Here is a 54,605-nt window from a genome sequence, read left to right as displayed (position 1 = left end):
CGTTTCATCCGATACCAGTATTCTACATAAAATAACACTGACTGATAGTATAATCTCTTTCAAGTCAACACTGCATCGGGAGTGGAGCTACCAGTGGAAGGAATACTCTTTTGTGAATCAAAATAGATACTCGTTAATTCAGCCCGATATTCCCAAATTTCCTTGGTACAAGTCTTGTAGAGCTTCTAGAAAGTACATAACTTCTATTATTAGAGTACGATTCGGGCATGCATGTTATCCAAAGCATTTATTTAAAATACAGGTTTTGAATAATGATAAATGTGAGCATTGTGAAGAGGAAAGTGATTTAGATCATATATTTTTTGGTTGTTCTAAAAATACAATTTACTCATCTAAATTAATAAATGATTTATTAAAATGTAAAGTAGCAACTCCTTGGAATATACTATATTTATTATCACTTGGTTCTGTAGATGTATACAACTCTTTAATTAACTTTTTAAAAGACAGCAAATTATCATTATAATTCCCTTAAACATTTTTAATTAATACCTTTGGTAGTTAGTTGTTTTAGCTGTTAAGCTTAGTGTTACTTAATACCTTTTAGTTGTTATCTTTGTTTTAAACCTGTTTTGTATAACTTGATAACTTGTATTCCTTATGTGTCTGGCAGTATGACGGTAAGTCTAAGCAAAAAAAAAATTTCCCCATGATTTTTATTTCTTCGTGGTTAACGGTTTCAGTATAACTAAATAAGTTTAGATACTATCCAACACAAGTCAAAGTATAATAGTTAAAAGCATTAGTAATGAGATATAAGTAGACATATTCCCTTTTGATTGATTTCCTTTTAAAAGCATTTCATTTTAAAAGTATAATTAATTAGGTATAAGTAGACTTATTCCCTTTTGATCGATTTCAATAATTATTACAATGAAATATAAGTGGATTTATTCTTTTACAAGAGAATGTCACCAATGCGTTTCAATTCAGTAAATATAATTAAATCATTATTAGGAAGTTACTTTGTATGACACTATAAAATAAATAGGTAATAAGTACCATATATCTGGCAAGAAACAATATATTTTTTTTATTTTACCGTATTTTTATCAAATAATAATAACATTAATAAATTTTGATTAATAATCTGATTCATTTTATACAAACTACGATTTCACAGGCCATTGTAAACCTTTAATATGCTTCTTTTCTACAGCATTTTTAAGTGCGTCAAAATGAGAAAAAAAAAGGTAAGTCCGTGATAATATACATTTTAGTGACATGACATTTTAGTTAAATCTGACAGTTGTCAAATTTTATTTGCAATTTGGCATAAAAATAAATCAATTGTGTTTATTGCATTTATAAAATGGTATTTTCTTTGATTTGTATAGCCTTTTAAATTGTTCAGATTATATTCGTAGATATATTATATAATTCGCAAATTATTTTATTATCGATTATAGCGCCATCTATTGACAACTAGAATAAATGTTATAAATGTCACCGACGAAATGTAATCACCGACGTGCGTTTCTTTCTGTCACATACAATTTAATGCGTTAGAAAGAAATCGAAAAACTGTGACGCACTGAAAGATCCTCATGAGAAAAAACAGCGTTTTACTCAAAACCTTGAATTTGTACTTATGCCCTAAGTGCAGATTACAGAAATGTAAAATTTTGGTTCTTTATCATCATTCTCTTTGCCTTATCCCTATGCGGGGTGGGCTTCCCTAATTGCATTTCTCCACACAATTCTATCTTGGATCATATCAATTTTAATTCCCTTTACCAACATGTCCTGCCTTATCGTCTCTCCCCAGGTCTTCTTTGGTCTTCCTCTCCTACTCCTTCCAGGAATCTGCACTTCAGCTATTCTTCGTATTGGGTGATTAACGTCTCAACGTTGAACATGACCAAACCATCTTAACCTATGCCCTCTCATTTTGGCATCAATTGGTGCCACACCTAGACTTCCCCTAATATACTCATTTCTAATTTTATCCTTCTTTGTCACTCCAATCATCCATCTTTTCCACTCATTCTCATTTCCGCCACATGCATTCGTTGTTCCTCTTTCTTTTTCACTGCCCAACATTCAGTTCTGTACATCATAGCCGGTCTTATGGCTGTTTTATAGAATTTTCCCTTCAGCTTCATTGGAATTTTTCTGTCACACAACACACCACACGCTTCTTTCCACTTCATCCACCCAGCCCTAATTCTACTGCATGCATTTACATCTATTTCTCCATTACTCTGTAATACCGATCCTAGGTACTTAAAAATATTGCTTTTCACAATCATTTCACCATCCAAAGATACCATTTTATTTGTAGTAGCTCCATCTTTAAATGAACATTCCAAATACTCTGTTTTTGTCCTACTAAGTTTTAAACCTTTTTCCTCCAGAGCTTTTCTCCACTGTTCCAGTTTTTGTGCCAAGTCTCTTTCACTATTTCCTACTAACACGACATCATCAGCATACATTAAGTACCATGGAATGTTACCCTGTAGTTTCGCTGTTATCTGGTCCAAAAGTAATGAGAATAAATGCGGACTAAGCACAGAGCCTTGGTGCAATCCTACTTTCACATGAAATTTATCAGTCTCTCCCACACCTGTCCTAACACTAGTCGTTACTCCCTCATACATATCCCTCACAATCTTTACATATTCACCAGGGACTCCTTTCTTATTGAGTGCCCACCACAGAATCTCTCGAGGAACTCTATCATAAAATTTTGGTTCTTTATCATTTGCGGTAAAAAAGTTCTAACCAGAAGTGCCAATCATCGCAAAGTTACACGAAGAGTTCAAATACATATCGACTTCCAGTTCTACTTTCGATTGCTTTGGGTGAAAATCTAGGACTTACGAAGTCCAATTACTTGTTAATTGTGGAACAGGTTACAGATTTCGAACATCAGACTACGAAAACGTCCCATGTATTTTGTCGGACAGAACTTCCAATTGATTTGTTACCCTTTCTTTAAACTCTAATAGAAAAATCAAACTGCTATTAACCACCAATATAATTCCTGTCATCTGACATGTTCTACGGGTCGGATTTATTAAAATGCCCAACATATTTTTGTCAGACACACATTTTTTCATTATTATAAAGTTTGCTATTGAATAAACTTAAAAAGAACCTGCTACTTTTCACAATCATAAACTTGTCAGGATTACACGTTCCACAATTAAAATAACGTTATATAATTAAAACTTCCCATGTTCCAGTGTTCCCATACATCAAAGGTTGCCCGACTAGAGACCGTTAAGCTATTAACTTTTTTTTGGTTTGCGGGATCCAGGTCTAATGGATCAATCACATTAGTAGAATGGACACAAGAGTCGTTAAAATAGCAAGGGGATAAATCACCAAGTGGTAGAGGAAGTATTGGGCGACTACGCAAGATATGCAGTGATAATCTTCCATAGAGACAACAACCCGCCATAGAAGAAGCAAAATTGTTTGTATAAAGGAAGAAGAAGAGCTTTTTTATGTTGAAGCACGAAATTATTAAAAACTGGAGAATAGTAAACCATAATACTACCCAGGGCCGCCGAGAGGGATGAGCGGGCCCCGGCAAAAAGTGACGAACGGGCCCCCGACAAAAAGTGAGGAGCGAAAAAAATTGTTCGACTTTTATAGAAATAAAATTTTCAATAGTAAAAATATGTAATAAGAAATATTTCAAATATAAATTTTATTAAATTTTGATTATATTTATAATAGTGATAATATTTATAATACCGGTGCTTTTCGAGTTTTCTGATTGGAAAAGATGTCTATAACTTTCGAAAAATCGCATGATTTTACCAAATCATTCTCAATGCACATAGTTGATAGGCGACTTAACCAATCCTGTTTCATTGTAGATATCACAGCATTCTTTATGCGGGAAAGAAAACTTAAGGTTCTTTTCGCTTCTGCGACTGTCACCGGCAATGTGCAAAATATTCTTAATGCAATAACGACGTTAGGAAATAATGAATTTAATTTGAGATGTTTAATTTTATTAAGTAAATCTATTGGAGAAATTGCAGGGAAAGATTCCAGGAAGGCGTAGAAGAAAAATGTCCTGGCAGAGAAATCTCAGAGAATGGTTTGGATCCAGCTCAACTGAACTCTTTCGGGCTGTAGTATCAAAAGTTAGAATAGCAATGATGATTTCCAACCTTCGTCGCGAAGATGGTACGTAAGAAGAAGATTGGAGAAAGTTGAGATTTGCCAATATTATCCTTGTATATCGCTCTCAAATGCAAAATTTCATCTATCAATTCTTCACTGATGTCTTCTTTATAAAACTCGCGCAATATATCAATTTTTTCTTAATATTCTCGTCATCGTCATCTCGGAATGTCCACAAAATGTTAAATAGCGAATGAATTTCATTTGCCGCATTAAATATTCTGGTTAAATTGCTTATTATTTGATAATATTTAATAGTTCTGTTAACATAATTGCTGGTAACTAATTTATATTCTTCAACAATGGTAGACCTGATACCTTTAGATTCTGACCCTTTATATTCTTCAATCAATTCCTAATTTTTTGTAAATCTTCTAGAAGCCCTGATATATTTTTAATCTCCATATCCATAATTATCTGACTGCACTGCAGCATTTGACTTCTGTGATTTATTGCTGTTAAAATTTTACACCAAATCAATTAAAGGCCATGTTAAATATAGCCCAGGATTAATAATTAAACGTATTATGGACATAAAGTGAAGAGCAAAAAAAAACAGGAAAAATTACGTCTTTGGTTTGGTCGACGCCGGGCCCCTTACATCGCCGGGCCGCGGTAAAATGTACCGGCTGTACCGCTCTCTCGGCGGCCCTGATACTACCATGCAGTGCCTGCGATATCGGGTCTGCAGGCAGACGCCCCTGTTTGGGGGATGCCCTAGTGAACTTTTTTCTGCAGGTGTTCCTGCGCAGTAGGGCCGGTACTGCTACCATGATATGATTTTATGCAAAATATTGTTAAAATATAGCAGTGTATTTTAATCTCAAATTTTATGGTAAAATAAAAAACTAGCCTAGGTATAACACAATTAAAGCAATTTACTGTGATTGATAACACATCATTCCATGTATTTGTAAAGGTCATCAATAAGTAGTACTTTATCCATGAATGTATATATTTGTTTACAAAAACATAGTTTATAAAAGTGTTTTAGATAAGACCAGTCGTATTTTCTATGTATGACCGGTTTTATTTTCTCGTTCGAAAGATGTCAATTTTTGTTATTATATTACTTAGCTTAGCAATATGTTTGATAATCTTTCTTCTGGTTGTTTTTAAATTCGGATATGTAAAGTGCGAAAGTAATGTTTGTTTGATTGGAAAAGTGGCTTTGGTTACAGGAGGAAGCTCTGGTAAGTTAGTTTTTCAGTATTATTTATATTATCAATTAGTGACTCTTGAGGATGCAGTCTAATTGGTCCACAAGAAAAGTTAAAACTTTATAAAAGACAATCACACACGTATTAAAATATTACTTAAAAACTCTAAAATCTTAGTGTCATTTTTGGTATCAACATGCATAAATATATGAATTATACAGTGCTCTTCAGATAAAACTACATATTCATTTTTGGATTCAATTCAATTTGGATTTACATCTAAAAAATCAGCAGAATTGGGTCTCATAACATATGTTGATTTTTGACAGATGCTCTTGAGAGGGGTTTACAAGTTGACTCTGTGTATACTGACTTTTCCAAATCTTTCGACAAAGTTAATCATGAGCTCTTCATTCATAAACGTTATTTATACGGAGTTGATGGCTTTATATTGAAGTGGCTCAAGAGCTATCTTACGTAAAGATCGCAAATTGTCAGGGTTAATCATTACTATTCTCATACCATCTCTGTTACCTCAGGTGTACCACAAGGATCACACTTGGGACCTATGTTGTTTAATATATTTATCAATGATCTATTACCCTGTTTCCAAGTAAGTGAAACTTTGTTATTCGCTGATGATTTAAAATGTTTTAAAATAATCACATGTGAGGCTGATTCACTTAGTCTACAAGGTAATACTGATCGCCTATCTAACTGGTGTATGCAAAATGGTATGTGTTTGAATGCATCCAAATGCCATATTCTTCGTTTTCATCGAACTCATCATCCATTCATCTTCGAATATAGTATAAATAATCTGACCTTACATTCTGCCCCTGAAACTAAGGATCTAGGTGTGATCCTTGACTCCGCCCTTAGCTATAAATCACATATTTCCAGTACAATACAGAAGTCTAGGAAGATGCTTGGCTTTATAAAAAGAACCACCAGAGACTTTACTAACATCTCAGCTATTAAATCCCTTTATTTTTCCCTGGTTAGATCTAATTTCGATTACTGTTCCACAATTTGGTCCCCCTATTACTTTACTCATAAACTGAAACTTGAGGCTGCCCAACACAATTTTCTGAGATATACTGCCACTAAGATGCATGTATACTACGACTATTCTGCATTAGAGCGCATACTGAACTTACCTTTTCTTTACTTGCCGTTTATCTCGAGAACTATGTATCCTACGAAAAAACTTGTAAGGACATTTTTTGCTTAGAATTACCCAAAAAATACAAAAAAAATTATTTTGCGAAAAATCGATGTTATATAATTCCTCAAGTTCTTTGTTTATAACAATCTTATCGATATCCGGATCAACTGTTACCCAAAAAATTAGTGTTCTACGGGTCAAAATACATAAAAAACTTGGGTAAGTCCATCTAAATAAAGGAGCCCGTAGCACCCCTTCCTGGCCACAGCACTAATTTGTTTATAAGCCAAAAAATTGTTTATCAATTTAAAACATTGCTGAGGCCCCTTAAATAATCCGATTTTAATTATTTCAAATGTATTAGATAGCTAGAGCACCTCTTTATATGTAAAAAAATTAGCCAGTTTCTAAATGGTCTACTTTTTGTTCAGAAATATTTAAAAGAATTTGAACTTTTTTAAAAACATTTAGATTGCAAATTTATTATGCAAAATTTATTAGGTCGATTTTAATGAAATTGGGTACACGATTTAAGTATGTTACAAAGAATTTCCTAAGCGAATTACTAAGGTTGTAAGTGCCACCAAAGTGGTTAAAAAATATTGAATAACAACAGAGTTATTTTGTCCCCTTATTTTATATTTATTGCTATATTGCAGAAAAAGTAATACCTTAAGACATTTTTTACCAGTCGTATATCATACAAAATTCAATTATCTTTATTTTATTTCTTTACGACTTTGTTCCAAAACGAATCGTTTTAAAGTTATAAGCAAAGAAAACAGAAAAAAATCGATGATTTTCGAAATTTTTAAATATTTTAATTTTTTTATTAATGTTCCGGGCATATTTGAGAAGGAGCATAAGTCAATTAGTATTACTGAAGGTGTCACCTAACTTTATCTGCAAAAATCCGAATGCCACCTCTCACATCCAAAAATAGACGTTTTTTCGCAAATCCTTACTGGTCTATTATACCTTGGAACATTTCTGAATTGATTTATGTGTTATCTTTTGTTTGTAATTGTACTGGCCTATATGTTATCTTATTCTTTTTTTCTTTTTTGTAACTGTACTACTCATAGAATTATTTTTTCTCAAACCACTTTGTTATGTTATGTTATATTATGATAATTTAGAACACTGTAACATTTATATTTGAATAGGGCTTGCGCGTGAATAAATAAATAAATAAATAAATATTCACTTTAAACAACTTTTGAACCACTGATTTTTAGGAAAAGCCAGATAATATTTGAAGGCGGAGACATTATGCCATATTTAAGCTTGCTGAGAAAGGCACCTACTCAGCCCCGTATCATCCCTTAAATTTTTTTAAACTACTACAACCTTTTTTTATTTGATATTTGGATTCTCCTCGTTGTACTGATTTCAAAAATGTATAACACATGATGCTTATAATGATTAGTTTATGAGAAAAATAAATACAAAAGCAAGAAAACTGTATTGAAAAAGAAATAATTTTTAACAATTTTATTACAAACATTTAGAATGAACATTTCACTACCAAAAATTTATAAAATAATAATTTATTGTTCAAAATGTCTGCCATTTTTATTGTAAAAATTTTTGGTAGTGAAATGTTGATTATAAAATGTTTGTAATATTAATAATAATAGTATACTGCTGGTATAAAACGGTATACAAGGAAGGGCCAGTGCTACGCTTCCACCGCCTATTATTACCCCTGGTTTTACCCAAGGTACTCATTTTATTCAGGCTGAGTCGACCTGGGGCATATAGAAATTTTAAAAATGTCTAGTTGTTCTTGTCGGTGCTGGGATTTGAACCCCGGCCTACCAGCACGCGAGTCAAGCATACTACCGCCTGAGCTACGCCGACATGTAATAAAATTGTTAAAAAAATAATTTTTTTTAATCCAGTTTTCTTGCTTTTGCATTTATTTTTCTCATTAACTAATCATTATAAGCATCATGTGTTATACATTTTTGAAATCAGTACAACGAGGAGAATCCAAAAACCAAATAAAAAGGAGGTAGTAATTTAAAAAATATATCTCCCTTATTAAATATGGCATAACATCTCCCCCATTAAATATTATTTGACGTGTTCTTGCGCTTTTCCTAAAAATCAGTTGTTCAAAAGTTATTTAAGGTGGATAGTTTTATCTGAAGAGCACTGTATATAATTTATTTAGATGGAAAGCAAAGCATGTAACAATAGTTTTTATTATTATGAATTTGATAGTTTGATGAACAATAAGTTAGTACCTTCAATTTGACTTAGAGTCGTTACTTAGACTTACTCACGTTAAATATTGCAAAACCTCCAAATTTTAAAGAACCGCTTAGATTGGCATGTTTGGCATACACCTATACTATACTAAATTCACAATCAATATGCACTAGAAATAAACAAACCGCGACACTTCAATGTTACCAGGAGCACTCCTGGATCATGAGTTACAATGTATAAACTTTGTAAATCCTGTTTTAGAAGTGCCCCTTGTAACATTCAACGTGTCTTGGTTTGTTTATTTTTAGTGCATCTTAAAATAAACTGAAATATAGCTAACACGCCAAAGAAAAAAGTGATATTGTGCCGATGTGTGTTTTTGTTCTCGGGGTATCACCTCTTCTTGGGGGTGAAAAAACATACGTTCAAAATAAGTTTGGAATTGGATAAACCGACTACATAATTCTAAACAACTTTTGTTGTACAGAGTTTTTCACTAAGTCAATACACATTCATTTTTTAACAGAAAACCACGTTTTTAGATGGAGAAATGATTCTGATGTATAGTGTGCGAGAAGCTTCTCTTATATAAACCTTATCACAGTCGTTTGAAACGTTTGGTTTTGTATTTTGAGAACGATTTCCGAAGTGGGAATAGAAACGTCAAATAAACATATTCTAAAGTAAAATTGTGGCTTATTACCCAACAAAAATGGTAGATAATCTACTCACAATATTGTACCGAAGTATTGAACCTTTATCATTTTTATGATGTTGATCAAGTCTCGCTCTTTATGCATGGTCTCTAGCATACGTTCTTTAGATATGTGTGCTGTTCACGGGATTCTGAGGATGCGAATGCGACATTAACACAACTCGAATACTTCCAAATTTGTTAAGATTTTTTATTTTCATTGTCCAGGCTTCACACCCATAGAACAAAACAGACCAGACTTAGCACTTCAATACTATTAGACGTATGGTCAATGACAGACTTCTACAGCACAATACAAAACGCCCGCTAATAAAGCTTTTCATGCAAGTTCGATTCTGGTCGAACTTTCCTCATCACTTTCAACCCTGCAGTCAATCTAGCTATCCAGATATCTAAAGTGTTTCACCCTTTTCAGGATTTTGCTATCTAATTCCAGTACTGAGCCTTAGATATTAATTTTTCCGACCACCATTCATTTCGTTTCCTTTGTGTTGATTGTTAAGTCCTTTGCAGTACATTCGTTGATTACAGCGTTCCACAGGGTTTGAAGGTCTTCTAGACTCTCTGCCATTATGGCGGGGTATCTGATGTTATTAATAATTTCACCGATTTTAACACATTCGCGACGATTATTTAAAGCTGTCTTAAAAATTGGTTTGGTGTATGCATTAAAAATAATGTCGGTCACATAAGACATCCCCATCTGACACTACGCTTAATAGAAACTTTAGCTAAAACTTCTTCTCTCTCTTTTGTCGTTTCCCCATTACTGAGGATCGTGATTTCTTCCAATATTCCTAACAATGTTTCTCCATTGGTCTCTATCTTCAGCTGCTCTAAGAGCTTCGCAGAATGAGTTTCCAGCTGAATGCTTTATTTGGTCAGGCCATCTAGTTGGTGATCGTCCTCTTCTCCCCGGAACGTTTCCAGAAACAATTAATCTCTCCAAACTGTCGTCACCTCTGCGAACCACGTGACCAAAGAATTGCAGAATTCGTTGCAGACATATTGTGGGCAGCCTTTTTTTAATATTGAGTTGGTTTAAAATGGAAACGTTTGTCCTAAGAGCTGTCCAAGGTATGCGCAGCATTCTTCTCTAGCTTCTTCTTCTTAAAGTTCCCTCTCCTATCGGAGGTTGGATATCATAATGGCTATGGTCACTTTGTTGGCTGCTGCTCTGAATAGTTGTAATGAACTACAGTTAAACCATTCTCTAAGGTTCCTCAGCCAGGAGATGCTTCTTCTTCCTATGCCTCTTCTTCCTTGGATCCTTCCTTGCATAATAATTCTCAGCAACTCATATTTTTCTCCTCTGGTAATGTGACCCAAATATTCCAGTTTTCTAGTTTTTATACTTTTCATAATTTCTAACTCCTTATTTAAACGTCGTAGCACTTCAACATTGGTAATCCTTTGAACCCACTGAATTTTCAATATTCTTCTGTAACACCACATTTCGAACGCTTCTATTCTTCTTATGTGTTGTCTCTTCAATGTCCAAGCTTCCATTCCGTATAGCAATATAGAAAATATGTAGCATCTTAGAGCTCTCAATCTGAGAGGCAACTGAAGGTCTTTGTTTGTAAGCAGTGTCTTCATTTTTATAAATGCTTGCCTTGCAGTTTCAATTCGGACTTTAATTTCTTTGCTTTGATCATTTTTGTCATCAACCCAGGTTCCCAGATATTTGTATGTCTTAACTTTTTCTATTTGGGTTTGCTCTATCATTAACCTTTCATTTCCATGTTCTGTTTTTGAGACAATCATAAATTTAGTTTTTTTCTTGTTTATTTTTAGTCCGTATCGAATGCAATAATCGTTAATTCTATTTAGCAATTCTTGTAGTGATTCCAGGGTGTCTGCCATTATAACGGTGTCATCAGCGAATCTTATGTTATTTACTATTCTTCCGTTTATAGAGATTCCATCACTTAGCTCCGCTATCGCTTCCTGAAATATGGCTTCACTGTACAGGTTAAACAGTAGCGGCGACAGAACACAACCCTGTCTTACTCCTCTATTTATATCAATATTCTCGGACTCCTGTTCTTCTATCTTTATATTGGCCTTTTGATTCCAATACAGATTGATGATAATTCGTAAATCTCGTCTGTCTATATCTCTGTTTTTCAATAATTCTATTAGTTTTTCATGCCGGACCCTGTCGAACGCTTTTTCGAAGTCGATGAAACAGGAATAAATATTCAGGTTCATATCTAATCATCTTTGAGAGAGGACATTAAACGCAAACAATGCCTCTCTTGTTCCAAGTCCTTTGCGGAACCCAAATTGGGTATCATCCATATCATATTCTAGCTTTCTGTATAATCTTCCATGAATCACCTTTAGAAATATTTTGAGGGTATGGCTTATTAGTGATATTGTCCTATAGTCCGAACAATCTTTGGCGTATATTGTTTTTGGTATTGTTACAAAGGTGGACACCAACCATTTCTGAGGGATTTTTCCGGTTTTATATACTTCATTAAACAGATCCAGCATTCTCTAGTACCACATCGCAAAGGCATCCATTTTTTGGCGCTCGCATGCGCGAAGAGTCCAAGTCTCTGCTCCGTATAGAAATATTAAGAATACAAGGGCATTCACCAGTCTCATCTTGATATTTTGATAGATAGATCTGTTTTTCCAAATTTTAGTTAGGCGACTGATCGCAATACGTCTCCGAACTTCTGCTTCACAGTTACCATCGTTAGTTATACTAGACCCGAGATAGATAAAGGTGTTTACTATCTGGTATTCCTGTAACATGTTAGTCAGTTGAATAATGTCAAATCTGTCGACCTCCATTATTTTTGTCTTAGCTTTATTGATTTTCAGACCAACTTTATTGCTTTCATTCTCAACTCTTCGCAGAAGATCAAACATTTCTTGCTCATTTGCTGCTATAAGTGTAGTGTCATCAGCAAATCTTAAATTGGAGATTTTCCTACCAGCTACTGTTACTCCACCGGCCCATCCTTCTAAAACCATACTCATGAAATGTTCACCATAAATGTTAAATAAGTCAGGTGACAACACGCATCCTTGTCTAACACCTCTCTCGGTCTTGAATTTGTTTGAAAACTCCTGATCTAGTCGTACTGTCGCTATATTAGACTCGTACAAATTTTTAATAAGTGTCACCAGGTGCATTGGTGCGCCCATTTCTATTAAAATTGACCACAGATTTATCCAGCTTACACAATCAAATGCCTTTTGGTAGTCAACGAAGCATGTAATCATAGGTACTTGAAATTCTCTAGACTTTTCAATGAGTTGTCTCAGGTTCAGGATTTGTTCCCTTGTATCTTTACCCTTTACAAACCCCGCTTGTTCCTGCTTGTAAAACTTCTTGATCCACCTTAATTCAAGCGATCTGATTGTAGTAAAGAGTTTTGAGCAATCGGTATTTCAAGCATCAAAATATTTATGTATATGGTACTCTATCAAAGGCTTTTTTGAAATCTATAAAGCATACGTAAAAGTTCTTCGTAAACTCAATGCTGTTTTGCAGACTATTCGCCTGCAAAAAAGAGCTTCCCAAGTACCCATACCGTTTCGGAAATGAAACTGTTGTTCATCACCAGTTATCCCCTCACAAAAATCTGTTAAGCTAGGAAGTACATAAAGTCGTAATAACCTGGTAGGGACAAAAAAATAAATTTGCTACTGGCTTAAAAATTTTTTGCTGCTGCGTTTAGTAAATTTCAATTTCCGACTTACCATCGACTTATTTCGTATGCTTTAAATGATGACGCACGGGTAAAGAGTCAGGGGCTTAACTTATACATACGGTCTTTACTTTATATTTTTTTAATACCAGAAAAGTTGTTTCGTTTTGAAACCATAAATATACAAATATATTTAATAATTTAAATCTTAACATATTGTTTTGTTTTAGGTATTGGCTATCAAATTGCTTTACAGTTGGCTTCAAGAGCCTGCAAAGTTATTATAGCAGATAGAGTAATAAACGATGATATTAAACAGTCCATTATCAAGGAAACCCACAATCCTAATATAATACTCGAATATGCAGATTTTACTTCGTTCAAGTCTGTGAGAGATTTGGTAGAGAAAATAAAATCTTCTGAAGAAAAATTGGATATTTTATTCAATAATGTAGGAATCGGCAAAGCTCCAGAACATCCAAGTGAAGATGGAGTAAATATGACGATGCAAGTCAATCACTACAGTCCATTTCTACTAACACATTTACTAGTTGGTAAATATAATTCTATAGTCAGAGAACTAAATAGTTGTCAGTGATTCATTTCGAAGTTCGTGGATTGTTACCGAATTTGAGGAGAAAGAGGAGTAATTTCAGTGGCGCGTAACATTATACTATAATTTTACGTGTATAATTCTATAATTTTATAATTATAAAATTATTTTAGTAAGCAATAAGTAACATTTTATAGAATAAATTGTTGACAACTATTTCGTTTTTTGAGTTTAGAAAAATATTCCTTAAATTTTAGTAAAAGTTCCATACATACTTGAAAACACCTAATTTCTTAAATAGTCCGATTAAATAAAATTACAATACATGTAAATCAAAATGTAATTCCGTACAGGTTGAAATAATTTTTTTATCAAAGTTTAGGTCCAAACCAAAGATATTTTCAAGAAAGTATATGATTCATATGAGGGGATCATTGTTTAAATAATTAAAAATTGGTAATTTTTGCACAAAATTTACTACTTTAACTGCTACAGTAATTTATCTTTATATTAAGGATCTTATTCTTAAAAATTCTCTTATACTTAAATTGACAAAAAAATTGGTTGATAAATATTGAGAGGTTTATGAGATAGTTAATTTGTTTTTAAAAAATTACCATTTTTTCAATTGCAAAAACGCGTTTGTTGCTGATAAAGTATACAAGTTTTTAAGGTCTCATTTTCTTAGCTTTTATGTTCGTTTTTGATAATTGTATTGACAAATCAAAATTTCAATTAAACACCCTTCCAAAATGGCGTTTGAAAATTGATGTAATTTGTTTTAAACTTATTTTTGATAACATCGCCAGGATTAAAAACTTTAAAATTATTTTTCGATATTCGTATTCCTGGTAATTTTTGACATATCCACAAAAAAATTTCTAGAAGCATTTTTGGCGGAGATAGCTTTTCCCAGTTTAAAAATTCCATAATTTGTTTTTTTATCAATATTGACATTTAAAAGTACGTGAGTACATCTATTAACCTTAATACTTAATTATGTCATTTATACACATAATAAAAATTGTAGAGTATTTTGAAAAATGATGATATTCGTAGCACCTTTAATGAAAACTGTTTGTCTGAAAATTGGCGGAGGAGTAGTTTCCAATATATCACTTAATAATGGGCCAATTTCAATATTTTCTATTAATTTGGGGTAGCATATAAAAATAATAGCATCTGTATGATCCTTTTTGACATAAATAATCATTAACTAGTTATAAACAATTTTTTTTGTCTAGTATTGTGATAAATAAAAGTTGGCACCAAAGATAATCACAAAAGAGCATTAAAACAAATTTTTATTTTAAAAATTTAACAAAGTAGTAAAATTTTGTTAAAGAATCACAAAATTTTTGTTCTTTGTACCCCTAGGGAGGAAAAATACAACTTTGCTCCCTACAATCAGGTCCGGAAAAGTATACTTTCGGTAGAGGTAGGTGGAAAAATATTTATTTTGGACATTTGTGTTCGAGAAGTTAATCTGTGCACTGCCTGCTTGAGTTTTCAATGAGGAGGTGCGCTCTTACAAAAATGAGTAATATAACGTCAGAACAAGCAGCCCAAATTGTAGTTTTCTGGCATTCTGGCTCTAATTCCAAATTCTATCTGTTGCTAATGATTCAGTCAATTTGTACTCTACGAGCTTCCTAGTGGGAAAGTTTTGGGGTAGTTCTGATTTCTTTCATTATATATGGATTTTGGGCTGCTGAATCCGAATATGAGGTTTGCGGACAAAATTTCTTGACGAAACATTGAAAAAATCGCGATAAAATCGAAAAATTTCAGTTTTTTTCCGCTTTTTTCTCAAATCTCGAAAACTATTACCTTTTAGTTCTGTAAACAGAAATTAAAGTACTTAAAATTATCTACAAATATCACTATTTACTTTTTTTTCAGACTAACCGTTCGGTCTAAAGTGCAAGTTGAAAATTGCCAATTTTTAACGGTCTCGGCAAAACCCACTTTTTACAATCTAAAATTTTAGTTTTTATTGCTGTCATTTGATAAATTTCTCCTAGTTTTCTGTACAAATAATAAATGTTAGTTCATAATATGATGAATATGGTATGTCTCATCTTACAGCTTCCATGAATCCATTCCATCCTAAAATACCGAGAATATCTCTACTTTTCCCTTAGAGCAACAGAAGATCAGGCACAGATGGAGCCACAGTTTCAATTGGTGTGAACATTCCCTTCGGATCTGTTATCTTGATTTCTGATAAACCTTAAGGTTTTGTCCTTTCAAAATGTATTATTTGAACAGCTCTCTGACTTCTATAAACCTCAGGTGCGGGTTTAGTTTTTAGCCGAGGAATGGATGGGTTAGGAGCTATTGCATGTTTTGAAATGCAATACAAGAAATGCCACCCATGACGTAAAAAGTATGGTATTCGTCGATTGTATCTACTTTAACCCTTAGAATATATATATATATATATATATATATATATATATATATATATATATATATATATATATATATTAATTAAACGAAAAGATTTCTCTGGTATACAGAAGAAATCTTTTCCGTAGGGGACGCGAAAATGTAAATTTCAAAGTCTTCATAAAAGACGATGAACGACAAAAGACACCTCTTTGTGTCACAGATTTGTCTACAAAGCCACGTTATTCGCTACACATTCGTCAATAACGGAGAAGAACCGTGATATGAAAGGAAACGGCAATTGCATTTTATTTCACTTCGACCACCACCGACGTGTAGAATAGAATATCGGTGGTGGTCGAAGTGAAATAAAATGCAATTGCCGTTTCCTTTCATATATATATATATATATATATATATATATATATATATATATATATATATATATATATATATATATATATATATATATATACGCTCCTGTTATGTCTATGTCTCGGATGTTGTTTTGTGATAAAATGTGTCTAAAGATATTCAACCTCTCATCTTTACCGATGAGCCCAGGGAGGTTGAGGAGGGCGAAACACATTTCTGAGAACTGGTGTTTGGATCTTTGATTCTATTCAGAAAATTTTTCCCAGCCCGAAATAGTGGATGTGTGAGTTATTCGTAAGGGGATTTTTCCACATTCTCTATTTCATTTGTTTTATATATTGTTATATTTCTATTTGATATAAAAATTAAATTTTGATAATTATAAACAGAATTCAATTTAATATAAAATATTTTCAATTTTCTCAACCACGGGCATATAAATTTAGAACAACCTATATACAACAAATTGTTATATTTAATTTTAAGAAGTGATTAGAAAAAGCTTACGGAACACGGGACAATGCGCTTAGAAAAAACAAAGTGAATTGCGCGTATCATTATCGTTGTTCGCGGAAGGTTCGATCATTAGCCGATGCTAAATAAGACTCAGTTGAAGTAGATAATAGATCATTAAATTTTGTAATTAGTAGAAAGTAATTTTAGAATGGGAATTAACTATTTTCTTTTGAAATACATTAAGCATATTTAGAAAGATTAAAAATTGGTTTTGAGGAATACTGCGAATGAGAGTTGGTGGTGGAAGTTTGATTTGTGAATCTGGAAGGGATATTTAGAAAGTAGGGGAATGAATGACAAATAGAGATCAGAATGTTTTGAGCTGTCGAGAAGTGAAGTCCAGTAGTAGACGGTAGTGTACGGAGAGTGAGAAAGCCGGTGTAGTTCCGTGAGTGTGGAGTATCTATCGTGGAACGAGAGGTAGGCCAGGTTGAGAGTAAAAGAACCTCCTTGAGCCAAGAGTTCCCGGTAGCTGATTGCAGTTTCGAAAAAGGTAGAACACAGCATCACGACAGAAGCAGGAAACGAGAGCTATACGAGCTAGTTTCAGAGGAGAACATTACTGGAAGCCAGGACGAGGTTTTGATTGCAGCCAAGGAGAGCAGGAAACGGGTTTTGTGTGAAGACATTCTCAGTTCACCAGAAAAAGGTCAGTCTCATTTGTTTGGACATGAATGTATGGGTTTTTCGTATTAAATACCACATTTAAAATTGAAGAAACATAATCAATAATATCAGAAAAGCTTCATCAAACTTAAATAGAATTGTTGCTAATAAATCATAATAGTTAAATGTTAATAAAAACTTTCAATTGGAAACCAAAAGGAAATAAGATTCCCATGTGTAAATGTTATGTTTAAGAATAATAAGATATAGCAAATATTAAGCAGTGATTGCCATTTAAATAAAATAAACAATATTTTGATTACAATTGTAACCCATATGTGTTATTATTTTACTCTTTTCTTTCCTATCCCGATTAGGAACCATTGAGAAATACTTAGAAGCCACGTAAGTAAGTAATTAATTTTATAAAAAGCCCTGAGATTGAAAACATATTGATATGTGATCTGGTAAATTAATTAGATTATTATTAATGCATTGATTAAATTAAATGACATATAAAAATATTATCTCATATCAATAATCAAGATCACATCAACTGTCGTCCAACGTGGAAAGCATTGTAAAGTATTTCTAGTGGCAAATTTGAAGGATAGAAAGAGTAAAGCCGGTATTTGAAAATTTATTTGCCTGTGGTAAAAAGTGAGATACTTACATTTGATAACATAAAATTTTAGATCTCTTTAGGTACAAATTTTACATAACTGATTTAATATTTTATTTTTACGATATTTACATTTGATATATTTATTGACAATTTATAATATTTGGGTGAGAAAAAGTCGTCTTGGTAACATACTAGTAAAATTTCATATTTGGCGGGGACAGTACTTCTTGAAAAAAAATGTCTGTGACAAGAAGCCAAAGCAAAGACAACAAAAAACAAAAAGAACATTCAGACCAAGAAGATATTTTAGACACGACAATCATGGCATCAGAACAGCAAGAATTATCAGGAATAGATAAACTATTACAACTGATGCAACTCCAGTCACAAAAACTGGATGACAATCAAAGAGAAACAAAACAAGCAATGGATAAAAATCAGGAAGAAACATCAAAGAAAATGGATAAAGTGGATCAAAAAATGGATGAAACACAAAAAAAATGGATGACAATCAAAAGGAAACAAAACAAGCAATAGAAGAGAACAATAAGAAAATAGAGGAACGCATAGAAAAGTATGAAAAGGAAATAAAAGGATGTTTGACAACAATGAAAAACGAGATAGAACAGCAAGAAATGAAAATTAAAGATCACATGCAAGAACAAGAAATTAGAATGAAGGACCACATGAAAGAACAAGAAATGATAATTCAAAACAAAATGGAGGAGTTAACGAATGGCCAGAAAAAGGAAATAGAAAATTTGGAAAACAAGTTTGAAAACGCTATTCAAGCAATCAGAGAAGAAATGGAAAGAAAGATTGCGGAAATCAATATTCAACAAAATGTAGGAGAAAGAAGAGAAATGGTTATACATAGCACAGATGACGTGAAGATAAGGTTTGGCGGGGATGTAAGAAGATTACACCCAGTGCCGTTCATAAATAGCCTGAAAAAGAAAATACAACACATCGGAAATTTCGAAACAGCAAAAGAAACTATCAGAAACCATCTAAAATATGAAGCAAGCCTATGGTTCGATTGCAAAGAAGAAGAATTTGACAGTTGGCAACAATTTGAACAAAAATTTTTGAATTATTTCTGGGGAAAAGTCCAACAATTGGAAATTAACAAGGAATTGCAAAATGGGAAATACAATGATAGGATGGGTATATCAGAAAGGACATATGCATTACAAATTTACTATAACGCAAAACATTTACAATATAATTACTCATCGGAACAATTAGTCGAACTGATTGCAAGACATTTCGAAGAAACGCTGGAAGACCATATCACATTGCAAAACTACAAAGACATAGATAGTTTATGCCAATTCCTACAAATAAGAGAATCACGTTTAAGGGAAAGAAAATCAAGAAGGTCGCGAGAAGATTACAGGCCCCAAGAAACACAGGATTACAGAGATAGAAATCAAAATAGGAGGGACTATACAAGACGAGATTTTAATCCCAGAAGGGAAAACGAAAATAGAGACAACGGAAGAGGAAATTATGAACAAAGAAATAGGCAATGGAATGAGAACAGAAATCGAGAATACCAGAATAGAAACACCACACGCTCAAATCAAGAAAACAGAAATAATGGTAGACAAAATGAACAGGGATATCGAGAAAACCGAAACAGATCCGACAGACCAAGAGAAAATAGAAGAGAAGTAAATAATACCCAGACAGATGAATATGACGGAGAGAGACATTATGACGAAAATATAAACAACGATGAGCAACCGGCGTCTTTTCACGACGGCGCTCACTAAAAACCAAAAATCAAACAGGAATCTTTTGTAACCCCAAGGAGTTTATTAAATTGGCAAGAAACAACGAAAAGAAAAATGGAGTTAATTTAAAATTTGTGGATGGATTTATCAACGAGAAACCAATTAAAATTATGATAGACACTGGATCTGAAATAACATAGGTCAACAGAAAACTAATAGAAGAAGTTAACTTAACAAATTTTATTTACAAAATACCTAGGGTAAATTTAGTGGGCGCAAACAAACGGACATTGGAAACTATAAATGAAGGCATACGAGTAATGGTACGACTGGATAAGAAGATGTATGCACTACAATGTGTAATAATGCCAAACATGTCACATGACATGATAGTAGGAGTTGACGAATTGGCAGAAAAACATGTAGTGATAGATTTTAAAAATAATACGATGAATATAACAGAAGAAAACGAAGAAGAACAGGACAAGGAACAGGAGAAACAAATTACGGACGAATCAGGTAAAGAACAAACAGTGGAAATGAATTTGGCAACGAAGCAAGGACAAAGAAGAAAAGGGAGAAAAAGTCAGAAAAAGACAAAAGAAAATGAAACCTGTGGCTCCTCAAAAGAAGAGTTGAGCCCAGAAGAAGAAAAATTGAGAGTATCAAAAGCAAAAGAAAACTGGGATTCCTCAAAAAAAAAGAGATGAGCTCAGGAGAAGAAGAAATAAAGCTAACAAATGAAAGCGAAAAAGATATGATCGAAACAGTGGCATTTGAAGAGGAGGCATATGAAAACGAGGATGCAGAATACACGGTAAAAGTATGTGAAAAATCTGAGGAAAAAGACAGAAGATTGATATGGGAAAAAGGGAAAGACAACATAATAGCCGACACTCTAACACAGGATGAGGACACTGAAAATAAGGAAACAATTACTCTACAGGTGGGACTAATTAGAGTAATACAAGAAGAAGGGGTATAAGACGTAGATTAAAGTAAGGAGATATACAGGGAGTTGGTTTTGCCTCGAGAAAATTTATTTAAAATTGCAGATAAATTTTATCGAATACAAGGCGGGGATTTGTTATATTTCTATTTGATATAAAAATTAAATTTTGATAATTATAAACAGAATTCAATTTAATATAAAATATTTTCAATTTTCTCAACCACGGGCATATAAATTTAGAACAACCTGTATACAACAAATTGTTATATTTAATTTTAAGAAGTGATTAGAAAAAGCTTACGGAACACAGGACAATGCGCTTAGAAAAAACAAAGTGAATTGCGCGTACCATTATCGTTGTTCGCGGAAGGTTCGATCATTAGCCTATGCTAAATAAAACTCAAGTGAAATCGATAATAGGTCATTATCGTTGTTCGCGGAAGGTTCGATTATTAGCCGATGCTAAATAAGACTCAGTTGAAGTAGATAATAGATCATTAAATTTTGTAATTAGTAGAAAGTAATTTTAGAATGGGAATTAACTATTTTTCTTTTGAAATACATTAAGCATATTTAGAAAGATTAAAAATTGGTTTTGAGGAATACTGCGAATGAGAGTTGGTGGTGGAAGTTTGATTTGTGAATCTGGAAGGGATATTTAGAAAGTAGGGGAATGAATGACAAATAGAGATCAGAATGTTTTGAGCTGTCGAGAAGTGAAGTCCAGTAGTAGACGGTAGTGTACGGAGAGTGAGAAAGCCGGTGTAGTTCCGTGAGTGTGGAGTATCTATCGTGGAACGAGAGGTAGGCCAGGTTGAGAGTAAAAGAACCTCCTTGAGCCAAGAGTTCCCGGTAGCTGATTGCAGTTTCGAAAAAGGTAGAACACAGCATCACGACAGAAGCAGGAAACGAGAGATATACGAGCTAGTTTCAGAGGAGAACATTACTGGAAGCCAGGACGAGGTTTTGATTGCAGCCAAGGATAGCAGGAAACGGGTTTTGTGTGAAGACATTCTCAGTTCACCAGAAAAAGGTCAGTCTCATTTGTTTGGACATGAATGTATGGGTTTTTCGTATTAAATACCACATTTAAAATTGAAGAAACATAATCAATAATATCAGAAAAGCTTCATCAAACTTAAATAGAATTGTTGCTAATAAATCATAATAGTTAAATGTTAATAAAAACTTTCAATTGGAAACCAAAAGGAAATAAGATTCCCATGTGTAAATGTTATGTTTAAGAATAATAAGATATAGCAAATATTAAGCAGTGATTGCCATTTAAATAAAATAAACAATATTTTGATTACAATTGTAACCCATATGTGTTATTATTTTACTATTTTCTTTCCTATCCCGATTAGGAACCATTGAGAAATACTTAGAAGCCACGTAAGTAAGTAATTAATTTTATAAAAAGCCCTGAGATTGAAAACATATTGATATGTGATCTGGTAAATTAATTAGATTATTATTAATGCATTGATTAAATTAAATGACATATAAAAATATTATCTCATATCAATAATCAAGATCACATCAATATATATATATATATATATATATATATATATATATATATATATAACAGGTATATAATCTTTGCTGAACAGTTAGGAAACAAGGTTGAAATATTGGGGTAGCAGCAATCTCAAAGAAAACTCTTTATAATAATTCCAAGCTTTCGATAATGTTTATTATCATCTTCAGGGAAACTACAAATATAAATATACAGTATTTAACAATTAGTCTAACTAAAATCAATAAAAATTGTTATCTTTGTGTCATCAAAAATCCAAAACACCATAGTTTTCTCTCACTAAACTAGGTGTCTAGGATCCCCAGAAACACAAAAATAACAAAATATTGCTCTGAGAAATGCAGAGCTAATACTCTCACTATAAACACCGCATATCACAGAACAACCTTACTAAAAAATTATTTATATGTTTTGGTACTTACATTATTTGAGGATGTAGAGCCTAGTTGTTAAATACTGACATAACAATTAAATTTTGTCTTGGTAAATAGTAAATAATATAAATTAAAGTAAAAACTATATAAAAACTTATAAAAATCTGAGTATAAAGCGATAAAAGCTAAAATATTTTTTAAAAAATTATGTATGTCTAATTGGCATTTTACAAAATGTCTAACAAAATTTATGGATGTTTATTCATTTTTCTTTGAATTCATACGGAAACGTCACAACCACTGAACCAATTACAATTTTGTTATAAATTTCTAATAAATTTTGAAATAGGAAAAGAGCGAAATGATAATATAAAAGTTTTAATAAATGCAAAATTGTTTCATAGTCCTTGTCTTTTATTATGTAGTATACTGAAAAAATCTACAAATTATGTATCAAATTAAAGAAGAATCTGAATTATTAAATTTAAATTGGTTATTTTTGTCTAAAGTGAGCAAATAAGAATAAATTTCACTGAGATGTCTTACATCTGATTTTTTGTTTATTTTCTTCTTGAAAGATAAAAGCCATTTCCAAAAAAGGTCTTTTTTTATATGAGTTCTCAGAAGCTAGTACTTTAGTATGTTGATAATCCATTACATGACCCTCTTTGGAAACATGTTCTGCTAAAGCACAACGTTCAGGATGTAGTCTAGAATCACTTTTATGTGAAATTATTCGAGATGATAAAGTTCTCGAGGTGATACCTATATAGCTCATATTACAACTACGACATGGTATATTATAAACTACATTTGAACAAGACAATGCAGGAGTTTTATCTTTCAGTCTAGTAAAAATTGAGTTAATAGATAATGTGATACTATTAGCTATTTTTATGCCACTAATTTGATTAAAGATTCTGCTTAGCTTTGGTGTGATGTTCTTAATGTAAGGGAGTGAAAAATATTTAAAGTTAATGGGTTCCTGGTTTTCTGCAACATTAGTAAGATTATTTAAATTTTGGTTGTTAATACTATTATTATTTGTGTATGAGATGTCAGATGTATTAAAAAGTAATTTCTTTATAAGGGTTTTTGGATAGGAATTGTCAATGAATATATTATATAATATTCTTAGATTTGTATTATGAAATGAGTTGTCTGATATTTTTAAAACCCTTGATTTCATTTGTTTTATTAAATTAACTTTTTGAGAAAATTTATGGTAAGACCAGTAATTGATATACCTGCCTGAGCTTATTGGTTTTTGGTACCAGTCAATCATTAAGGTGTTTGTAGTAGTATTACGAATAAATTTAGTATCTAAGAAAGGTAGAGTACCATTTTCATCTTCTCTTTCTAAGGTAAATTGAATGTAAGGATCATAACTGTTGAAGATGAACAAGATTTCATCCAAGGCATTGGAAGGTAGGCTAAGTATTATGTCATCAACATATTTCTTAATAAAACAAAGGTCAAAAGGTAGTACTGGTATTACTACGTCCAACAAATCGTCCATCACATAACATGCAATAATAGATGAAATTGTCGCTCCCATAGAAGTACCAAATTTTTGAGAATAATATTGATTATTAAAAGAAAAATATGTGTTATTAAATAAAAAGCTAATTAAATTTAAGAAGGTGTCTTTCTCAATGTTACAGAAATTACGAATAGAAGACCATTTTTTATTAATAGCTCTTAGAGCTGCATCTAAGTAAACATTACTAAAAAGGGAAACAACATCCAAGCTTGCAATAACATAATTAGGTGGAAGTTTAAAGTTGTTGAATTTGTTAGCAATTTCAAAAGAATCTTTTATGTAGTAATCATTATTAGTGTCATAAGCTTTAGTCAATATATCAGTTAAAAAAGAAGCCAAAAACTGTGTAGGAGCATTAATACAAGCTACTATAGGACGTACTGATAGTGTAGGTTTATGTATTTTAGGAAGAGCATAAAATTTTGGTGAAATACCACTATAACACATAAGTTTCTTTTTTGTATTAGGATCTATTTGGTTTGTATCTACTAGTGATTTTATTAATTTATTACATTTTTGTTGAATAGAAGAAGTAGGGTCCTTTGATAACATAGAATAGGCTTCTCTATTATTTAGTATATTTGAAGATAATTCTAAATATTGTTCTTTATACAAAATTACTGTTATATTACCTTTATCAGATTTTGTAACAACAATATTAGGATTATTTTTCAGAAAATATTTAGTTTTAACTAGTAGTTTATGGTAAAAGACAGATGCGCTACTTTGGTACCTCCCATAATTGTGAATTTGATTAGTAATTACGTTTGTAGATTTAGCTATCAGTACATTCCTTACAAGTGTATCAGATATAGACGAGGTGATGTTGTCGATACAAGATAACATTTTTTTTAATAGGAATGTGTATTCCTAGTATAGGTTCAATACTAAATTTGGGGCCAAGAGCCAAAAAACGAAAAATATCATCTGGTATCACAACCTCTGTTAGATTTTTTATCCAGTTTGGTTTAATATTTAACAAAGTATCAACATTATCTTTATATAGCTTATCAAATTTTTTTAAATTATTATTTTTAATTATGTGAAATTTACGGTTATATACTCGTTGTTGTTTTGATTGGAAATTTAAAAAAATTAATTCTGATTTTTGATGACACAAAGATAACAATTTTTATTGATTTTAGTTAGACTAATTGTTAAATACTGTATATTTATATTTGTAGTTTCCCTGAAGATGATAATAAACATTATCGAAAGCTTGGAATTATTATAAAGAGTTTTCTTTGAGATTGCTGCTACCCCAATATTTCAACCTTGTTTTATATATATATATATATATATATATATATATATATATATATGTTTTTAAAAAGGTGGGTCTGTATTCCCAGCCGCCGTATATATACGTTCAAGATGTTATGGTCTCAATTTACTAAAGCCGAAAATATGCGTTGCTTATAAAATTTTGGACTCATTGGTGTCCCAATGCCGTAGAAATATGTCCGAAAATGTTGGATTATTGTTCCCAAAGCCTCAAAATGTTGGCACCTAAGACAGGTCATGCGGACCCATTGCCGTATATTTATTTAATCACATATTTTAGATATATGCTATATTGTTGCACTGGTGGCAACGCTTATAGGTAACTAATAGAAGGTGAAGCGTTTGTAACCACAGAAAAGACCAGAAAAAAAAGAAGCGAATCGAGATACATGTGTGCAAGATGCGGAGTCGGCCTTTGCGTAGTGTCATGTTTTGAGAAGTACTACACAAAAGAAAACTCTTAATGTTAATTTACATTACATTATTTTTTTTAAGTTGGTTACATTTTTTCAAGTTGGTTTTGCTCTGTGATGAGTACTTTTGAAAAGGAAACGTTTAAGTTGGTTAAAAAAAACTCATTAAAAACATGTTTTGGTCATTTATTTGTTTATTTATATGCGATTATATATAAGGCAATGGGACTCTAAGGCCCGGTTTTTCAGTGAGTGGTTAAAATTTTGGTTAGCTAACCTAGTTTAAATTTTAACCAATATTTTAACCCTTATATCGTTTTTCAGTGCTTTAAACCAAGATGTGCAATTCTATAGATTTTTGACAGAAAAATAAACAAAATAGAATTTCATAACCTAATATATAACTAACAAATAACATAACATTACAAAAATGATTAATGCATTCAAGTTCCGATGAAGATATAATCAAGAATATAATAATACATAATACAATATTTCCCGCGATAACACAAAATGTCATAATTTAACTAACCTCTTCTGTCAGCAAATATAGATAAACGTCTGTCGGAAAATTCGGAGTTAAACCACCTATGATAGTGAGTATCGGTTAAAATCTTGGTCAACTTAAACGGGTTTAAGCGATAACCTTGTATTGAAAAACTGATTAACCAAAAAAATTTCGGTGACCGAAAAATCTGGGTTAACCCAGCACTGAAAAACCGGCCCTAAGCATGAAAAAACCTTTGGGATTGAGGCACCAAGATGCAAATTAAGGCATGGCATAGAAAGGGTTAAAATCAGCGTTTTCGTACACCTGTTGTGTAAAGCATGGCTGGTAAATTTTCTGCGGAAAGTCTGCGATTACTGACACTTCCAGATAAGCAACGCGCTTGCTCAAAGTCTTGTAGCGGCAGTAAGGTCCAGATAGTTGGTCTCACCATTACTTGCAGAGTTGGCCGTTTTCTCTACAAAAAGTACGGCTCAAGAAAATAGGTTGATGTAGTTTCCTCTTTGGGGTTTTCTTCATCCTATACAGAAGCTGTTCACCTGGAAGTGTCAGCATTCGCAGGCTATCCACAGAAAATTGACATGCCGTGCTTTACACATGTGTACGATAACGCTGATTTTAACGTACATACAATCGACGAATACCACACTTTTCACGTCATATGTGGCATTTCTTGTATTGCACTAAAACATGCAGTAGCTCCTAAGCAATCCATTCCTCGGATAAAAAAGAAACCCGCGCCTGAGGTTAATGGAAGCCAGGGAGCTGTTCAACTAATTCATTTTAAAAGGACAAAACCTAAAGGCTTATCAGAAATCAAGATAAGAGATCGAAAGGAAATGTTTACACCAACTGAAACTGTGACTCCATCTGTGCCTGATTTTCTGTGGCTCTAAGGGAAAAGCAGAGACATTCCCGGCCTCTTAGGACGGAATGGACTCATGGAAGCTGTCACAAGACACGTACCATACTTATGAACTAAAATTTATTATTTGTACAGAAAACTAGGAGAAATTTATCTAATGACAACATTCTAATAAAAAATTAAGTTTTGGAATGTAAAAAGTGGGTTTTGACGAGACCGTTAAAAATTGGCAATTTTCAACTTGTACTTTAGACCGAACGGTTCGTCTGAAAAAAAAAGCAAAGAGTGATATTTGTAGATAATTTTAAGTACTTTAATTTCTGTCAACAGACGATTTACTAAAAGTTAATAGTTTTCGAGATTTGAGCAAAAAAGTGGAAAAAAGCTGAAATTTTTTCGCTTTTTTCGCGATTTTTTCAATGTTTGGGCAAGAAATTTTGTCCGCAAACCTCATATTCGGATTCAGCAGCCCAAAATCCATATATAATGAAAGAAACTACCACAAAACTTTCCTAGTCAAAACACAATTTTATTGAATCATAACGGAACTGGCACTTTACAAACCGAACATTACGGGGCACGGACTGTGGAAAGATTATTTCGCAGTTCTACGCAAAGTTTGAAGATGTAAATGTCGTTTATCTGCGGGGTTCATGCACCTGGGAAGTCCTGACACTGGTCTTTCTCTATACCTTCTTAAGGCACTTGAAACGCTGGATTGATTGATGGATTCCCATAACATTAGCAAGATATGGCTGCGATCGTCCATCTCCAATTAAAGCTTCAATTTGGGATGCTTGTTACGACGTTAAATTACCTACTCATTATTTGTAAGAACGCACCTCCTCATTGAAAACTCAAGCAGACATAGTACACAGCAGTGGCGACGCGTGACTTTTTCTAAAGTGTTACCAAAACCAGATGCAAAAAATCTTATTTAAAAAAATGAAGATATGGCTAAATGTAAATATAGCTTCAATAATATAATTTTGTATATCACTTGAAATTCTCGAAAAAACAGTTGATGTTTCTAGATTTTTTGGCAATTAATGTTAACAATTCCCTGTAATTGCCTCGAATGTCAGAGCCGTCGCCCTCAAAATGACCAAGAAACGCTAATTCTTGTTTGGCCAAAAAACATACGGTATCTATTATAAGTGAGCTAAGAATATACCTACCTATTTTTTATCAAACTCATTATGTTTAGCAATATTTGCTTTAAAAGCTTGGTTAAGAGAACTTTCGATTCTTGTTTTGCCAAACTGAATCAAACTGGGTATACATCTTAGATGTAGGTAACGGAGAACCTGGTCCACCCATTTTTCTGTAGAAACCAGAAGACATGGTCAACAATACAGTTTATTTTTCTTGCAACCACATAACCAAGGATTTTCACTGTACCAACTAAATTTAAAATATCGAACTACTTTTTTTGATTCCTTTTTTAAATTGTTTAAAATAGGTCTTTCATTTTTAATAATCTCATTTTTTTTCTTCAATCAGAATTACTTTTCAAGTAGTTGATCGATTACGCAACGACACTCATCCATGCTGAACTGCACGCACACTTTTTATAGGTACTGTAACCAAATTTAAATCTGGTAACAGCCCTACTGATATACACAGCCTTACGCCTGTCGCTCCTTCAAAATTTTCAGACACTAGCCAGTAGCCGGTCCCGAGCAGCCCGAACGACAGCGAGATAACCATTCATTGTAATCACAAATGAGACTGGTAGCAGAATATAATAAAGTGCTGCTGTCACATAAACTCGCCAATATTTTCGTGTGTCTACGAGTAGTTGGCTGTTTACTGAATTAGGTACTATTTACACATAATATAATAATATATTTCTATTGGTAAAAATATAGATAAATGGAATTATTCATCGTCATAAATTATTTATCTTTTTTTAACTGATTACAAAATTTTTAACTGTTACCAATGGTAACAGTGGTTACATGGACGCTTCGCCAGTGGTACACAGATCAAATTCTCGAACAAAATGTCCAAAATAAATATTCAGTTTTATAGGTAATCGATTATGGGAAGAGTTATGATCTTGAAAATGTCACAAAGAATATAACTAAATATCTCTTTTCTTACTCAGATTCTTTTACAGTATTTTAGAATCGATAATATTTAGTTATGTTATTAAGGTATTGGATTTTGACATAAGCTATGAATTATGCCGGTTTTGTACACAAGTTTATGTGAAATTTTCAAGGTCATAGCTCTTCCCAAAACCCATTACCTATAACAGGGGTCACCAATTAGCGGACCGCGGTCCGCATCCGGACCGTAGGTTAGTTTTGTGCGGACCGCGATTAAATTCAGAATATAGTGTTTTGCAATTTTTAAAATGTTTGACTATGAAATTGTATACTATGTTTGGCTCAACTTATATGTGCGAAGCCGCTTTTTTAAAAATGAACTTTATCGGTACAGATCTCAGTTAAAAGATGAATCTCAACTCCCTAATGAAAATCAATTGCACGAAACTCATTCCAGACTTCAGACAGGTTATACATTTTTTTTAATAGGAAACAAATTTTTGCCCCAAAAAATGTATGATTTTGATTTTTTAGGTAATTTTAAACAAAAAAGATCTCCTGTCATTTTTCTCAAAAGTTGATAGTTTTCGAGTTATAAGCGATATAAAAAATGTGAAAAATGCGAAAATACGCGTATAAGTACGTATTTTCGAGGCTACAAAACTCATGTGTAAATTATTAGTGTTCCGGTTGACTTATGAAGCTTATTCAATTTCAAGATTCTAACGAGTAATCGCGGCTTATTTCAATATAGACTGTTGTTTCTAATTGTTAATCGTCGGGCGTCGTGACTTTATGATGCGCCTCTGTCGCATGCAGGTATAAATTTTAAAATATAATCATGAACATGGTTTTTGTTTAACCCTTTTCTTGGCAAACCAAAATAAAAATGTGAAAAGTGTGTTTTCTTTCTATTAATGCCCTTCTAGGATTAGTTAAAAATTTATGAAATAAAAATTTTACCTTTAATTTATTGCAAAGTACCAAATTTGAGTTTATTACAAATTTGTTACATTGCCAAATAGGCGATGTTTTTTGATAACTCAAAAAACAAAAAACAACTAAAATGTAGGTACACTCTCTATTTATAGGATAATGGCTCAATATAAAACAATCACCAAAATACAAAAAAACACACTATTTCTTACAAAAAATTAAAAGTTTCTAAAAACAGTCGAGGACCTCCTCAAAAATTTATCAAATAAATTTAACAGATGACAGATGGCATCAATTATAAATTATCAGAAATCGGTAATAATAAAAATATAAGCCAACTGTTGCCATTTAGGGATAGTTTTATATTATTAGTACAAAACATTATGACTAACAAAATATACCTCAAGTTAGCTAGAACTCACCTAGGACCTAAAATGAAAATGTTACAAATTTGTTACATTGTCAAGAAGAGGGTTAAATAATTTATTTATTCAATTAATTATTGCCAATGTGCAGATTAAATACGCTAATCATATAATGTGATACGCGCCACATAGAGCGACGCACCGCACTTGACAACCTCAAAAATAATTATTAACACATGAGTTTTCAAGGTTCGAAAATCCTTATTTTCGCATTTTTCAGATTTTAAATCGCTTAATATGGCCCAAAAATGCTAAAAACATATTTTCGGGAGCAAAAAACGTGATGTTTTCAATTTGTTAAACAGGTTCTGCCTAAAAGTTTCGCCTGGCACCCTTCTGATTTGTTATTATGATGGGATGATATTTTTTAACAAGAATCCGCAAAGAAACCGAATCAGAACGACCGGACATAGGCAGTATTAAGTCCGGACCCCGGAAGTGTTATAGGTTTTCGAAACGGACCATCAGGGAACATAATTGGCGACCCCTGACATATAACAACGTTTTGTTTACTGTTTTTTTTTTCTGCATAAACACGCTTTAACTTAAAATGTTATTGGTTTGTAGACACCTAAAGAAGACGATAGACGAGTAGGTACTATTTATAACATTTTGCTAAACATTAAAAATTATTATTAAACTTCTTTTCTGTTTCAAAAATTATGAGATAGTTTTTGTGATTAGTGTATTTCATTAGAAACCATCAATTTAGATGAAAAGTATCTGTATGAAAATTGTTTTGTTTTAAGGTTTGCTTAGAAAATCATCCGATGGAAGAATAGTTTTCACGTCATCTGTAGCATCTTTTTTTCACACTACAACTATAGACTCTGTTACTGAAAATGAAATCAAGTTATCAAAATATAGAATGAACGATTATACTTGTGGAAAGCTCTGCACCGTTGTAGCTTCGGACATATTCGCAGAAAAGTTAAAGAAGTACAATATTACCGGAATGGGACGTTTCGGCGTCGCCGTTTCGGCGTGGCCATTTCGGCGTGGCCGTTTGGGCGTAGAGCCGTTTCGGCGTAGGCCGTTTCGGCGTAGGCCGTTTCGGCGTCGGCCATTTCGGCGTCAGAAATTTTATTTTAGTTGACTAAATACCTACATTGAGGTTTATTGGTCAGGCAATTTTTTGGAAAAAAATCTTTTAATATAGTTATTTAAATACATTGGAGTTCATTGGTCACACAATTTTAACATTAATGGTCAAGTAGAAAAATAAACTAAATATATTTCTTTTATAAACATTTTGTTATATTTTATTCTGCAAATACCTATATTGGATTTTTTATTAATGCATATTAATAATAATTGCTGTTCTCTTAATTGTCCCAGAGCTAATTAGATGATAACTGACATTTTTCAACTTTAATTAGACATACATTATATGGTATATAGACGGAGAATTTTAATATTGTTAAAATATCTTTTTTAAGCAAAAATATTTGCAGAATGTATATTTTTAAAAAAAATTAAATTATACAATATTTTCTTGAAAGGAATCTGCTTTTAAAATATTTACCATTAGTTAGTATAATAATAGTTATCCCTATATTTATTGCAGTTTCTTCGAAAATTTAAATACAAAATTCTATAAATCACATAATAATGTTATTAACATTTCCTCGAAAACTTAGGTAAAACTTCAGGTAAATTATGGCCCTCCCTGCGGTCGGGCCATAAACTTTACCTTCAGGATTAAATGTACTACTTCAGTCCCGCGGTATATAATGTACTATTATTAGGAAATACCTCGAACAGAGATCAGTTTAAGAGTTTATGTAGTGTCTTATAATATTTCATAGTAGTATTTATACGATATACAGACGAAGAATTTTTAAGCTATGGAACGAAAAATTTTATCGACCAGAGGAAGAGAGAAATTTACCACTGATGGTTTCATGTATGTTTTTGACGCTGTTAGTAAAAGCGATGAATCCCTAAAATTTTGGAGGTGTGAGAGGAAACAAACGTGCAAAGCAAGAATACATACAAGAGATGGTGAAGTCATCAAGAAAGTAAATGTTCACACTCACGACTCCTCGGCGATGGACGTGGAAGTAGCACAAGTTGTTACAAAAATGAAAAAGCGTGCTACAGAAACAAACGAAGGGACAATAGTGGTAATCAATGAGTGCCTGAGAAATACAAGTCAAGCTTGTCATGGTCGGCTCCCAAACACTGGCGCGATGAGAAAATTCATCAGACGAAAACGTAACGAAGTTCATGCAGCCCCATCAAATCCGACAACTGTTGAAGAGTTAGTAATTCCCGAGTCTTATCGTGTTTACACGTTACAAGATGGTGTAGAAGAAAATTTTTTATTAGCAGATGATGGAGAAGGATTGCAAAGAATTTTGATTTTCGGGAGAGAATCGTGGCTGCAACATCTACAGACCTCAGATGTGTGGTATGGTGACGGTACATTTGCTATAGCACCATCTCTATTTTTACAAGTATACACAGTTATGGCCACAAAATATAATGGAGTCCATCCAATATTTTATGCCATGCTGCCGAATAAAACAAGATCCACATATACCCGTATGTTTGAATTGATCAGACAAATTGTACCAAATTTGCAACCCAGAGCAATCCATTGCGATTTCGAACAGGCGGCATTTAAGGCAATGGAAGATTGTTTTCCAGGCGTCGACATCAATGGATGTTTTTTCCATTTGGCACAAAATATGAAGAAACAAGTGGCTGCTATGGGATATACGAGAGAGTATAATGCTGATCCACAATTCGCTTTAAATTGCAGAATGTTGACAGCATTAGCATTTGTTCCTATCGAACATTTAGATGATGCCTTTGCCGTTCTAGCGGAAGCTCTACCTGCTGAACACCAACCACTTGTAGACTGGTTTGAAGACTACTATATTGGACGTATGAACAGAAGAGGAAATGGCAGAAGACCAAGTTTATTTCCCCAAAGGATGTGGAACCTCTACCAGAGAACTCTGGATGGAGAAGACCGGACAAATAATCACGCTGAGGCCGCCCATAGAAGACTCAAGATGGAATTGGGAGCAGATCATCCAACCATATGGAAATTTATAGATGGCCTGCGTCAGGTGCAGAAAGGTCGAGATGTCTATTTCGAGCAACTTGTGGCAGGTAATCTCCCACCATTGAAATTAAGAAAATACAGAGACGCAGATGATCGCATTTCACGGCTTGTGGGAAATTTTGATGCAAACGGGGATGTTTTAGAATTTTTAAGAGGACTAGCACATAATTATAATATGTAAGTAGGTACTTTATTTTAATTAATATTTCGTGAATAAGTTTTGTAGGTTAAATATAAATGTCTTGTATGTAAGTATAAATGTTTCAGAATTTTTAATTGGACTAGCACATATCTAATTATAACATGTAAATAATAACTAAAATAAAATATTCATTTTTCCAAAATCTTGTTTATTCATTTATTTATATATAATATCTACAGCTAGAAGCCAATTACAGATATTACATTAACTATGAGCTAAATAACAAGCACACACACATAAGTATAAAATTGACATATACAAATCTACCATTAATATTAAAATTTTGTGATCAATGGACTCCAATGTATCTACTTAAATAACTATATTAAAAGATTTTTTTCAAAATAATGTCTTACTAATAGACTCCAATGTAGGTATTTAGTCAACTAAAATAAAATCTCTGACGCCGAAATGGCCGACGCCGAAACGGCCTACGCCGAAACGGCTCTACGCCCAAACGGCCACGCCGAAATGGCCACGCCGAAACGGCGACGCCGAAATGTCCTAGACCCCAATATTACTTGTAACACATATCATCCTGGAGTTGCTAGATCAACTTTTTTCAAAAATTGTTATGAAAATTTAGACCATTTTAGTTTCACTGACTGGTGGGCGTATGGACTTATTGTTTTTCTTAGAATTTTCGTAGGAGTGGTGAGTAATAACTTATTTTTATTTTGTTAATAACATAGAGCTTTCACTCTTTCTGTTTATCGAGTTATCAAGATGGGTGAAGTCGAGTTCGCTCCGCTTCGTTCAGGTATATTTTAAAAGGGTACGAATTGGCTCCCGCATGAATGCGGGTAGGCTCTCATATAATCGCGGAAACATTAGATATTGTTGCCAAATCGTGTAATATTTATACTGCTTAGGAAATTTACATAGTGATATAGACTTTTTATAAGAAAATTATACTTTTAGACAAATACTTTTAGAGTTTGTTTTAGTTCAACATTGGCATATGTGGCAATTTTAACACAAATTATCGGTGTCGGCCGGTATGCGCTCGACCGTTTTGCGCTCTTACCTGAAATTGGCCGGTTTGCGCTCTACACTCTAATACCCGAAAGTTAAGTTAGGACCGAAGGGTTGGGTCTTCCTCCTTTCCCATAGATATTTCTAGGAATGTTTGCGCTCTACACTCTAATACCCGAAAGTTAAGTTAGGACCTAAGGGTTGGGTCTTTCTCCTTTCCCATAGATATTTCTAGGAAGGTTTGCGCTCTACACTCTAATACCCGAAAGTTAAGTTAGGACCGAAGGGTTGGGTCTTCCTCCTTTCCCATAGATATTTCTATGAAGGTACCTGTTTCTAACAAAAAGAGAAAATTTGAAAGAAGTGACAACGCTGGGTGATATTTTCGACATGTTTAGGTAAAATAAATTTTGTCTATGGGAGCCAATTCGGACTCTACCTTTTTTAGTTCAGGTAAAATTCTTACCATTGGGAGCGAACTCGACCCCGTCCAAAACACAGAATAAAAGATTATACTAAATTTACTTAACGTGGTCAATGAGTTTTTTTTTAATATTTGGAGAATATTTTTAATTTCGTCTAGTAGCTTATTAAAGCCATCAAAGTCGAAAAAATAAGAGACTGCATGGAACTATACCTATTGGTTCTATAAATATGTTTCTGACTGATTGATCTAGGACCTAGGATCTAGTAAAATGTTCATGCAGATTTGAATTAAAAGGCACACATCCATCAAGATAAAAAGCAGCAATTGATGGATAGAACAGCAAAATACCTATAGGCTATAGGGTACAAAAATATAGCTTTTTGATATTGTTTAGTTATGTACTCATGTGATCACTAAGAACTAGGCAACTATCTAGTTGAAAATCAAGGTTTTTTATTCTTCTGTATATTTTCCTCACGATTTAATTTTTAAAAGTCCACAAGGAAGAATTTCCTGTAGCTGGCTGTGTACCATTAATAATTATTACAAGTAAAGGCTATAGCGGGATAAAATGGTCAAAAATGCCCCCTCACCGATCAGTCCCGCTACTTATGTTTTCGATCAAGGATATAAAATTATGCCCTCATGCAAATTTTTAGCTTCCCAGGGGTCCTAAAACGTCTAAAATCGAGAAAAGAAGAATTTTTAGGATTTATTTTTTTGTGAGAGCAATTTTACTTCAAAAAATCTGAAAAAATTCAAGAGGTATCTTTTTAATACAAAATAACCTAATTTTTTTCAGATTTTTGTAATAAAAAATGAGCCCAGGAAATTTTTTTGAAATTTTCAAAAAAATTTTAGTCGATGATAATATGATTTGGCCAACTTTTAAATAGTATTTTTTTGAGTACTTTTTTCCGTTCTTTTAAATGGCAGAGGCAGAATTTTTAATATCTGAGCGGAAAGACAAATCGAAAAAACCGTTTTTGGCTGTCTCGAGATGCATCTATAACCACTGAAAAAGAACTAAAATTGTGAATTTTGTCATAAAATGTGGTACGTGAGGTTATAATAATATTTGGAACAATTTTTCCAAATAACTTATCGTTATCTGTAACGCGAAGCAAATCGAATCGCATATCGAAAATTCACCCCGTCTGGGATTCGCAGTAGGCCGCGTTTAAAATTTAAAGTGCAGTTGACTATTTTAAAAATTGTGAACCATCACCCTGTATGACTGTACAAAATTTCAAATCTGTATATATTTTTATAGCCGAAACATAGGGGTATCTTCATCTTAAATGCGACACACTGTATCTTATCAATTTGATAATTTATTGCAACTAATATAGTCGTATTTTTTATAGATTCAAAATATACAATCAAAGTACTGACTAATTCACTAATTTTATCATAAAAATTTCAAATTTATTGCATTAAGTATTGAACCAATTATTAATGTGTATTAATAATTAATGTGTATTAATACTGTGTATTAATACTGTGTAATTAATAATGTGTATTAATACTGTGTATAATTATGTGTAATAATATAATATAATATACAGAGTGGGTTTTATGTATGGAAACCCTCAATTATCTCCGAAATGGCTTGCAAGATTTTTATGGATTGTGGTGGGTTGGGGTTTTCTAATGTGGCCGATATTATAGTAATACTTACATTGTTGTCAGATCTTCCGTTTTTCTGAAAATCTAACTTTGTTATTTCAAATGGAACACCCTGTATATTTTTTGCGTTTTGAAGTCCTTAAGAAATACTGATTATTTTCCATGTTTAATTCCCTATACCTAAAGGCCATAATTTCGGAGTTATTGCTACATTTATTTAAAAAAACTTTTTAAACAAATTATAAAAATCAATTTTTTCAGCCTGCGTAGACATTATTTTACGTTCTTTGGAAAATTGGGAACAAAAATGTTCTGTTGTAATTTTTCTCTACAGTTAATCTTTTTCGAGTTATAAATAATTTAAAATTGAAAATAAATCGAATAATTACGAATTTCAAGGTTAAAAAACAAATCAAAAATATTATTTTTGAAACTACCAAGTATAGAAATTCAAGGTAAAGCCTTATTTTATCAGATACCAATAAGTAATTTGAGCTTGTTTCATTCTAAAATATTGTTTTTTAGTTGTTAATGCAGCCCGATCGCCCGTCCTCTCATATGCGCTTCATTAACATTTATTAAAAAGCAATGTTTTAGAATAAATCGTGCCAAAAATTTTTATAGCGAGCCCCTGAAAGAAGTGTTTGGGTACTCCGCAGTTTCAAAAATAATGTTTTTTATTTTTGTTTTTGAACCTTGAAAATCGTCATTATTCGATTTTTTTCAGTTTTAAATTGTTTATAACTCGAAAACGATTAACTTTAGAGAAAAATTTCAAAATACGTTTTTTGTTCCCAATGATCCAAAGAACGTAAAATAATGTCTACACTGGCCGAAAAAATTGATTTTTATAATTTCTTTAAATTTTTTTTTTAATAAATGTAGCAATAACACCGAAACTATGGCATTAAGGTATAGAGAATATAACATAAAAAATAATCAGTATATCTTAAGAACTTCTAAACGCAAAAAATATACAAGGTGTTCTATTTGAAAAAACGGAAAATCTGACAACAATGTAGTTATTACTATAATATCGGCCACATTAGAAAACCCCTACCCACCACAATCTATAAAAATCGTGCAAGTCGTTTTCGAGATACTTGAGGGGTTTTATACATAAAACTCACTCGATTTATTATAATAATATATTAATACGCATTAATTGCTTCAATATTTCAATGCAATCAATTTGAACTTTTTATGATAAAATTAGTGAATTAGTCAGTATTTCGAATGTATATTTTGAATCTATAAAAAATACGACTATATTAGTTGCATTAAATTATCGAATTGATAAGATACAGTGTGTCGCATTTAAGATGAAGACACCCCTACGTTTCGGCTATCAGTCATACAGGTTAATGGTTCACAATTTTTAAAATAGTCAACTGAACTTTAAAATTTAAACGCGGCCTACCGCGAATCCCCAAACAGGGTGAATTTTCGATATGCTTCGTGTTACAGATATCGATAAAAGTTATTTGGAAAAGTTGTTCCAAATATTATTACAACCCCACATACCAAATTAAATGACAAAATTCATTAGTTTTTTTTTCAGTTGTTGTAGTCAGGATCCTAAATCCTTAAATTGGCTGTCCCGAGATGCATCTCGAGACAGCCAAAAACGGTTTTTTCGATTTTTTCGGTCTTTCCGCTCAGATATTAAAAATTCTGCCTCTGCCATTTAAAAGAACGGCAAAAAGTACTCTAAAAAATACTATTTAAAAGTTCGCCAAATCATATTATCATAACCTAAATATTTTTTGAAAATTTCAAAAAATTTTTCTGGGCTTATTTTTCATTACAAAAATCTGAAAAAAATTAGGTTGTTTTGTATTAAAAAGATACAATCTCTTGAATTTTTCAGATTTTTTGAAGTAAAATTGCGCTCACAAAAAAATAAATCCTAAAAATTCTTCTTTTCTCGATTTTAGACGTTTTAGGACCCCTGGGAAGCTAAAAATTTGCATGAGGGCATAATTTTATATCCTTTATCGAAAACATAAGTAGCGGGGCTGATCGGTGAGGGGGCATTTTTGACCATCTTATCCCGCTATAGCCTTTAATGACAAATTTTTCTTTATAAAAGGTGTATTTATTTAAAAACCCTTAAAAGGGCCGAACATATCACAAAGAGTTTTCGCTCTCTAATCAGTGTTACCTAAAATAAGTATAATTGTATTAGTGAAGCCAAAAGTAAACATAAAATGTTGACCAAGGTAAAAAAACAAAGTTTGGTTTAAACAAACAAAGTTTTTTTAACTCCCCTCCCCTTGGTGATACTAAATGAGGTTTAAGACTACGCCCACCATTCCTATATCACCCCTGTATTTTTTAGTATCTACAAAAAATTAGTATCTTAAATATTTATTAAATACAGGTAGGAAGTATCATCCCATTTTATTATAGAAAATTAAAGACTCTAATAACGTTTAGAGGTAGACAAAAACAAAAACATTATTTTCTAACAAGGTTAAAACATGTTATTTAAACCCACATTTACCGCCAAATATGTTTGATATACTTATTAGAGAAAAATGGTCAAATTTTCGGTACATATTTACCGATGGGTCAAAAGACGCAAATGGAACGGGCTGTGCAGTATTCCACGAAAATAAAAATTACCATTATCAATATAGCCTACCTATTGAATGCTCAATATACACAGCAGAAATGATAGCAGGAATGTTTGCTGTTCAGTATGTACTACTGAATAAAACTAGAAAATTTTATCTCATTTATTCTTCTTCTTAAGGTGCCGAGACCGCTTGTCGATCGTTGGCTCTCATGTTGTGCAGCATATTAACAATCATTGTCTTATTTACAGCCGCACGAAATAGTTCAGTGCTAGTTTTCCCAAACCATTGGCGTAGGTTTTTAAGCCAAGAAGTTGTACGGCGGCCCACACTTCTTTTTCCCATTATTTTACCTTGCATGACAAGGTGAAGTATGTCATATTTTTCTGGGTGACGCATTATATGACCAAAGTATTCCAATTTGCGCCTTTTAACCGTGTTCACTACTTCGCAACTTTTATTCAAACGTTGCAAAACCCTTTCGTTTGTGACTCTTTCTACCCAACTGATCTTCAGAATACGGCGGTAGACCCACATTTCAAATGCTTCTAGGTTTTTTAAAAGCGATTCTGTCAGTGTCCATGCTTCAACCCCGTAAAGTAGTACTGTAGTAGATACTCATAGTATCTCATTTATAAACATGTTAAATTATGTAAATACAAGCTGTAAACGTAATATAATAGTCATAATTTGTTATGTGGTTTGAAAAAATTTAAAAAAATAATATATAAAAAACACATAATAAAATAATAACAAAAAAATAATAAATAAAAAAAAAGAAAAAAAATAGAAACAGAAATAAAAAAGAATAGAAAAAAAAAAGAAGTAAAAAAGTGTTTCGCACAAAATATATATTAAAAAAACAGTAAAATAATTAAAAAAAAACCAAAATAAAAAAAAGCTACACAATGTACCAATATGTATATAAAAATAATATAGTAGAATGTACTTAAAAAAAAAAGGTAGACAGAAAGGTTGCAGGTTGATTTTGACTGACAAAAATAATGAAAGACGTGCGAAAACTTTTTTTTAATAATACATCAACATTATTGTTTAATGTACAGTCTCCTCGGACCACGGATTAACAAGACTTTCTTCGACAACAATAACTGGATAATTATCTTGCAAGTCAGTTGTTGGTTGTTGGCACAGTGCCAGTGCTTTGTTGAAGATCAATTTCGGTTTTATTAGTGATGTTGAAAAAGTAACTATTCGTTACAAAGTACTCGTTACTTACGAATACCGAAAGTGACGATTACTATACAGAGAGGCAAATCGTTACTTTCATTACTCTGATTACTTCGTTACTTCGTACTAATCGTATCAGAGCCAGTACCTATTTGAGTATTGTATCTACAATCGGTTGATATCGGAATCGGACCGGTATTCCACGAGTGTTCGGTATCAGTACAGAGTACAGTTAACAAAAATTTTATCTATGAAGGGCGAAGGCTATGAAGAGTTTTACAGGACTACAGGGTGCTGAGGAGTAGGTGAAATAGAGGGAGGTATATCATTTAACAAAGCATGCACCCAGAAACAGATGTCTATACGATAAAATACGATTTGTCAAGGTAGATAATTCACAGTTGTTTGTTTCTTTTGAAAATAAAAATGCAACACATTAGATTTTAATAATAAATACACACTATTCTTATAAGGCCTAGAAAAAAAATACCTAGCTTAGATTGACCGGGAAAATGTAGAAATGATAATATTTCTAGACTTTGATCATCAACTTTAATTTTACATTTAGGTATTGCATTGTTTTTATTAGACCAGGGCAGTTAACACTAAAAACACAGGAATAAATCTACATATTATAAATATGTACATATTATACAGGAATAAATATCTACATATTATAATACAATATCTACATATTATACAGGAATAAATCTACATACACTCGCGATCATAAAATCCGGGTCACCTTAAAAATCACCGATATTTCATTTTTAACAAGCTTAATCGTAAATAATAATAACACAAATACAAACTAATACATGTTTCTGACAATTGTTGTCGGCTTAGCGATTTCCTTTGTAACAAAGAATTCCAAAATTGCCGATTTCCCGGAAAAGTGCAAACGTGTCAAAATGAACGGTATCTATAACTGTCAAACGCAGCGAACACCGTTTATTATTGCCGTCTTAATTGTTCATTAGTGTCATTATTAGTGTTTATTATTGTTTATTTTTTGCCAAAAATGCCTTTGACTGTTGTTGAAACGGCACGAATTGTTGCGCTTGTGGAAGACTGTCACGCTCAACGGCAAGTCGCAAGAACTGTTGGTGTAAGCCTTTCTACGGTTCAACGAGTACTTCAAAGATTTCAGGAGACGGGTTTGCTAACCAGAGGGCCTGGCTCTGGACCAAGAAGAAAGACCACGGCACTAGATGACCGTTTCCTTGTGTTTCAAGCTTTACGAAACCGGACCTCAACTGCAGTTATGCATCGAAATCGTCTACAGGAAGTGCGAAATTGCAACGTTAGCGTTGCAACAGTCAGGAGAAGACTTCGCTCTTCTGGACTATCTTCTCGGGTAATGGCTACAGGTCGCAACTTCGCCGGGAGGATCGAGTTGCACGACTAGCTTTTGCTCGACAATACGCGCATTGGGAAACTAACGATTGGAGCAAAGTGTTATTTTCAGATGAATCCCGTTTCTACCTAACTGGATCCGATGGAAGTGTAAGAGTTTGGAGGAGAACCGGCAAACGATTTTCACAAGCTTGCATTGCTCCAAGAATGCCATTTGGTGGTGGCTCGGTTATGGCTTAGGGAGGTGTGGTTTCGGATTTCCAGAGTTACCTTTTGTCGAAAATGGGTCCTTAACTGCACGAAGGTACATTACGGAGATTCTGGAGGAGCATGTTATGCCCGCCATGGTGGGGCTTGGAGAAGATGCCGTTTTTATGCAGGACAACGCACGACCGCACGTTGCCAGGATCAGTATGCAATACTTATACGAGGTTGGAATTACGAGGTTACCCTGGCCAGCTAGGTCTCCGGACATAAATCCTATCGAACATATCTGGGATGATTTGAAAAAACGTATTCAAACCCATATACCTTCTCCTAACAAAGCACAGGAGCTTAAGGATCTGTTAATTAGAGAGTGGAATAACATACCACAACATCTAATCCGGAGTAAAATTGAGAGTATGCCCCGTCGTCTGCAAGAGGTTATTAGAGCAAGGGGAGGCAATACACGATATTAGACATTGAAATTTCACTGATATTCTACCACGTTCTGTACTTTCCATTTTTTTTCGTTTGTCTGAATTATCAACAATTTTATTTTGTTATCTGCTGTTTCAATAAAAACAATAAAAAAAACGTTTTTTTTTTCAAACAAACATTGATGACAAATAAAAAATACATTAGCTTAGCCTAAAAAAATGTTATTACTGTACCAGAGTCAAAAATGTTCAAGAAACTTGAAATTTTCAGGGTGACCCGGATTTTATGATCGCGAGTGTATTTTTAAATGTAGTAGGTACGTAGAGACTTGCAACTTTTTGCATCGTATTTAGGATTAGGATGACGTCTGCAAAAAAGTCTACAATAGAAAAATGGATGGAAATGCATTATTACATTTTCAAGTGTATAAAACGCATCGAAAAATGCATAAACATGTTAAAATCAGTATATTAAGGACAAGAATTTCTTATTTCGGGGTATTTGGGGTCACTGAACATGAATATGCAATGAGATCCGACCTCCGAAGCACCTGGAACATCTAGAGTTTCGAGGGTTTGTTTTTGGCACTTAATTGATGCAAACAGTTTACTCGAGATTACTGATATTGTGGAGCAACAATGACAGAACAATTAACAACATTAATTAACAAAATCATAAAACACAATAAAATACCGGAAGAATGGAGAACAAGCGAACTAATTATTCTACTATTCAAAAAGGAGATAGAAGCAGCCAGAAAACTACAGAAGTATCAACTTGTTAAATGCAACTTGCATTTATCAACTAATAAACTTGCAACTAAATTTTTACAAGACCTAATGAATCAGAGGATAAGTTTAGCAGATGAAAAATAGGGTTGTCGTACTGGAAGATCGTGTAACGATGCAATATTCGTCACAAAGCAAATTATCTAGAAATCACTAGAGTATAATAGACCAGCATTTCTATGTCTGATTGACTTGAAGAAAGTATTTGACATAGTAGAGTTAAGACTTACAGATGTAATCCATCTTCTGTATAATAGAGAATTTCCCTTAGATATCATAAAAAGCTATTGAAAAATTCTACCATAACAACAAAATGGAAGTCAGAATAGACGGACAACTTACAGAATCTATAGATATAGGCAGCGGACTAAGACAGGGAGACTATTTGAGTCCTATGCTCTTCAATTTAATCATGGATGAATGTTTATGTACTTTTGGATGCATTCTATACTGCAATTATGCATTTCCATCCATTTTTCTATTGAAAACTTTTTCCTGTTTCACTATTTCCCTAAAAATCATTTATTTTTTCCTAAATGCCTTGGTCTAAGTGTATTTTATTGTTATGATTCAAAAATCTAAAATAATATCTGAACGGACCAAAAAATTAGTAGAATTTATAAAAAAAATAATTTTTTCCGCAAATCGCCAGGAAATTTTGACATTCCTGTCAAAACTTCTTGAAGAAAAAGTCAGGACTTCCTTACTGTAAGGAAATGTCATTTCCTTACTGTAAGGAAATGATATTTCCGTACAGTTGTTAGTTTGACAATTCAACCTCAATACGTTTCCATAGTAACCCAAGTAATTTTATTAGGAATTTCAAAGCACCATTTATTTGGGAATAAAATTATCGCGTTTTTTTTTAAATCAATCAATATCTGTCGAATTTTAAACGATTTGCGGAAAAATAGTATGTTTACCTCGTAGGAAAAGCCACATTCCTGGACTCTGTGTTGCTAAGTCTCGGCTTGCGCCTCGACTTAGCAATCTTCACAGTCGTCCAGGAATGTTAAGCTTTTCCTACCCGGTAAACAATGTACTATTAATTATTAGTTAGTCTGGACAAAATATGTAGGGTACCCCTTGTGTTTAATAATTTTTAACATAATAGATTACATAACATTTAATTTCTATCCATTAAATATAGTCCTGTCGCCAGGGGGGGTACAACGGCCTCCTGTATTCAGATGGACTTACCCAAGTTTTTTTTATGTATTTTGACCTGTAGAACACGAATTTTTTGGGTAACAGTTGATCCGGATGTCGATAAGATTGTTATAAACCAAGAAGTTGAGGAATCACATAACAGCGATTTCTCGCAAAACAAAACATTTTTTTGTATTTTTTAGGCCATTTTAACCAAAAAATGTTCCTACAAATTTTTTCGTAGGATGCATAGTTTTCGAGATAAACGAGGTTGAACTTTCAAAAAATCGAAAAATTGGAATTTTTAAACCCGAATAACTTTTGATTAAAAAATAAAATAGCAATTCTGCTTACCGCATTTGAAAGTTCAAGTCAAATTATATCGGTTTTAATTATTTGTATTGCCAAAAATGTATTATTTTATTGTTAAAACAAAGCTATAAACACCTAGTGCTTGAGTGATGTTTCAATTATTTCTCATTTAAAATCGAACGAGTACGTAGAGGAGGTAAAAGTGCAAGCGGGGCTATTTCTAAGTAGCATGCAATAAAACGCATGTATTAGGCACGGGAAACAGTATGTGTTTATAGCTTTTTTTAACAATCAAAAAATAAATTTGTAGCAATACAAATATTCAAAACAGATATAATTTGACTTAAACTTTTAAAGGCGGTAAGCAGAATTGCTATTTTATTTTTTATTCAAACGTTATTCGGGTTCAAAAATTGCAATTTTTCCATTTTTTGAAAGTTCAACCGCGTTTATCTCGAAAACTATGCATCCTACGAAAAAACTTGTAGGAACATTTTTTGGTTAGAATGACCCAAAAAATACAAAAAAATGTTTTGTTTTGCGAGAAATCGCTGTTATGTAATTCCTCAACTTCTTTGTTTATAACAATCTTATAGACATCCGGATCAACTGTTACCCAAAAAATTCGTGTTCTACGGGTCAAAATACATAAAAAAAACTTGGGTAAGTCCATCTGAATTAAGAAGGCCGTTGTACCCCCCCTGGCGACAGGACTAATAGATCGGTGAAGGTCGTTGTTATATCTGATCCTATACAAAATACTGAGAAATGCGATTACTGATTAACGGTCCTCAAATACAAAAGTAATCAAAATATCCTACTAATACAAAATATGTACTGAGAAATGCGATTCTCCATATGATTAAAAAATACAAAAGTAACAAATACTGTAAATTATTACTTTATAAAAACTATCGATTTGTAAGGATTACTCGAAAGTCACTATAATCAACATCACTAGGTTTTATCAAGCCACTCGGCGTCATCATTTTCGCGCACTACGCAGGATAATCTCTCGATCTGCCGTTCGATCGTCGCGTGAGGATGCGGAAAGGACGAACATTGTGCATCTCTAGCCTATTATTGCTCGGATTCAGTTGCTTGTGACCAGAATTCAAATGTGTCTTAGCTTTTTTCTCTGTCCAGAAGTACAATGCACACCGCTGGCATGCCCGTTCCAAAAGTATCTGAAGATCCTTCTGGAGGCTAGGGCAATATAGGTCATAAATCAATTTACCGATTAGGAGAACGACGCAAAAGAAATGGAGTAAACCTGTTGCCATCATGCTATTGAAGATTTGAATTTATATAGGCCACTGGACGACTGCAAAATCACGTCATCATCACACTTTACCACCTAGTGATTTCGCGTTCGATTCGATTTTGTACGCATTTCACGAAAACATTAATACACGTAACGTCGCTTTTCGGTTGAGTATCGCGCATTTGCCGAAAAAACAAATATATGTGATATATTACTACACTACACCCCTCTTCCCTTTCGATCCTCACGTGCTTAATACAAAAAAATATACCATGATCTATCTTCAAGCCTTAATCTATCCATCTCTGGATATAGGCTTCCCCTTCTCTTTTCCACTGGTTTCTATCCAATGCTGTGGTCATCCATCTGGATCTAGCATGCTTTTTGAGGTCGTCGCTCCATCCCATCTGAGGCCTTCCTCTTTCTCTCTTATGTTCCCATGGTCGCCAGTAGATTATTTGCTTGTTCCATCTTTCATCTGCTTGTCGGATGGTGTGACCTGCAAATTTTCATTTGAGTTTTGCCACCGGCTCCTTAACGTCTTCACTTTGGTTACTCCTCTGATCTAGGCATTTCTTTTGCAATCTGTAAGTTTTATATGCAGCATCTCTCTTTCCATCGATCTTTGCGCTTTTGCCACTTTATCGATATGCTCCTTTGTAAGTGTCCAAACTTGGGAGCTATATGTGAAAATAGGAAGTATGTGTACACTGGTTAAAAATTCGCGTTCTAAGATATTGCGGGTATTTTTTGTTTTTCAAAAGGTAGCTTAACTTACCGAATGCTACTTAGGCCAGTCTGATTCGCCTTTTTATTTATCCCCCACTTGCAAAAATTAAAAAACAAATAGCACTGATTTATGAACTATTTATGAGCTTTCATATTCCGCAAATTAAAAATTTTGAGCTCGTTACACTGGCCAGGAATTCAATATCAAAGTGGGGTGGGGGGCTGAATCAGCCTTCCCCCCACTACTTAAAAATAGGGATATTGAATCGATCCTTGCGGCATAATTATCCGACGTACGTAGCTGCACAGCTACTACATTTGAATTGGTATATAATGTTAGATGTGAGATCACTAGGAATTGGTATATAATGTTAGATGCAAGATCATTAATTATAGAAATTAATCATTAATCATTATAGAAATCGTAGCTGTGCAGCTACGTACGTCGGGAAGACTCGACGTCACTTTAATGTCAGATGTTGCGAACACTTAGGTGTCACTCCTCACTTAGGAAGACGATCAAGAACAGTTCCAAATTCAGCAGTATTCCAACATATGACTGATTCTGACCACCCTATTAGTCGTAAGGACTTCTCAATCATTGGTCATGCAAGTTCTCCAACGGAACTCAGCATCAAGGAGGTATTATCCATATTTCTTTTGAAGCCACCCTTAAACACGCAACAAGACATGGCATGTTTGAAATTATTGACTTGACCCAATGATTGTCAATGTCATTTTTTTACGTTTTCATTAATTATTATTTGTTCCTTTAAAATTATTTTAAAGCATCCGCTCAAGAAACTTATTATTCTGACGATGATTAAAGTAATAATTGAAACGTCACAATGAATTTTAATTTAGTTATGGGTTTTATCTTTAAGTTTATTATTTTTATCAAGTTTAATGGTGTGTCCTTATCTAAATAATTGTATTTATAAAATACCTTGTGAATCCGAACAATTTTATTTAGGTGAAACATCAAGACCATTAAACGTTAGAATAAGTGAACATCAGTCTTATATTAAAAATAGACACCATAGGAAGTTCGCCCTTACCCGAAATGTAGTTAGGTTTGTGTGTCCCTAAGCCGACGATATGATAGATCTCAAATATGTCAACACGCATGGGATAATGTACATAGAGTTCAGTGGAGATATTCAAGTATAGTCCTGAAAGAAACATATAGTAAAAAGAGAAAAATCTAAGAAGCGGCTCTAATTATGTAAACGAAACCAATTGTGTCGCAAATTCCTCGGTAGAATGCAGTAGGATGTGGTTACCCACACTAAAAGAGGAAGTCAGTAGAAAGAAAATACCACGATTATTAAGTCAATAACATATCGAGTTAGTACATATTTTATATTTTAGTATTAGTTATATATTATTAGTTATGTATTAGTTATGTATTACTAATCTTATTTATAATTTAAAATAACATAATTATGTACATATTAAGGTCAGAATTTGGTATTAGTTTTGACAGTAAACTAAAGTAAGACCTAATACTTCCAATGTCGGAATAGTATTACGAGGTTTTTTCCTAGTTTTTTTGTAGTAGTCACCGTTGCATGTGGTTGTCTTTTTAAAGACAAATCACACGTTATGATTTTTTTTGTGACGGATATTCTTGAGTTGAGGTTGATTTCATGTAATCGAATGAACTATCTTTCAGTAAAGTCGTCCCACGAACGCAACTCATAAATATTGGCAATATCATTTTAAGGTCTTCTTCTCTAAAATGTATATATTATGTCTGAATTGCCGATATAAATGAGTCAGATTAAATAAATTATTAGAAGAATTTTTTACTAAGCAACAACATTTTTGTTTAATTCAATAATATTTTTTGTATTTTGACAACGGCATCCGATTTGGACGTCGAAACGTTAATAAAATCATTTTTTTAGTAAAATTGTGGCTTATTTCCCATCAAAACTAGTTAATTGTATAATATACATAATTAATATACATATTATATTCCTTAACTTTTTCTATTATATTTTGACCTAACATGATCGAGGAGTTTTCGCTGTAATCTATTTATAATATACACCATGATCTATTTACATATAATAAATTATAATAAACAAAATATATTTTTTATTTCAGTCTCCTAGACAAGCTTCTCAACCGGCAATAATGCTAGCAGTATCGAAGGAATTCAAAAATGTAACTGGTACATTCTATGGAAAATATTTTCCAGATTTGAAACCTCTTGGAGCTCACAATAAAGTTTTCTGTAAAAAAATCTGGGATGTGTCAGAGAAGATTGTTAAACTAAGTCCAGAAGAAAAAATATAATAAATATAATAAATTTCAATTTAAAATGTTATCAATATATTTACGAAGCTTGTTCAATTAATTGAAACCCACTTTTGGTACAGAAAAAAATTATTGGCAAATATATCTACAATTAATTACAATTAGTAATAAGTAATACAGTACAATAATTGATCAAAGTATTTGATAAATGTGTGCTGCCAGCTGCCGATGCCGGTTCTATTCAGGGCCGGATTTAAGGTAGGGCAGGCTGGGCAGCTGTCCGGGGCCCCCACATTTCGGGGGCCCCACAAAGTCCCAAACATAAGAGGTTCATTTAAACAGATATTGACAGGAGATACAGGAACAATGTATGACAAGTATAAATTGAAGGATCGTAGGAGTGATAATAGATATTGCATTGTTCATGGTTACGTTTTTGACCTTCCACCGGATGAGTGTATTGCTTCGTTTGTAAATTCTTATCAAGTGATGAGAAGAGAATTTTGTGATAGGAAACCTGCAGATGCAGATAGTAGGCTTATGGATCACGAATTGTCTAAAGCACACGAAAGAATTGGGCGTGTTGATACTGAAGTAGCAAAACATGTCGAAGAAATAAAGATTTATTGGAAAATGGTAACTCAAAGACTAATTTTAGTGTTATAAAGATTATTTGTGAACGAGATTTAGCATTTCGCAGCAAAAAGGAGTTGTCGAATTCATCACAAAATGAAAATTATTTGAAAATACTCCAGTTATTAGCTGAATATGACCAATTTTTGAAGCACCATATTTTAATAAATATTAAAATCCTGGAAGCGGACATGTCAACTATCTTTCATCAACCATATGTGAGGAAATTGTACATCTGATGGGTCAAAACGTATTAAATAAAGTAGTTTCAAGGATTAAGAAGTTAAAATAATATTCAGTTCATACAAATCAATTAACTGTGATATTTCGTTATATAGAAGGTTTCACTCTTGTTGAAAAGTTTACCATATTTTTGCCAAATCGCCGTCATAAAGCAGAAGATATATTTAATTATCTAATGACATTTTTGCAAGAACATGATATCGATCTGAAAAACGGCAGGAGACCGTCCTACGTTAATGCGTTAGTTATCAGTGGAAAATACAATGGTGTTCAGGCTGAAATTATAGAACAAAAAGATACATATCCATACGTGGGTGCTCCGTGCTCGGTGTAGCTGCTTAAATGGATACGGCATGCGCTCCCCTACATATAAACAGCAAACCGGTTAAATCACTGGTTGGCGATCACCAACGTATCCACTATGTGAAGCTGCTACCCTGAGCACGGAGCACCCACGTATGGATACGTACCTTAATATCTTGGAGTTATGGATTCCTTTTGTCGCCCACTCTCTAAATTTAGTTTCAAAAGCTGCAACTGAGTGTTATCTTGCATTAGCATAGCACCGCATTCTTTAATTTCTTAGAAGAACTAGAGCTATATGTATTTTTCACTTCCTCTACATATAGATACAACTTAGCAGAATGTTTAAAAGCTGCGTCTTAAAGCGACAGCAATACAGACCGTGCCAAAATATTATTGTTCCTAAAAGAGCAAATACTACTAGATGGTCATGGAGGTAATGCCGCATAGTTAAAGGTTATAATCAGATTAAAGTAGCATTATCCAAAATTTCGGAAGACTATGAGCAACAATTTAAAACTCATTGCAAATGGTTTGTTGCACCTATAATCGAATGTGTTTACTGGAAACAGAGAGGATATCAGGGAGGACAAACAGCACAAGTCGTATTCTTGAAGATCCAAATATTGACCTTAATTCAGGAGTGGCAGCACTTGGATGACTTATACAAATTTTACAGTCAAAACGTGACAATTTCGAAAGATATGAGAACATCGGGAAAGTTTAGAACTCAAAATTTTATCGTTATTATAGATTACGTCTAAGTCAGAGGCTTTCTGCATATGATTCCATCCATTCCAATTTTGGATTTTTAAATCATTTTGGAAAACTGGAAAATTTAACTCTGAACGAAATTGAAGCTCACTCATTAAAGCTTACCAATATTTATAGCAATGATTGAGATGAAAACTTTTGTGTCCATCTGGTACAGTTTGTAAGATTCTTCAATTCATTTAAAGAGGAAATCAGCTCATCAAATATAAGCAAATAATTTCAAATGTACCAACTGCTAAAAAAAAAAGAATATGAATGATGCTTTTCCAAATTTTGAGGTGACACTTTGTTAATATTTAGTTCTGATGCTAACTAACTGCAGTGGTTTGAGATCATTCTTAAAATTGAAATTAATTAAAAATCGACTTAGGTCTATGATGGGCCAAGAGTGTTTGACTCATCTCTCTACAATGAGCATTGGCCACGATGTCTAAATGCAACTTATGTCCCACATAATCAAGAAATTTTTAATTAAAATATCTCGAAAAGTTCCCGGACTTTAACCATACATCTTACTATTATTTTTAATATTTTACTGTAACAAGTTACAGATCTTGTACTTTTTATTATATAAAATTATATTTATAAAAGTAGATCAATATTTTTTTAATGGTAGGAGGTAGAACCCCCACACCAATTCTACCCAGGGGCCCCCACCGGCTTAAATCCGGCTCTGGTTCTATTCTATGGTGCGGAAACGCTTACGCTCACTAATACGTCCGCAAGCAAAATTCGAACAACACAGAACATTGAAAGCCGTACGTGCATGCACCCCGGTCGCACTGCAGCTTTTCAGCTTATTGTGCTTTCTTCCATTTGTTCTCATGACACCCAATCCAATATAGTAGTGCCCTTCAATAGCCTGTAAAGGTACATTGGGTTAGTGCCATCTACTGCCGGACTTGGTCTGCAGTCTCCATATATTGCTTGTCTCTTGCGGTCCAGAGCCTCGCAATCGCACAATAAATATCTGACTGTCTCGGTCTCTCTATTGCATGGTCTGCAACTGAGATCTCCATTATATAGTCATATCGTGTGTAGGTGTCCTTTTACGGGAAAGTAGAGAGTAGAGATGCATCAGTAGTAGTCTAGACACTGTTGAGTGAACACGTAAAATAAACATAAAATACAAGGTACATGTAAGTACACCAAACGTTTATTTTTGTATATGAATTCATCGTGATGTTGTAAGTCATCTACTTTTTTTAATGTGTAAAACTACAATGGAGCAAAAACTTGATAAACTAATTCAAACAATAGAAGAAATGAAATCTGATATCCATTCAATAAAAACTGGCATGGAACTAGTGCGACAAGAAAACGATGAATTGAAATTAAAGGTAAGTCAACTTGAAAATAAAATAGTGGAAAATAATCAAAATAAAAACAATATAGTTGTATATGGACTGAAAGAAAATCTTTTTATAAATCAAGACGCAATTATAGAAGAGGTATTATCGGTCTGCATCTACTGCCGGACTTGGTCTGCAGTCTCCATATATTGCTTGTCTCTTGCGGTCCAGAGCCTCGCAATCGCACAATAAATATCTGACTGTCTCGGTCTCTCTATTGCATGGTCTGCAACTGAGATCTCCATTATATAGTCATATCGTGTGTAGGTGTCCTTTTACGGGAAAGTAGAGAGTAGAGATGCATCAGTAGTAGTCTAGACACTGTTGAGTGAACACGTAAAATAAACATAAAATACAAGGTACATGTAAGTACACCAAACGTTCATTTTTGTATATGAATTCATCGTGATGTTGTAAGTCATCTACTTTTTTTAATGTTTAAAACTACAATGGAGCAAAAACTTGATAAACTAATTCAAACAATAGAAGAAATGAAATCTGATATCCATTCAATAAAAACTGGCATGGAACTAATGCGACAAGAAAACGATGAATTGAAATTAAAGGTCAGTCAACTTGAAAATAAAATAGTGGAAAATAATCAAAATAAAAACAATATAGTTGTATATGGACTGAAAGAAAATCTTTTTATAAATCAAGACGCAATTATAGAAGAGGTATTATCGGTAGTTAATGAGAAAATGGAAGTCAAGTTGGAAGAACGTGATATACAGGATGTCTATAGGATTGGCTATAAAAAATAACGCAGAGATCGACCGACAGTTATAAGACTTAATTCAATTCAAAAAAATATCAAATTATGAGAAATGCTAGGAAATTAAAAGACACCAGTTATAGTGTATCAGAGCAGTTTAGTAAAAAAACGATAGAAGAAAGAAAACAACTGGTCCCTTACTTGAAGAAGATTAAAGATTCTGGTGCAGCGGCTTTTATTAGACATAATTATATAATAGTGGACAACAAAAAAATGTTTTTGACAGAGATTAAGCAAAAATTCGACGATTCTGAAAAACCAGTTTCATCACAGCAACAACAAAATTCATCATCGTCTTCAAAAAACTACAGTTTGAGAAGTGGAATACGGAGCTAAATCCGAATTCAACTGAACAATGTTCGCAAAAATTCTCATTAATGCATCTTAATGTTCATTCAGTTCGCAATAAAGTTGATGACATAAATATTTTTATTGACGATTATAGTTCAGAAAACTTTATTGACGTGATCTGTTTCACAGAGCATTGGATGCAAGAGGGAGAATTTGACTTTTACTCTTTAGAGGACTATCAATTAATAAACAAATATTGTAGGAAAACGGATTCCCATGGTGGCCGTTTTTTCTAATAAAAAGTTTGATTTTAGTCCAGTTGTTAATTTAGAAATTGTTTCAGTAGATAACAAAATTGAATTTACCGTTGTAAACAATCATAATTTAAAATTAGTAATTTCTTGTATTTATAGACCCCCCTCGGGAGATTTGCAAATATTTTTTAATGTGTTGTGCGATTTGTTAAGTGAACTGTATTTAAAATACAGAAATTACAATTATAATTTGCGGCGGTTTTAATATAGACTTAGATTGTAAGAATAGGAATGTTTTTGATTTTGAAAACATATTGACAATGTATAATTTAATACCAACTATTTTAGAACCTACTAGAGTAACAATAACGTCTGCTACACGAATAGATAATATTTGTGTTAATTTGAATCCTAAACTATTATTTGAGGGGTCTACATTTGAAGTAGGAGTGTCTGATCACAAAGCTCAAATTTTAGCCATAAGTATGTCTATTAAGCTAGAAAGACCATTTCATAAGGGAGCCATGAGACACACCCCATATTTTTTTGCTATTTTATTGCTAATTTATTACGCAAATTAAAAATTTATTGCTTCATCCCCT

General features: G+C 32.9%; 1 protein-coding gene across 1 annotated transcript; it reads left to right on the top strand.

Annotated features, from left to right (window-relative positions):
* The first annotated feature begins 5,088 nt into the window (after positions 1-5,088).
* Positions 5,089-49,448, top strand: LOC126890687 (retinol dehydrogenase 13-like). The gene is made up of 5 exons (XM_050659864.1): positions 5,089-5,357; positions 13,326-13,649; positions 31,547-31,748; positions 34,597-34,729; positions 49,226-49,448. The coding sequence occupies exons 1-5, from the start codon at positions 5,180-5,182 to the stop codon at positions 49,415-49,417; spliced, it is 1,029 nt and encodes a 342-aa protein (XP_050515821.1). The 5' UTR covers positions 5,089-5,179; the 3' UTR covers positions 49,418-49,448.
* Positions 49,449-54,605: the final 5,157 nt, after the last annotated feature.

Source organism: Diabrotica virgifera, chromosome 1 (assembly GCF_917563875.1).
Source record: "Diabrotica virgifera virgifera chromosome 1, PGI_DIABVI_V3a".
Lineage (NCBI taxonomy): Eukaryota > Metazoa > Arthropoda > Insecta > Coleoptera > Chrysomelidae > Diabrotica > Diabrotica virgifera.
Note: the sequence above shows the minus strand (reverse complement) of the source record. Positions and strands in the feature narration are given on the sequence as shown.

Excerpts from the sequence above, each read along its gene's own strand:
- LOC126890687 (XM_050659864.1), top strand. The coding sequence starts at position 5,180 with ATGTATGACCGGTTTTATTTTCTCGTTCGAAAGATGTCAATTTTTGTT. Across the intron at positions 31,749-34,596 it reads TTAAAGAAGTACAATATTAC|TTGTAACACATATCATCCTG; the intron begins CGGAATGGGACG and ends CCCCAATATTAC. Across the intron at positions 34,730-49,225 it reads TTAGAATTTTCGTAGGAGTG|TCTCCTAGACAAGCTTCTCA; the intron begins GTGAGTAATAAC and ends TTTTTATTTCAG.